General features: G+C 37.2%; 3 protein-coding genes, 2 long non-coding RNA genes and 1 pseudogene across 5 annotated transcripts; 1 reads left to right on the forward strand and 5 right to left on the reverse strand.

Moving 5' to 3' along the window:
* Positions 1-2,644: 2,644 nt before the first annotated feature.
* Positions 2,645-4,589, reverse strand: LOC137717826 (uncharacterized). The gene is made up of 2 exons (XR_011065828.1): positions 3,752-4,589; positions 2,645-3,659 (listed from the first exon to the last, which is right to left on the reverse strand). It is a non-coding gene; the product is annotated as an uncharacterized lncRNA (long non-coding RNA).
* A 4,738-nt stretch (positions 4,590-9,327) lies between these two features.
* LOC137717822 (probable disease resistance protein At4g33300) lies at positions 9,328-14,132 on the reverse strand. Its single transcript, XM_068457309.1, has 5 exons — positions 13,366-14,132; positions 12,649-13,043; positions 10,968-11,323; positions 10,673-10,878; positions 9,328-10,571 (listed from the first exon to the last, which is right to left on the reverse strand). The coding sequence occupies exons 1-5, from the start codon at positions 14,063-14,065 to the stop codon at positions 9,784-9,786; spliced, it is 2,445 nt and encodes an 814-aa protein (XP_068313410.1). The 5' UTR covers positions 14,066-14,132; the 3' UTR covers positions 9,328-9,783.
* An 11,756-nt stretch (positions 14,133-25,888) lies between these two features.
* LOC137717624 (probable disease resistance protein At4g33300) lies at positions 25,889-29,341 on the reverse strand. The gene is made up of 5 exons (XM_068457043.1): positions 28,507-29,341; positions 27,789-28,183; positions 27,207-27,562; positions 26,912-27,117; positions 25,889-26,811 (listed from the first exon to the last, which is right to left on the reverse strand). The coding sequence occupies exons 1-5, from the start codon at positions 29,210-29,212 to the stop codon at positions 26,000-26,002; spliced, it is 2,475 nt and encodes an 824-aa protein (XP_068313144.1). The 5' UTR covers positions 29,213-29,341; the 3' UTR covers positions 25,889-25,999.
* A 7,485-nt stretch (positions 29,342-36,826) lies between these two features.
* On the reverse strand, positions 36,827-37,407 carry LOC137718848 (uncharacterized). Its single transcript, XR_011065938.1, has 2 exons — positions 37,263-37,407; positions 36,827-37,168 (listed from the first exon to the last, which is right to left on the reverse strand). It is a non-coding gene; the product is annotated as an uncharacterized lncRNA (long non-coding RNA).
* Positions 37,408-43,884: 6,477 nt separating this feature from the next.
* On the forward strand, positions 43,885-54,508 carry LOC137718017 (pre-mRNA-splicing factor ATP-dependent RNA helicase DEAH1-like; annotated as a pseudogene).
* Positions 54,509-56,586: 2,078 nt separating this feature from the next.
* Positions 56,587-59,668, reverse strand: LOC137717890 (calcineurin B-like protein 10). Its single transcript, XM_068457393.1, has 10 exons — positions 59,447-59,668; positions 58,569-58,632; positions 58,245-58,419; positions 58,078-58,160; positions 57,906-57,965; positions 57,572-57,680; positions 57,431-57,483; positions 57,267-57,347; positions 57,053-57,165; positions 56,587-56,949 (listed from the first exon to the last, which is right to left on the reverse strand). Exons 2-10 carry the CDS (start codon positions 58,578-58,580, stop codon positions 56,895-56,897), a joined length of 741 nt encoding a protein of 246 aa, XP_068313494.1. The 5' UTR covers positions 58,581-58,632; positions 59,447-59,668; the 3' UTR covers positions 56,587-56,894.
* Positions 59,669-72,089: the final 12,421 nt, after the last annotated feature.

The following is a 72,089-nucleotide window of genomic DNA, read 5'->3' on the forward strand; positions in this document are numbered from 1 at the left end:
GCTCTAAACCCTAATGCAAAACAAAGACTTCCAAGTGCTTTTTGACGTTGACGTGGTGCAGGGAAAGATGCGATGATGAATGTGCTTGATTGCTTTTTTTACTCTGCCAATAGTATGTGTACGTTTGTTCGACTGTCATATTTTTCTCTAATGCTTGACGACTTTCTAGATTGAAACCAGAGTATAATTTGACTACCAATACCATACTTCTGAGCAAGGACAGGATGGTCATTTTGTTAGTCAACGAGAATCACCATTGTTATTTGTTGGGTCAGGGTGGAGGAAACATTGTCTCCACTTTCAGCTGAGATTGCTTCCATTACATTATTGAACACTGGTGGTATGGTGCAGCAGAGAAAGGCAATGGCAGCAGTACCACTGCCATATATCCTACAAAATGGTGGACATGCTGGACGAGTGGAACACTGACGTGCTGAAACAAGAAGTTGAGCAGCAAGAACGAGAAGCTGAAAATTTTGTTCCTAAGAGCAAGAAGAAGAAGCTAACTTTCTGTGTCACCCCTGGTTGGTTTTGTTTTCGAGCAGGAGAGGTAACTTGAATGAGAAGTTGTGTGTGATTAATTGATGAGCAAAGAAGAGACGCTCTTGTGTTTCAACCCAATGAGAACGATATTCAACAAGTACCTAAACAACAAGAGACTTCTCCCTATGTCGACATGTCTAAGGTGTTTGGCCGAGAAAACGAAAATTATATGTTTTGATAACAAGGTTGTTAATTGATGGTGGAGAAGATAGGGTGACCTTATCATCCCTATTATTATGATGCCAATGTTGACGCCTGTTTTGATAAGAAAATATTGGTTTGTGTACACTTTTGATGAGATTAAGATTGCCGAGCCATAAGTGGTGATAACACACCTAATTCAAATGATCAGTTGAGCCACCGCCTCGATTAATGTCTATGCGTTTGAATTAAAAAAGAGGGCCTACACCGCATGGATCGCGACTCACTTAGACAGAAAATAAATAACTTTTATTTAGCATTTGATTTTTTTTTAATAAATTGTAAGAGGCTTATTGCGTACTTAAATGAACACACATTATATTCTTGTTGCCCATGTTTTCATTATGTTCAAATACTTCATAATATATATGTCATTCTATTTTGTAGCTTATGAAGAAATTATATATATTTTAAGTATAAGCAGATACTTATTTACATGAAATATGATAAATTTACTTAAATCCGTCTAGTCCGCCTAGGCGCCCGCCTAGCTGCTTAGGCACTAGGCCCCAGCCCATCACCCGACTAGCACCTAGCATCTTTTAGAACCAAAGTGGGACCAATTAAGGGTTTTACTTATTCAAAGTGGTGTTAAAAGCAATAGAATATTGGTAACCACAAGACAATGTGACGTTGTTGATATGATGAGAGCAACAAGTGACAACGATGGAATTGTCTACTTTGTTTTTTCCCTTGCATCTTTGTTACTCTTACTTTTTTGCTATTGATCATTATGGGAGAGTTGAGTAAAGACTATTGTTTTTAATCTTCAACCACATGGTGTTTTTTGCTAGGTAAGTAGACGAGTCTAAGGTGTTTGAAGATATTAGTAAAAAAATGGTGGAGAAATGTAAAGGTTTGCCTCTCACTGTAAAAGATTTAGGCAATCTCATGTGCAACAAAGGAGTGAATGACTATGTATCTTGAATAGTAAGATATGGAATTGAAAAGAGATGGAGCAAAAAGTTTTTCAACCACTATTACTAAGTTATTATGATTTGGTCCCAACAGTCAAATATTGTCTTTCATGTTGTGCTAGTTTTCTTAAAGATCATGAGTTTAATAAAAGTGATTTAACTAATATATGGATGTCGCAAGATTATCTTAATTCAAAATGGAATAAAGATAAGAAAGAAATTGGTCAAGCAATTTTTCATAACTTAGTAGCACAGTCTTTTCAAGATTTGATGAAATATAGTGTTTTACCATTATAGGTTGCAAAATGCATGATATTGTTCATGATTTTGTGCAATCACTCACCAATAACTTATGTTTGATCATCAACATTGAGGGTGTTGGCAATGAAATAGAAGTTTTGGGTGAAAAGGTCCGCCATTTTATCGTAATAATGTCATCGGACAATTGCCGACTTTCACCTTCTAATGCTTATTACAATGATGAAATAGCTAAATAATCTTTATATTACGTAAATCTTAACAATAATAATTTAAAAAATAAACAGCTGGGATTAAGTTTATCCACAAGCTTAAATTATTCTATTACTTTTCATTTTGGGTGAGTGTACTAAAGTCATATTAGGGGGAGGGGATAAAAGTGCTTCTGTGCTTGTCCTAACTTTTGGCTTCAGGCTAAAGTGCTTGTGAAACAAGTCATTTTGCTGCTGCTTAGCCACCTATCATCAGCTAACCGTCCCTAAAGAGGGCACTTGCGACGACTTCTGAAGTCTTCAAAGAAAACAGAACTACAAAAACACCGCATGTAGAATTATCCTCTATTTTTTTGCCCTATTATTTGAATCGATATCATCTCTAGATCTTTGTGTTCGAAGTTTAAAGACTAGAAAATCCGAGCAGTTGAAGAGAGATTTGGACTCTTAATTTATGTTGGATGGACTAATGAGGACCATATGATTTAAAATAAGTGGTCTGGACTCCGAAGCTCCAGACACAAAGATCCAAAGAGGATCTCAATTCCTATTATTTAACTTCTTATGAACAAATTATTTACAATTTACATCAAAGTTTATACAAATTAACATTGACCAATGGTAGAACAATTTGCTCATTCATCGAGCCAGTCCAGATCGAAATGTTTCTCCACCACCTGAACATGATGTTGGAATATGATTATGACAACATGATTTTTACAATATGTGTAATTATATGTGAAGGTACACCATAACATTGGTGTACTAATATACATATGATTGTAATGAAATAAATTAATTAATTAATAAAGAAAACAATATAATTATTTATTTAATTAATTAATTAAAGGATATAAACAGTTGTATTTCAACCTGAGAAGTTATAACTTCTCTTGAAGAACACTACTCCTTCAGGTTACTTCCACCTCTATATATTTGTCAAATCTCTTTCTATCAGATTCATTCAATTCAATTTCATATCCCCTCTCTGTTCATATCCTTCACACCATATTGTCGATAGTCTAACGACATCCGTTTCCGATCATGTGAACTACCCAATTTTCATCCGAGGACGTCTCGAACTACATCCGAGACTTCTCTTCGTCAAGTAACGAATCCAACAACGTTGTTTCTAAGTTTCCGTCAAGTAACGAATCCAACAACGTTGTTTCTAAGTTTCAACTTGGGAAGAAATCAGGGAAAAGGGCGTTGGTGACCAAGGAGAATATTGAACCGATTTGATCGAAAGTTCGAAATCATCATCTGAGAATTTTCCTGTAGAATCCAAAACTCACAAAAATACCCAATGGTTCGAAATCCCATCCTACAACCCATTTGAACCTAGGCCTGAATTAACCCAATTCCCCTACACCATTTCATTCAACAGAGAACAAAATTCTTTCTGAAAATAAACCATTTTATCATACAAATTCATCCAACAATTATCAGAATTCGGAAAGTTTTTACAATCCCATTAGGCCCTCAGACAACCCATTTCAATCGGGGTTTCTAGCTGCAAAGATCAAACCTGCACAGAAAATTGAAGACATGCAGCGTCTTTTTAGACCTATAATTTCAGAACCTTTTCTGCAATTTGGTCACAAAACCCAAAAGGCTTACCTGCAACATCGCGATTGATTCGTAGTCCTTCGCTGACTGCTGCAAATCTAAGACTGAACCCGCAATTTTCGCGCCTTCCTCCACCGTGGACTCGCCACAGCAACCCACTGAACCATAGCAGGCAGCAGCGTGGTGGTGTTCTTCCCCCGTGGTCTCATCGTTCAACCGTGATCTCGTCCTCTCGCGGTAATACACAATACCGACGACACCGTTATCCGCCAAGGAGAATTGTCTCTGCCGTTCGAGATTATCCGCCAAGCTGCGGAACAAAATTTTTCCAGAGAAAGCAGACAGTGGAACCGATTTCCTCTCAGAGGAATTGTTTTGAAAATAAAGAAGAAGAAGATTGTTTTGAAAATAAAAAAGTTGAATTTATTTTGGCGGAGGCTTCACGTGGAGACTACACAAAAGTAGTTTTGGTGATATTTCAAAGGCATCACGTCGGGACGAAATCAAAGGCAACAGTTCTTTGGGTTCTTTGCACTCTGACAGTGTATGTGAAGAGGAAAACTGTTGGTGTCCATCACAAAGTCACAATCAAGAAAGGACCTCCTCCATTATTCAAGAGCCACCTGCAACATTTTCCTGCGACCTTGGCAGTTCCCTTCAATTTAAACTCAGGTTTTATTAATTCTGTTTATCCTAATAATTTCACTCATAAAGTTGATTTGTGGAATACCTTGAATAATAGTCACAAAGATCAAAAGTGGAAAGAAGGGTTTAATTTTCGGAATTCTAGAGTCAAAGTGCTTAATTATTTGGATCAACATAATACACATTACGATTTTATATATCCTGATTTGGCACAAAGAGAAATTTCGACTGCAAGAAATTTAAGGAGGCCAAGACCACTGAGAATTGAAAGAGAATCCAATAGTCGAGAAGAGATTGCTTTTGTGCATGAAAATAGAGGAAGAATTGATCACACCTGGCCAAGTAGACAAATAAGAAATCCACGAGCCTTCTATCTACGTGATCGCCTGAGCAAGTACTCGTCTTTCACTAATTGGGCAAAGCCTCTGTGAGTGTGTTCGGTATCTACTGTTAAGAATAAATAAGTCTCTATTTTTATTTTATTTTGTTTTTAGTTTTTAATTTATCAAGAACATTTAGTATTTGTGGCTTATAATAATTAAAAGTACACTAGTAGTTAGTATTTGTGGCTTGTAATAATTAAAAGTACGCTAGTAGTATTTGTATTTGTATTTGTATTTAAGTTTGCATTAAGTATTGTGTTTGTTTTGTAATTTTCTGAGCTATGGCAACTAAATCTTCCAAATCCGAAGTTTTTAAAATAGAGGTTGAATAACATTAATTATCAAATATGGAAGAGAATGATTACTTGTCTTTTAACCCATGACAAAACTTTGTACACTATCAAAGATGAGAGACCCCTTGGGCCCTCTCGAGTTTCTAATAAATGTGTGGAAGATAATGAGTTGGCTAAGGCTACAATTTTCAATTACATTGAAGATAAATTAATATCTCTTTGTGAAGAATATGATTCAGCCAAAAAAAATCATAGATGTACTTGAAAAGAAGTATGGCCCTAAATCTCAAACTTACATTCAATTATTGCTTGAGAAATACAATGGGACAAAAATAGAGGAAAATGATCCTATGGTCGATCATGTTACTAAAATGGAAGTAATGGCAAAAGACTTAGCCAACGCTGGCCATCCAATTTCTGATAAAATGCAAGTTAGTGTTCTTCTTGGTAGCCTTCTAAATTATTGGGAAATGTAGTTACTTCCATGATTTATGGTCAAGTGGAATTAACGATGGATACATTGCCTGCAATGTTGGCTATTGAAGAACATAAAAATTATAGGGAAAAAGAAATTGGACAAAGCAGAGCCAACCTCCTCATAGCGGAAGCGGAAGATTCTTAGAAAAACAAGCAACACATGCACAAGCCACATAGTAGTAACAAGCGCCCGAATTTCAAAAAGTTTTCACACCGCAAGCAGAACAAGTTTAAAGGAAAGGAGAATGCATGTTACAATTGTGAAGAGACTGGTCATTATAGGTATAAGTGCCCAAAAACGACGCAAGAACAACAAAAATCCTAAAGAACTAATTTTGACCGTCTCCGAAGCACTCATTGCTGAAGATCAAGGATAATGGTGGATAGATTCAAGAGCAACTCGTCATGTATGCAAGGACAAAAGTTGCTTCATCAATTTCAAGGAGAAAGCACTAGGAGAACATCGTCTCTACATGGGTAACAATACTTATGTTGATGTTTTGGATGAAGGAGATTGCAAGATCAACAATAGTAAATCTACCATTGTGCTTAAAAATGTTTTGTTTGCACCAAATATAAGGAGGAATCTTGTCTATGTCTCTATCCTAGAAAAAAAAGGTTTTGAGACAATGTTCATGAATGGTGCTATCATTAAAAATGTTATATTTATGTAAGGGGAATAAGAGTCGATGATATGTACTCAATTTGTATTAATAAAATTATTTCTTCCGAGTATGCCTTTGTCTCTATTGTTCAAAATTTGTCATATTTATGGCATTTACGTTTAGGTCACATAAATAAAAATAAAATGATAGTAAAAATGGAATGTCACCTCAAGTACATGCACATGATTTTGATACATGTGAATCATGTATTAAAGGAAAAATGACTAGAAAATCATTTTCTCAGCATTGGACTTCTACAAATTTACTTGAAATAGTGCATACAGATTTATGTGGACCAATGAGAACTAAAACCCATAGAGGAATGAAATATTTTGTGTCTTTCATCGATGATTATTCCCGCTATGGACATGTCTACTTCTTGCAACATAAAAATGAAGCCTTAGACAAATTTAAAGAGTTTAAGGCAGAAGTAGAGAACCAATTAGGAAGATCCATAAAGACCCTTAATAGTGATAGAGGTGGAGAATTTGAAACCTTTGATGAACTTTTGTAAAGAGAATGGTATAAGGCATAATTATACTATGCTTTATACACCGCAACAAAATGGTTTCAGAAAAAGAAGAAATCGAACTCTAATGGATATGAGGCGATCTATGATGTCTTATGCTGACTTACCTCTACATCTTTGGGGTCAAGCTTTGGCTACTGCAGCATATATATTGAATAAAGTTCATACAAAGGCGAAGCCACTGACTCTATATGAATTATGGCATGGGCGAAAACCCGATTTATCAAACTTAAAAGTATGGGGTTGTAAAGCGCATGTCCTCATTCCAAAGCCATTAAGAAATAAATTACAAGCAAAAACTTTGGAATATAAATTTATAGGATATCCTGATAATAGTAACGGATATAGATTTTATCATCCTGAGAAAGGATTGATAGAAAGTAGAGATGCTACTTTTATTGAAACTACTTATTTGATTAATCCCATACAACAATTGGAATCTTTGGGAGAAGAAAATTCTCCTACGGTTGATCAAGATTTCCATCTTAATTTAGACTTGCCTTATGATCATGACATTGACAATGATCAAGTGGGAGACGTAAACATGAGTGTTCATAACAATGTCGATCATGACACATGGATGATGATCATGATATTCTTCCATGTCACGGATGATGATCATGATATTATCATGGAAGATATAAATAGTGGGAGAAATGATCAAATCAGTGGGAGTAAAAGAAAAAGGGAGCCATCTAGAAGATTAAAAGATCACTTTGTTTTCAATCTTGAGGAGGCGGATCATTCAGTGGGAGATCCAGACCCAAGAAATAAAGATGCAATGGATAGTTTTGAGTCTGAACAATGGCAACAAGCAATGAATGAAGAACTAGATCCCATAAAGAAAAATGAAGTTTGGGAATTGGTTGATCTACCTGATAGAAGAAAGCCCATCGGTTGTAAGTGGGTACTTCGTAAGAAGTACAAATTAGATGGTACCCTGGATATACTTAGAAACCCGGTATAGATTTTGTGGACACTTACTTTCCAGTTGCGAAGTTTACATCCATTCGTATTCTTATGGCAATTGTTGCTAGAATAGATTTAGAACTTCATGAGTTAGATGTCAAAACAGCATTCTTGAATGGAGATTTGAAGGAAGATATCTATATGTTCAACCCGAAGGATATCATGTCAAAGGACATGAAAACAAAGTCTATAAATTAAGAAAGTCATTGTATGGCCTTACACAATCATAGACAATGGTATTTAAAGTTCCACCAAGCCATTATGGAAATGGGCTATTAAATTAATCCATTGGATCATTGTGTTTACTCTTGGAAATGCCAAGATAGTTTATGTATATTATCATTATATGTAGATGACATCTTACTTGCAGGTAACTCTATAGATATGATTGAAAAGACTAAGTCATATCTGGGATCCAAATTTGAAATGAAAGATATGGGAGAAGAATTTTATGTTTTAGGAATTAAAATTACTAAGGATAGAAATGCCAAAACGCTCTATTTGGATCAGCAAAATTATCTGGATAAAATATTTAAAAGATTTAATATGCAAGATTGCACACCAGGTAGTACACATGTTTGTAAATGAATGATGCTTTCCAAAAATATGTGTTCGGTACCTAAACAAGACATCATTGATATGCAAAATGTTCTGTATGCCCATGCAGTTGGAAGTTTGATGTATGCTATGACCAGCACAAGACCTGACATATGTCATGCAGTTGGATTGGTAAGTAGATATCAATCCAACCCCGGAAAGCAACTTGGATAGCAATAAAGAGAATTATTAGATATCTAAAAGGCACCCAAGGTATGAAACTTTGTTTCGGATTAAATGATATGGATTTAGTTTGTTATTGCGATGCAGATTTCACAAGCGACTTGGATGACAGAAAGTCAACAAGTGGTAACATTGTCTTGTTTGGTGGAATGGTTGTTTCTTGGTTAAGTAAGAAACAAAGCTGTGTTGCAAAGTCTACCATCGAAGCAGAATATATATCTTGCAGCACAACGGTAAGTACTGCAGTATGGGTTAAACGATTTATCGATAATTTAAATATAGGTATACCTAAGGAACACGTCAATGTGTTTTGTGATAATACGTTCGCCATCTTTCTGATAAAGAGTGGAGCAAATAGTTCCAAAGGAAAACACATTGATATTAATTATTACTATATACAAGATATAGTGGAGAGAGGAGAGGTAAATGTCGACTACATACCCTCCGAAGAGATGGTGGCCGATCCGATGACCAAGGGATTGTCTCTGGAAAATTCAGAGAGCATGTGACTACAATGGGTTTGCAAAACATCTAGATGTGTTGTAGTGTGAGACGTGCGGCGGGCATCGTTGTATGGTTTTAGGGACACCTGAAACATGGACAAGTAGATGTGACTCTATCTGATTCTTTAGTACTTGGTCGGTTAAAGATAGAGGGCACTAGCGAGGTAACCAGGTTATAATAAATCGTCTTGAAAGTAAAATCCATAATAAGCTTCAAGAAATAATTTATATAACATTGTGGCGTATAGTGCGGGGCTAAGTCATCATTTGTAACCGAGTATGGATTGTTTTTTCCCTAGTTACTTGGATATGATGTCATTTTACTAAAGAGTAAAATGTTATCAGATTAAGTGAAATGGTGCGCACCACGTAAAGAAGCCACATATCTGTTGTTACATTCAATTTGTTTATGAGTAATACTCTTGAGAAACAAATCAGAATAGGAAACCATTTATGTCATCATAATCAAGTGGGAGATGTTGGAATATGATTATGATAACATGGTTTTCACAATATGTGTAATCATATGTGAAGGTACACCATAACGTTGGTGTACTAATATACATATGATTGTAGTGAAATTAATTAATTAATTAATAAAAGAAATAATTATATTATTTCTTTTATTAATTAATTAAAAGATATGAACAATTGTATTTCAACCTAAGAAGTTATAACTCCTCCTGAAGAACACAACTCCCTCAGAAAGATTACTTCCATCTCTATATATTTGTCAAATCTCTTTCTGTCAGATTTATTCAATTCCATTTTCACTCTCTGTTCATATCTTTCGCACCATATTGTGATCGATAGTCTAACGACATCTGTTTCTTATGCTGCTAACTACCCCAATTTTCTATCACATGAAGCTCCGGCAATGCCTTCTCTGCATCTCTCCACATCCAAGAAATATCCTCGTCGCATACTACACGGCGCAGAGACTGTAACACTGCAGCGGATTTCGGCAGATTGCTAATTTGTGAACATTCCCTCATGTCAATCTTTTCCAAACTTGCTAGCTTACCAATGTCCATGGGAAGGCATCTCAAATTTACACATTGGGAAATGTCCATGTACTTCAAGCGAAGTAGCTCGCAAATGCTGCCCGGAAGCGTCTGAAGTGCCGGACAGGCGTATAGCCTTAGGATCTGTAGAGATTGCAGCTTTCCCAAATCAGCTGGGAGGTGGTATAGGCTGTGGCAGTTGGTTACGCTCAAGTTCTTGAGCGAAGGCATTGCACAAATGCACGAAGGCAGCTGGAATAAGTCATTGCAATGATCAATCGTGAGCTCTGTAAGCCGAGGAAAGACAGATTGATCAAGGCTATTACTGATCTTGCATAGGATTATATAAATTTTCCTCAAATTTTTCAAGGGGATGGTAGATAATCGAGGGACAGATACTTTTTCGAGCCAGAGGCTTCTCAAGTTGGATAAATTTGGGAAGACTGAAAAGCCACCTAGGATGGCATTCGAAGTACTGTAATTCATGATTATCAATGCCCTCAACTTTGGCATGTTTGCAATGAAAGGAGGCATAAGGTACTCATCGGCGGATGAAAAATTCAAAATCAGCACTTCACATTTGGGAAACTCCATCTGGAACCAGTCCATCTCTTTCATTTCACCTGCATAATCAAGTGATGAATTGGTTTAAATCAGCACGAAAGGGTAAACATAAGGAATAACCTCATAATTGATAAATGCAATTACTGAAACATGTTAATACCGGTATGAACTGATACAATCTTAGCGTGAAATGGCTGATCGGAATCCCGCTCCCATTCTCTTGGAAGTTCAGTCTCTCTTCTTGGCATAAGCAATCGACTGCGTTCGTTCATGCTGCCATCATTGCTCAAATGAAGAGCAAGGTCCCTCAGCACATCATGCTGTGTAACAGATATGTCGTAGCAACTGCTATATATGTCTCCATCTCTGCAACATCAATATATACAAAGGGTTCAAATCAGAAACTAATCACACTCAAGTAAAAGAAACAAAGTACCGAACTTTAAGCATCGTACCTTGCATCTTTCACCAGGGTGAGGAGATTTTTGTTCGAAAGCTCGACAAGAATAGCAAATGTTTCTTCTTCGTCAATGCCATGTATTTCAACCCACATATTGGTAAGAACATTAAGAGGGATCTTCTTGTCTTCTGGAAACGCACCCAAATCCAAGAAACATGATTTAACTTTTTTGGATAAGCGGTCGAGACTCGTTGCCATCCGTTGAAGTAAATTGTTCTCATGGGACTCACAAAATGCTTCCCCTTTCGACAACTTGCTCCTTGCATTTGCCCAACACAATTCAGGCTGGTCTTTCAATGAAGCTCCAATCACTTTGAGAGCCGAAGGAAGCCGCTTACACTCGTTAACAATCTAAATTTCAAGAAAACAATCAGTTACCGATGTGAAGAAACATAAGATAACCCATTTTGATTAGCAGAAAAGGGAGATTGGAGGCTTGTGACCACGTTTGGCGGTAGAACTTAGACCAACTCCAACCCCCAGAGTAAGTTCTAAATTTTCCCTTATATGCCTACCTCATTTCATTCAAACGTTTATTCTAAAATGGGGTTAAGTATTAAAACAAAAAAAAAAAAGCCAAATTTCGGCCAAGATTTAGGCCAAGGTTGGTAGTGGAGTCCATGTGAGAGTGAGAAATGACAAGTGAAATTCACCTCTACCCTCCCCATCCCATATCATTTTTATTCCCTCCTATATTTTATAATCACAGTTAAACCAAATCAATATTTTATATTGATTTTTTTTATAAAAATAATAAGATAAAAGGCAATGAGAATATAAAATGTTGACGTAACTTAATCGTGACCACAGAAATAGATGGAGATGAGAATGGTATGAGATGGGAAGGGCAGACAATCCAGATGTGCGCCAAGCCCAGCAAGTCACCCGACACACCCATGTGGGCTTGCTGCCCACTTGTTGCCATGCAATCATGAGCCTAACCCACTTGTTGCCATGCAAATATGAGCCTAAACGACTCTATTTTTTATTGTGCAATCTGATTTAAATGGGTTGTTGGTTGATCAAACGATCCACGTTCAATCTTTTATTTTTTAGTTTTATATTTATATATTTATTGAATCTATGAGCTAAGATTGAATATGATTAAATCTAATAGTCAAAAAAAAATATAATATCCTAAATTTAAATCCAAAGGCTAGAATAATTTAAAAAATTATTATTTAACTCAAAATTCATTCAAACATGCACACAAAACTTATTTTTCTCATACAATTCTTCCAATTTTTCTTTCTACCATCTTCCAAAACCATTTCTATTAATCATGGTTTATTAATGATCCAATTTAATGATTTTTTCATAGTGCTTTATGAGTTTTATGTATCGATTTAATGATTTTTTAATATTTATCGGAATTTAAATATTTTTATATTAAAATATTCATAAAATTAATTTAGAATAGTCTACGTAATTTTCTTTTAAAGTTAATTTTATAAAAAAAACCTAAATTCATTCTTTAATAATTTTGAGCCAAAATTTTAAGCGAAAATGGTTGAAGCAGAAAATCTGTTTATGAATTAAGATTTTTGGGCTAAAAATTTTAGATTTCACGCGGAAGATTGAAGATGGTCTTAGAGAAGTGATTGTGCATTATAGAAGCACTTTCTAGAGGTTTTCAGAGAGGCAATTGTATTCTAGCAAATGCGCTTAGATTGTACCTGCTTGACCAAATTTTTATCAGTCGCAGAAGGAATGGAGTTTTGGCCAAAAGCAGAGTGACAAAACAGAGAGAGTGCTTCTTCTTCCCTCAACAACTGCACATCATAAGCGGCATCGAGAACGGTTGGGAATTTGAAACGTGAGACCACAAGAAACTTGCAGCCCGGGATTTTAACGAGCAGCGGCTCAAGCACTGCCAGTGACCACACATCATCCAAAACCACCAGAGTTTTCGTTGCGGTGATCCACTCGTATTGCAAGTTCCATTGGGGAAGCACAGAATTGAGACTGAGAACTTGGTTCCCCATGATGAACTGCACAATCTTGGCCTTCAACTGGTTCACATCTGCAGACTGTGATACCGTCAGGAACAGAATTCTCTCACTGAAATAAGCTGCATTCGGTCGGATGAGCACAAAACAGAGTCAGCGTTTGATTCTAAAGAAAACTCAAATTCTAGAGAACCCATTAAAGCAAATTCAAATTTGAGAAAACCCCTCTCAAAAGAGCAAAACAAAGCAGAGTTTGGAAAATTCAGCTAAAAACGCTTCTGACTACGTTTGGTGAAAAAGCGATTATATCATCTGAAAAGCACTTGAATTTTCCAAAAAATAAAATTCAACTTGTTTGTAATAAAATAAAAGCAGTTCTAGCAAAATCGAGTAGGATCACAACTTCACAAGTAAGCAGTTTGAAACAGGCACTCAGTTACTTACATCTAACTTGATCATCCTTGCAAAGCTCTCTGGCGAGAGTGGTTTTTCCAGAGCCACCAATCCCACAAATCCCGACGACCCTCAAGTCCTCCCTCCCAAAAATCATTCCCTTCACCGTCTTCATCCCCACCCCCAATCCCAACACCACCGAACTGCTCACCTCCCACTTCATCTGCCCTTCCTCCTCCACCCTCCTCACAGCTTCCTCCATCCACCCGCCACCGCCACCCCGGCCGACACAAGTCCCAATCTTTAAGGCCCCAAGCCGCTGTTCCATCATCCGGCTTGACCAATCAAGCCGGTCGAACCGCTGAGTCACCTCCGCCCTAATGTGGTGGACGTCGGCCAAGATATGGACCTGCAATGGGCCCTGAAGAAATCTGGACACCGTCTTCTGTAAAGACTCCAGCTTCTTCGCCAATTGGACGTTCTTGTACAAGTTCCAACGCGGCGACGCGAGGACTTTTCGGGCCAGTTCGAGGCCGTTCTGGAGAACTTCCGACAGGCGGTTGAGCTGGAACTGCCGTTCGGCCGGTAGCTCGACGCCGGAGTACTTGATTTCTTGAATTATGGGGAGGAGCTCCTCGATTGAGGATTTGAGTTGCTCGGCGGTTCCTCTGCTGTGGCATGATTTGCGGGAGATGGCGATTAAGGTTTTCAGGAGCTCCGTCGTGACCTCTTCGACGAAGAAGTCCGTCATTGCCCTTGTTGGTGGTGGTGGGAGCTGTGCGACTATGGCGGGTGAATTGGTTTGTCTTGTTATGGAGACAGCAATCCAATTAAAAGGATGATATAAATATGTGTAAAAAGTAATATATTTGTTTAAACACGGCTTTTTCAGCATGTGTCATCGAGTCCAGATTCTGGCTGGATTTTTTTTGTTAGGGTTTCGAGAATTTATAAATCGTGTCTATTCTTCGTATATCATTAAGTTAGATATTATTTTAAATATTTTTATTTAAAAATAAATATAAATAATACTTAACAAAAATTAACTAAACAATATACAATGAACGGACACGATTTACAAATTCCAGAATCCTCACCAAATAGATTCGAAGAGGATCGTGTTGGTATGTTATCACTTTTAATTTACTTTTTTTATACAAACGATAATGTATGACGAGAGATTTTTTAATGTAATTGGCACACGAGGTGGTATATCACGTGTCATTATACAAATAGTGTGATATGTGTATTAAAAAGTTAATAACTTAAAAAATAAAAAATTTCACCACTTATATAAAAATACGTGATGTATTACCCGTGTTTCCATCGTAGTAAAAAATTTCTCAATATACGACTAGGAGTTGAATTCTCGTATGCAAGGATGAACGTCTTTGACCAATTGAAGTATATGTCATCTGTTATCACAACAAAACCATGTGTATTTTGCTGGTCTTATCTAACCCCATTTACTCATTGTGTGAGCTGCTTTGATACTACTTTGTCATGAGAATGACTTATAAACGGGTTTATCATCAGTTTGATGTCTAGTTTTAATAAAACAATGATATGTATATGGTTGTCAACACGTGGCATGGATGCCACGTGGCCATGAACTATTTTCATGTAAGTTGATGTCCCCTGTTATGTTAAGATTTACAATTTTGCTGATTAATTGAATATATGCTTCTGTATAGTAAGTAGCCTTTTGCATTCGTAGTTAGTGACGCCAAAGAGAAATTTTTGTTGTCAGTGCAGAGTGCATTGCAAGAGAAGTATAGTGACAACAGGAGTAGGAGATGCTTATTTATACAAGGGTAATGTTAGGAAGATTAAATTTATACACAAAAATTTTATAAATTAAATTAAATAAAAATTAATAAACGTATTCATTTTCTATTAATAACATCTTATATAATTTGTAAATTTTATTCTACAGATAGTCTTTTTACCATTTTCAATTATCCTATTCACAGTGACAAATGTCCTTTTGTTTGCTAGGATGAGTGGCTCCCTCACCTAACATGCCCAATAGGATCCTTTACTGATTATTTTGTGAAGATCTTGATGATTTGTAAATCATATCTGTTTATTGTAAATCGTACGATCAGTTTTTGTCAAGCACGGTTTGTGTTTAATTTTAAATAAAAATATTTAAAATAATTTTTGACCACATGATGTACAATAAACAGACATGATTGACGGATTCTAAAGATCTTCACAAAAAGTATCATGGAGGATCCGGATTCTTAACATACAAGTTATGCAATGCAAGACCTAAACCCTAAACTTTAAACCCTAATGTAAAAGAATTGGATATGTTCCAAACCTTAGTTTTCTGAGTTTAGGAATTACTTCATCTAAGCCGCACAAATTCAATCCAATTGTTCCTATTAACTCATTTTTTTGGCCTACCATTCAAAATCAACGGGTCTAATTTTTTTTACACACTAATCAGTAATCTAAATAAAGTGACACAAAGACTTTTAAGTCAATGAATATATCATTTCAATTGCTTTTTGAGGTTGACGTGGTGCAGGTAATGATGCCATGATGAAGGTGCTTGGCTGCTTTTTACTCCGCCAATTTAACGTGTATGTTTGTAGGACTGTCGTCTTTTTCTCTAATGCTTGACCGATGAGGATATTCTTGGATTCTCTTTGATATTCTAATCATTTCATATTATATTGTGGATTAGTTTTTGTAATGTATTATTTATATTTAAATTTAAATAAAAAAATTAAAATATTTTTACTACATAATATATAATGAACAAATAAAATGTAATGATCTCTAAAATTCCCATAAAAAAATACGGATGAAATCCAAATCCATGCTTGACGACTTTCGAGACTGAAAACAGACTACCATACTTCTGAGCAAGGACAAGATGGTCATTTTGTTAGCCGATGAGAATCACCATTGTTGGGTCAAGGTGCAGGAAACATTGTCTCCGTTATTGAAAACTGGTGGTATGCTCATAGTGTTTAAAATTTCTTCTATACTGTTAATATTTTTATGGAAATGTTCAAAAAATTAGAGAAGATATGAAAATGGGAGATGAAGTTTGAACTTCACTCTATCACTGGCGGAGCCACAACAAAAGCAGTGGTGAGCTATAGCCCAGGAAGGATTTGTAGCAATATGTATGTACTTTAGTGTGTAGCCTAATATAATAGACGAAAAAGGTGCAAGAAGAATTATGTTTAATGGAATTAGCTCAGTGAGTATTTAGCACAACTAAAAATATAAAAATTACCATAAGAATTGTTATGTCATTTTGTTCAAGATTATTGTGCTTTGATTCATGGGCTTTATATTGTTTTCAATCAATTTTTTTAAGATACCTTTACTTCTACTTCCATTGTTTTGTTTTGTGCTAGTTGAGGTAGCTCATGTATCAAGATTTCTGTCTTCTTCCAGTGTTTGCACCTAAATATATGTGAAATTGGATGATTTTTTGTAATTTTGGCAGTTTGTAATTGATAACTCAATAGAGTTCATGCTAAACAAATTTTAAAGTATACAAATACAAAAGTTAAACCCAAGTTTTTGCATACAATACAAATGTAGCAAAAAATATCATTTGATTTTAGGATAATTTTTTTAGCTAGCCCACTCATAAAGAAATTTGTAGCTCCACCCTTACACTTTATATAGAAGAAACTTTTAAGTTTAAGCTAAAAGAGGGCATACAACAAGTACCTAAACGACAAGAGACCTCTCCCCATGTCGGACATCCCTAGGGTGTTGGTGATTGATGGTAGAGAAAATAAGATTGCCGACCATAAGCGGTGATGACACACTTAGTTCAAATGATCAGCTGAGTCATGTCTATGTCAACATCCTTGAGGGCAAGAGGTTTTTCATTATCCTAGATGTCGTGTGGACCCATGACCATGAAAAGTTGGATCAATTAAGGGGATTTGGATCCCATTCGGATTCAAATTGTGGGAATTTTAGAGATCTTCACATCCTAATCATTCATCGTACATTGTGCGGTAAAAAATCATTTGAATTTTTTTATTTAAAATTAAATACAAATAGTATCTAACGAAAACTAGCTGCACGATATACGATGAACGGCTATAATGTGAGGATCCTTAAGATCCTCACAAAGAGAATCTCAGGATCCTCATCCCAATCAAGGATACCACTTATTCAAAGGAGTGCTAAAGATAGTAGAATATTGGTAACCACAAGACAACATTATGTTGTTCATATGATGAGATCAACAGGTGACATGATCATTTTAGGGGAGCTGAGTATTTTACTCTTCAACCCCATGTTGTTTTCTACTAGGCAAGTAGACGAGTCTAAGATGTTTGACGATATTAGTAAAAGAAATGGTGGAGAAATGTAAAAGTTTGCCTCTCAATGCAAAAGTTTTAGGTAGTCTCATGCGCAACAAAGGGGTGAATGGTTAGGTGTCTTGATTAGTAAGATATCGGATCAAAAAAAGGGGGAGCAAAAAGTTTTCCAACCACTATTACTAAGTTATTATAATTTGGTCTCAACAGTCAAATGTTCTTTTATATTATGCTATTGAGAGATTATATTCACACACATCAAATTACTTCTCCCACACCCTTTTAATTTTTTAATATTTTCTACACACCACTAACACTTGATAGAAAAAAATTAAAAAATTAAAAGGGTGCGGGAGGAGTAATTTGGGGTGTGTGAATATAATCTCCCTATGCTATTATGTATAATTTTTATGAGTGATCAGCACAAGAATGGCATGAATCCCACCAATTAACATTTTAGTGATCAACACCATAATTAGCTACACAATTAGCAATTTGATTACCTTCTCTAAAAATATGAGAAATCTGAAGGCTTATTTTCAGTTACGTCCCCCGGAACTCTATTTTAATCTCACTTTGCCCCCTATAACTCAAAACTCACCACTTTACCCCCTGAAAACAATAGAACTTTTACGGGAAATCAATTTTCTTCTATTACTTGTTTAGAAATATATATACATCAGTACTATTATAGTTTTACAAGGAAACAAATAACATATACACAAACCTACTTAATAAAGGACTCCTATTATTTACATTCCCTATTTTTCCTAATATTGACTCACGCTAACACTCCCCCTCAAGTTGGTGCATAGATATCACACATGCCCAACTTGACAAGTGAGTCATCAAACCTTCGACTACATACTGCATGAGTTAGAACGTCTGCAAGTTGCTCCTCTGACTTCACAAAAGGTATTGACACAATCTTCCTTTCAAGCTTCTCTTTAATAAAATGTCGATCAACTTCCACATGTTTTGTCCTATCATGCTGTACCGGATTATCAGCTATATCTCTTGCTGACTTATTATCACAGTATAGTCTCATGGTTTCCTTTGGCTTGAACCCAAGCCCCTCAAGAAGCTTTCGAAGCCAGAGAATCTCACAAATGCCGTGAGCCATCCCTCGATACTCGGCCTCAGCCGAGGATCTTGATACTACCTTCTGTTTCTTACTTCTCCATGTAACCAAATTTCCTCCTACAAACGTAAAGTATCCCGAAGTAGACCGTCTGTCACCTACACTTCCTGCCCAATCAGCATCCGTGAACCCCTCAATTCTCAAATGTCCATACTTCCGATATAGAACTCCTTTCCCAGGTGCAGACTTTAAATATGCTAAGATACGCATAACAGCAGCCATATGATCTAGACATGGTGAATGCATAAATTGACTTACTACACTTACTGCATAGGCAATATCAGGCCGTGTATGAGCCAAATAAATTAGTCTCCCTACAAGTCTCTGATATCTCCCCTTATCAACTGATTTCTGATTCGGATCCACACATAGATGATGTTTTTCAACAATAGGTGTATCTACTGGCTTGCATCCCAGCATACCAGTTTCTTTTAGCAAATCCAAAACATACTTACGTTGTGACAAGAAAATACCTTTCGAAGATCGAGCAACTTCAACTCCAAGAAAATATTTCAAATCCCCCAGGTTCTTCATTTCAAACTCAGCCGCAAGATTCTTCTGTAATCTTGAAATCTCATCACAATCATCTCCAGTAATAATCATGTCATCTACATAGATGATTAAAGCTGTCATTTTTTTCTGTCTCCGTTTAACGAACAATGTATGATCAGAATGACTCTGATAATACCCAATCTTTTTCATAACTTGAGTAAACCTATCAAACCATGCACGAGGCGATTGCTTCAGCCCATAAAGAGACTTACGCAACCGGCATACTTCGGTACTTCTACCAGCACTGTACCCAGGAGGAAAATCCATATATACTTCTTCCTCCAAGTTCCCATGGAGAAAAGCGTTTTTCACATCAAACTGTTTTAATGGCCAGTCCATATTAGCAGCTAAAGAAATCAGAACACGTACCGTATTCATCTTGGCAACCGGAGAGAACGTCTCTTGATAATCTACACCATATGTTTGGGTGTATCCTTTAGCTACCAACCTTGCTTTGTACCTGTCTATTAATCCATCGGCTTTGTATTTGACGGTAAACACCCACCGGCATCCAACTGTTTTTTTTCCCTCCGGCAAGGACGTCACCTCCCAGGTATTATTCTTCTGTAACGCCAACATTTCTTCATCCATTGCATTTGCCCACTTTGGATCCTTTAGAGCCTCATCCACACGAGTTGGTACTCGAATAGCCTCCATATTGTCTATCAAGGTCTTACGCTCTGGTGCAAGACCATTGCATGAGACATAGTTGGCTATCGGATACTTTACTTTGCCTTCCGGAGAAAACCTGTCAGGTGGCACACCCCGATTTTGTCTCGGTGGCAGCTTATATGTATTTACATCAGTACTTGCATTAGTTACATAATCATCCACAATACTTACCTCAGGTTTATTCAGAGAAGAATCATTGGGCATCACCGTGGAGCTAGAGAGAGAGGGGGTTACACAAGTAGGATCGACAATGAACTGTCCTGACTGCGGATCACTCTCGGCATCTTTTGCTTCTGACTGCATGCTGGCATCTTTTGCTTCTGACTGCATGCTGCTCTCGGCAGCAACTTCTGGCACGGCATGTATGATCACTGCCGCATTAGGCACGGCATCAGCATGCACGGCCTCAACATCGACCACAGCATCAGCATGCACGGCCTCAACATCAACCACAGTATTTTCTCCCAAGTCCAACCATTCCAGATCACCACTAGAGCTCTCCCCCTGGTGATCTGAAGATGAAGATACGGGGGCATAAAAAAACTCCGATTCAGAAAAGGTCACATCCATAGTAACATACATATGCCGAGTCTCAGGGTGATAACATTTATATCCTTTTTGGTGAGATGAGAAACCAACAAACACACATCGAAGGGCACACGGATCCAACTTAGAGCGATGAATTTTCGGAATATGCACATAAGCCACACAACCAAATACCCGGGGCTTGAGAGTATGAGTAGACATCACCTGAACATGTTGAGTGAGAACTTGAAGAGGAGTTCGAAAGTCAATCACCCGAGAGGGCATACGATTAATCACGTAGACCGCATAAGTAACTGCTTCAGGCCAAAAAATATTAGGAACAGACGCGCCCAGAAGTAGAGCACGTGCCGTTTCTAAGATATGGCGATTTTTCCGTTCAGCCACTCCATTTTGCTGTGGAGTATAGGGACAGGTTGTTTCATGGAGAATGCCTTGATCACAAAGAAACTCCGACAACTCACAATTAAGATACTCACCACCATTATCAGAACGAAGAACTTTAATTACAGATAAGTATTGTGTCCGAATCATTTGAGAAAAGGTTCGGAATACCATACCAACATCACTCTTATTTTTCACCACATATAACCACGTCATACGAGTGCAATCATCAACAAACGTAACAAACCACTTAATCCCAGAAGAAGTAACAACAGGAGATGGTCCCCAAACATCAGAGTGCACAAGTTCAAACGGTAAAGCTCTTTTATTCATACTAGGAGGAAACGAAGCCCAATGGCTTTTAGCAAGAATACATACTTCACAATGTAAGTCTGATTCATTTATTCCACTAAATAGACCAGGTAACATATGCCGTAAATACCCAAAAGATGCATGCCCTAACCGACGATGCAACAACCACACTTCTTGTAAATTACTAGACCGGGACGCTCGAACCGCATTAGCTCTGCCAGAAACGACGTCGTCCACATAGTACAACCCCTCTCTCTTAGTGCCACGCCCAATTATCTCCTTGGTCTGAATATCCTGAAGGAGACAAAATGATGGATACATTAGAACAACACAATCCAATTGTTCAGTAACCTGTGGTATGGATAACAGATGATGGGATAAAGAAGGAACAAGCAAGCAATGATGTAGGGGAAGTGTAGGGGTAAGATGCACAGTGCCGGCACCACACACGGGTGCCAACGTACCATTGGCAGTTGATATATTTTTCCTGTGAGATGTGGTCATGTATTGAAACATATTTTTATCATATGTCATATGATCCGTTGCACCAGAATCTAAAATCCAACCTGTATTTGCCATTTAATAATACGCAGAATGACAATCACAAGTACACGGCAATCACAGCGCCCTACCAATTACGGAACCACAAGTTGCAAGAACAAACAAGCAGCAGCCACTCACGGCAATTACCCACGGCAAAACAGACAGCAAGCAGATTGCAACAGTAGAGCAATATTCCCACGAGGCACAATACGAAATATAATACACGAGACACTTGCTGCAATAAGTACAGCAGCAAAGACACAATACGCTGCAACAAAAAACACACAGCACGCAATACACAGTAGCACGCAGCAAGTAATTGACTTTGCTGCAAGGATGCAGCGGGAAAAATTTGCTGTGTGTTTCCCTTTACGAAAGCAACAGCACGGCACACGAAGTCTTGGCAGCAACACACACACGGCAGCAGCAAGGTATTGTGCTGCACAGCAGTATACAGCAGCAAACTGCACACACACAGTCTGCACACACAGCAGCAGCACACACCCACACGGCAACCTGTTTTCTGCAAACTGCACAGCAGTATACAGCAGCAAACTGCACACACACAGTCTGCACACACAGCAGCAGCACACACCCACACGGCAACCTGTTTTCTGCAGAAGATTTGCAGAAATAAGGTCAACCAAGCACAGCGGAAAAGAAAAAACTAGGGTTTTGGCTCTTGATACCAAATAGAACTTTTACGGGAAATCAATTTTCTTCTATTACTTGTTTAGAAATATATATACATCAGTACTATTATAATTTTACAAGGAAACAAATAACATATACACAAACCTACTTAATAAAGGACTCCTATTATTTACATTCCCTATTTTTCCTAATATTGACTCACGCTAACAAAAACTAAAAGTTTGTTCCACTTTGACTTATGGACTCTCTTCTTCCTAAAACTTATAGCTTGCCTCCTAAAACATATGTGAGACCCACATGTGCAATAAATTTGGTTATAAATCTTCATTATGCTTTAAAATTAAATAATCAAAGAATATTAAGTTTAAAAGAAATTGAAGAGATGAAAAAAATTAAAAAGAAATTGATTAGCCTGCTACACCCAAATCAAACTCACATAAGAAATTAACTGATCTAAAGTAATGTGAAGCAAACTTCGAGTTTCAGGAGGTAAAGTAGAGCGAATTTTGAGTTTCAAGAAGTTAAATGACGATTTTTGAATTACAAAGAGTAAAGTGAGATTAAAAATGAAATTTCAGGATGCGTGGCTAAAGATAAGCCAAATCAAGACTTTCATAGAGGACAATAGAAAAAGATAACTGAGACCCCGGGTGATTATGAAAATATGAAAACGTGCATAAGACCCAACGTTTATTTGGGCTCATTGTATTAAACCGGCATTCCAATTTTGTAGCTCAGTGTCATCGTTGTTATTAGCCTCGGAAGAAAAACCAGAAATTGTTTCATAGATATGCAGCAAGCTTCCTCTGCCAAGGGATCCGGCAGCTTGAAATCTTCTTTATGGTCATCATATTTACAAGCTTGGCAAGATAAAACACTACTGAAAATAAAGGTTCATTGCATATATAATATGCTTTCATAGCCTGCTTTGCTATCTTACGATACATCTCTTTGTTTCCATCTCTTACAAACGTCACGTTGTATGCTCGAATCTCCTCCACGACGTTGTAATTTAGATTTAACAGTTTTGTAATAATTGAGAAAGTTGCATAAACCAAGTTAATACCTGGTGTTGAAGATTCTTTTGTACTCATTGAATAAAATTTCTCATGATATGAATCGATAATTTTAGTTTTTCTTGAAAGATCTTTTTTTGCGAAAATTCAGTTAAATCAAAAGAGTTTACTCATTTAACAGCGATTGGACCAATAGAGAGACGTAATATTTTGTTGCTTGGTACAATAATGAAATAGTTAAATGATTTTTCCCCTTCGTCAGTGGCTCGTTCGAACTATGTTAGTTTTCATGGCTTTCACTTCTCAAATCAATGTGAATCTCAGCATTTAGATTATGTTGGCTACTGGCTTCCGCTTCTCAAATTAACGTGCATCTCATAATACATGTTTATCTCACTGTTTTTTTTTTTTTTTTTTTCCTTAACTCTATGATGTTGCTCAATCTGCTTTGTAGGTTTAAACCTTTAGGTTTGGATTTAGAAATGTCAGGTTTCATGTTGCCTTGTCCTTTTCAGTTTTCATGTCTCTTTATTGTTTTCGTTTCTAGAGGTAGAATTTATGTCCCCTTCTTTATGTATTTTTTTTTTATCCTTTTAACTTATATTATGAGAAGTTAGATTTACATCAGTGTAACTTCTTTCTTCGTTATCAATAAAGTTCCTTTGAATGTTTTTCAAAAAAAAAAAATTATTTTAGGTGAATCTTGACAATGATGATTTAAAAATCAAGAGTTGTTATTAAGTTAGTCCAGAAGTTTAAATTAATCAGTGATCTAAAAATCGGCTTAGGAGCTCGGTGATGAGCTTCCATGATGATTTTGGACAAACGTTCAATAAAATCGGAGAGGGTCTAGTTGGCCGCCTAGGCGGCACTAGGCGGAATGCTAGTCGGAACCTAGAAACCCAGAAGCTTTGTGCAAAACCAAAAACCCAGAAGCTTTGTGCAAACCAAGAAGCTTTCATCTCAGACTTTAAACTCATAAGCTCTGTGCATCCTACAAACCCAAAAGCTAGGAACCCCAAAGTTCCTAATCGCACATTCGCACACGCCATTCATCGACCTCCAGATCAAAAGAGAGACCCAACAATTTATGAAGCCGAAACAGAGAGACCCAGATAGAAAGATTCAAAACCCTACAATCAAAAACTCAGAACGATGGTTTCGAACCCAATTTTAGAACTTTACAAATAAAAAAAGGAAATTTTATGAATTTTCCTGAAAAATACTGGTTTTTTCTCAAACCTAGATCGCCGAACTTTGACAAGTACGAAGAGAGAGAAACTAATGCACTGCAACTTTTTTTGCGTAGACTAGAAGTAGGAAGGTGTTGAAAAGTCAAAGAAGCATTTTTTCTTTCTATTTTTTATATTTTGTTTGGTGAATATGTGATGATATTTTGGCTTTAAGCTGAAGGGTATTGAAGGCTTTGTAGCTTGATATTCGATGTACCTTATGCTTTGCATGTCCCTTTTTCCCAATAAACTAATTCGGTCTCTACACTTTATTTACATTTTTTTAAAATTCTCAATACATTATAAGTATATGTTTTTCTAAGTATAAATAAACACTTATTTATATGATATTTTATAAATTTACTTAAATCTATCTAGCCCGTCTAAGCTTCACCTAGGTGCTTAAGTGCTAAACCCTTGCTTACCGTTCCATTAACGCCTAATGTCTTTTAGAATCTTGAAATTAATCAATTATTTTTAATATTGGGTGTGGTGTCATGTGCTAAAGTCTTATTAGGGGGAGGGAATAAGTGGGATGGATGGGATTGTGGGATGAGGGTTGACTAAGCGCTGGTTTGATATTGTTGTGCTTTGAAAAAAAAATTATTTCTGCTGTGGTGTAAGAATAAGCTCATTTTTGCTGTTTCACGTTTTCAGTTTTTTTTCACCTAAAATTATGAAAATAAGCTGTTTTTAAGTGTTTACCAAGCATATTTTTTAGCTCAGCTTTTTTTATACCCATTTTTTATAAAAGCGCCTCAGTATCAAACCAGTACTAATTCAAACACTCTCAATAAAATTGGACCCCAACTGAAGTCAATCAGACGTTACAAATATTTCAAAAGTGCTTGTCCTAAATTTTGGCTTCAGGATAAAGTCCTTGTGAAATAAGTCACTTTGTTGCTTCTTAGCCGCCTATCCTCAGTTGACTGTCACTAAAGACAGCACTTCCGACGACTTCTGACGTCTTCAAAGAAAACAGAACCACAGAAACACCACTTGCAGAATAATCCTCTAATTTTTTTTTCTCCCTATTATTTGAATCAACCTCCTCTCTGGATCTCTGTGTCTAGAGCACAAAGACAAGAAAATCCGAGCTGTTGCAAAAAACGATTCGCGCCCTTAATTTGTGTAAGTTGGACCAATGAGATAGGCTAATGAGAACCGCAATATTTAAAATGAGTCTGTTGGATCTCCTGATCCTTAACCCCAGACACATAAATCTTAAGAGGATCTCAATTCCTATTATTTAACTTCGTATGAACAAATGATTTCCTATTTACGTCAAAATCCAAACAAATTAATATTGGTAATGGTGCAACAATTTGCTCATTCGTCGAGCCAGTCCAGATCGAAATGTTTCTCCACCACCTGAACATGAAGCTCCGGCAATGCCTTCTCTGCGTCTCTCCACATGCAAGAAATATCCTCGTCGCACACTACACGGCGCAGAGACTGTAACGTTGCAGCGGATTTCGGTATATTGCTAATTTGTGAACATTCCCTCATTTCAATCTTTTCCAAACTTGCTAACTTACCAATGTCCATGGGAAGGCATCTCAAATTTACACATTGGGAAATGTCAATGTACTTCAAGCGAAGTAACTCGCAAATGCTGGCCGGAAGCGTCTGCAGTGCCGGACACGCATATAGCCTTAGGATCTGTAGAGAGTGCAGCTTTCCCAAATCAGCTGGGAGGTGGTATAGGCTGTGGCAGTTGGTTACGCTCAAGTTCTTGAGAGAAGGCATTGCGCAAATGCACAAAGGCAGCTGGAATAAGTCATCGCAATGATCGATGGTGAGCTCTGTGAGCCGAGGAAAGGCTGATTGATCAAGGCTATTACTGATCTTGCATAGGATTATATAGATTTTCCTCAGATTTTTCAGGGGGATGGTAGATAACTGAGGGACAAATACTTTTTCGAGCCAGAGGCTTCTCAAGTTGGTTAAGTTTGAGAAGACTGAAAAGCCATTTAGGATGCAATTTGACGTACTGTAATTCATGATTATCAATGCCCTCAACTTTGGCATGCTTTCAATGAAAGGAGGAAGAAGGTACTCCTCGTCCGATGAAAAATTCAAAATCAGCACTTCACATTTGGGAAACTCCATCTGGAACCAGTCCATCTCTTTCATTTCACCTGCATTATCAAGGGATGAATCGGTTTGAATCAGCACCAAAGAGTAAACATAACAAATAACCTCATAATCAATAATGCAATTACTGAGGCACGTTAATACCGGTATGAACTGATACAATCTTCGCGTGAAATGGCTGATCTGAACCCCTCTCCCATTCTCTTGGAAGTTCAGTCTCTCTTCTTGGCATAAGCAATCGACTGCGTTCGTTCACGCTGCCATCATTGCTCAAATGAAGAGCAAGGTCCCGCAGCACATCATGTTGTGTAACAGATATGTCATAGCAACTGCTATATATGTCTCCAACTCTGCAACATTAATATAATCAAAGGGTTCAAAACAGAAACTAATCACACTGAAGTAAAAGAAATCAAGTACCGAACTTTAAGCATCGTACCGTGCATCTTTCACTAGGGTGAGGAGATTTTTGTTCGAAAGCTCGACAAGAATAGCAAAAGCTTCTTCTTCGTCGATGCCATGTATTTCAACCCACATATTGGTAAGGACATCAAGAGGGATCTTCTTGTCTTCTGGAAACGCACCCAAATCCAAGAAACATGATTTAACATTTTTGGATAAGCAGTCGAGACTCGTTGCCATACGTTTAAGTAGATTGTTCTCATGGGACTCACAAAAAGCTTCCCCTTTCGACAACTTGCTCCTTGCATTTGCCCAACACAATTCAGGCTGGTCCTTCAGTGAAGCTCCAATCACTTTGAGAGCCAAAGGAAGCCGCTTGCACTCGTTAACAATCTAAAGTTCAAGAAAACAATCAGTTGCCGATCTAAAGAAACACAAAATAACCCATTTTGATTAGCTGAAAATGGAGATTGGAGACTTATGACTATGTTTAGCAGTAGAACTTAGAAAGTGATTATGCATTATAGAATCACTTTTTAGAGCTTTTCAAAGAAGCAATTGTATTCTAGCAAAAGTGCTTATGAGCGGAAAGAATTGCAAACGGGCACTAAGATAGTACCTGCTTGACCAAATTTTTATCAGCAGCCGGGGGAATCGACTTTTGGCCAAAAGCAGAGTGACAAAACAGAGAGAGTGCTTCTTCTTCCCTCAACAACTCAACATCATAAGTGGCATCGAGAACGTTTGGAAATTTGAAACGTGAGACCACAAGAAACTTGCAGCCCGGGATCTTAAAGAGCAGCGGCTCAAGCACTGCCAGTGACCACACATCATCCAAAACCACCAGAGTTTTCGTTGTGGTTATCCATTCATATTGCAAGTTCCATTGGGGAAGCACAGAATTGGGACTGAGAATTTGGTTCCCCATGATGAACTGCACAATCTTGGCCTTCAACTGGTTCACATCTGGAGACTGTGATACTGTGAGGAACAGAATTCTCTCACTGAAATAAGCTGCATTCGAACGGCGATGAACACAAAACAGAGTCAGTGTTTGATTCTAAAGAACTCAAATTCTAGAGAACCCATTAAAGAAAATTCAAGTTCTATAAAACCCATTAAAGAACATTCTCAAAAGAAGCAAAACAAAGCAGATTTTTGAAAATTCATCTAAAAACGCTTTTGACAACAATTGGCGAAAAAGCGATTATATCATCTGAAAAGCACTTGAATTTTCAATACGAATTTCAACTTGTTTGTCATAAAATAAAAGCACTTCTAGCAAAATCGATTATGATCAGAAGTACGCAATCCGAAAAAGGCACTCAGTTACTTACATCTAACTTGATCATCCTTGCAAAGTTCTCTAGCGAGAGTGGTTTTCCCAGAGCCACCAATCCCACAAATTCCAACGACCCTCAAATCCTCCCTCCCAAAAATCATTCCCTTCACCGTCTTCATCCCCACCCCCAATCCCAACACCACCGAACTGCTCACCTCCCACTTCATCTGCCCTTCCTCCTCCACCCTCCTCACAGCTTCCTCCATCCACCCGCTACCGACACCCCCGCTCCCGCAAGTCCCAATCTTTAAGGTCCCAAGCCGCTGTTCCAGCATCTGGTTCGACCAATCAAGCCGGTCGAACCGCTGATCCATCCCCGCCCTAATGTGGTGGACGTCGGCCAAAATATGGAGCTGTAATGGGCCCTGAAGAAATCTGGACACTGTCTTCTCCAAAGCCTCCATCTTTTTCGCCAATCGGACGTGCCTGTAAAAGTTCCAGCGCGGTGTCGAGAGGATTTTTTGGACCAGTTCGAGGCCCTTCTGGAGAACTTCCGACATGCGGTCGAGCTGGAATTGCCGTTCGGCCGGTAGCTCGACGCCGGAGTACTTAATTTCTTGGATTATGGGGAGGAGCTGCTCGACTGAGGTTTTGAGTTCCTCGGCGATTCCTCTGCTGTTGCATGACTTGCGGGAGAGGGCGATTAAATTTTTCAGGAGCTCCGTCGTGATCTCGCCGACGAAGAAGTCCGTCACAGCCATTGTTGGTGGTGGTGGGAGCTGTGCGCCTATTGCGGGTGAAATGCTTTTTCTTGTTATGGATAGCGCGTTTCCACGATGCTTCTCAGTTATGCTCTCTGCTTTCTAAGACTTTAATCCCTTTCTTTGATATAATTTGTGACATGTGCTAATCAGTCAACAAATTATTCAAAGATATGATTTTTTAGCCATACGCCATCCCCTTTTATTTTGGGATGTGATATTCACACATCATTTTTTACTTCTCACAATTTTTTTAATTTTTAACCTTTAGATCAGATAAATTAAAAAATATGAAAAAACATAAATTAACAAAAGATGTGTGATAAGTAAAGTGAGGAGGAGTTGGATTCTCATATGAAGGATTAATGTCTTTAATCAAAAGAGTTTTAACTAAAAGTCCACAGTACTGTTCACTTTAACGAAAAACCACATTTTTACACTAAAAAGTCAATCCTGTACTATTCACTTTACCCTTTATTTTGTCCTTATCATTAAAACTCAAAGTTTTCAAGTCATTTTCATTAGTTTTCATTTTAATCAATTGAGTTACATATTATTTGTTATCACAACAAAACCACGTGTATTTTGATGATCTTATATAACCCCACGAACTTACTCATTTGTGAGGTCATCTCTAACCAAATGGGATAAGCATAGCCTTGTCTAGAATTATAGGCATGCAAAAAATTTATTTTTAAATGAACAGTGTCAGACCATATTCATATATCATCTTTAACCGAATTTTAAGTTTGTAATAATTTATCAGACATTCTATCTGTTTAATGTCTCATTTCGTCCTTTGTCAATACTTGATGTCATTTGTTCAAACTCGGATGAAGCTGTTTTTTCATCGGGACTTGACGTACGAGTCCAAAGGCCTCCACTTGATTGACAATACCCTTGACACTCTCTTTAGAGGCCCACCTATAACTATAAACCTTGCAAATAACTTCATCTTCTTTTAGGGTCCAACCCCTTCCCTTGGTTGAAAATATAACCATTTGAAACAAAACAATGAAAATGTAATTTAGATTATTGGAAATGGCAAGAGAGGTGTATGTCTGAAAAGAGTTTGAGGTGAATAGAATGTGAAATTTGGATTAAAATGAGGTAAGATAGTATGTAAGGGTAAAAAGAAAGTGAGAAATGACGTACAAATGGGATAGGTATTTATAGGAAAGAAAAAAAGAATTTTTTTTTTTATGTTTTTAAATTTCACCTAAAAAAAAAAAAAAGAGGGAATTCTAGCAACTAATTGACGTTAGCTAGCTGTTACCAGCCCAACTACCGGATGCTTTTATGTCCAGTCATAAAATTTGAATCAATTATTGTAACATGGCAGCTCGGCCCCGTAGGTAACGGGCTGGGAGAGAGGCTGTAGTTAGCTAGCATGATGCCCTTTTGGCCAAATAATAGCATGTTGGGCTCCATAGATTTATAGCCTAACCATCCATTGGAGATAGATTTTTGGACAAATCAAGCTATTTTTTGGCTTGTAGACCTTTAGCAATCTTCATTGGAGATGGATTGAACTCCTTTGATATATCAGTTTGTTATGAGAAGGACTTATAGAAAATCGAGTTCAGCGTGGCATCATGTTCTAATAAAACGACATATATAGGGTTTTAAACACATGCATGGACGAGACGTAGGTGTGAACTCCTTCTAAACGAATTGCTCTCCGTTGTTATGTTAAGACTTACAATTTTGGTGATTAATAGAATCTATGCTTCTATATATGGTAAGTAGCCTTTGCATTCATCGCGAGTGACACTAAAGAGAAACTTTTTGTCCCAGTGTCACTGCAAGATAAATATAGTGACACCGGAGACTATACCTATTTTAAAAACATGAAGCCTACAATTGGTGATTAGCTTAACGTTTTGGTTTATTTCTTTTGACCTATTATTACAACAAAATTCCTTAAATTATTCAAAGGTAGGTTTGTTAGCTATATGCCATCACTTTCATGTTCCTTAATTTATTTATACAAGCGATATTGAATAGTGGATGAGGAGAGTCAAATTTTTGTTGCGATGATAAATATTCTTGATAAAGTGAACTACATAATCGCCATTTATGCAGTTTAATTGGAATAAAAATTTGTGTAGAATGGTAAAACCACATATCCTTTGATGGTCTTAATTGACCCACTAATCTCTCTCAGTTTGTGAGTTGCTTTGATATATCACTCCTTATCTTCTTTAGACTTACAATTTTGGTATTAAAAGAATCTTTACTTCTATATATATGGTCATCTTTGCATTTTCATAGTGAGTGACATTAAAGAAATGTGTGTCCCAGGATCACTATCGAGAGAGAGAGAGAGAGGGGGCAGCGACACGGGAGCCGGGAGATACTTATGTGAATTTCGTGATCGTAACTGTTCATCGTATATCATGTGGTTATAAATCATTTCAAAATTACATATAAATAGTACCTAATAAAAACTGACCATACAATGTACGATGAAATGTCACGATCACTAGATCTCTAGGATCCTTAAAAAAAGAAGGGTTGTGATTTTCACACATCCTTAACTACTTTTCCCATACCCCTCTGTATTTTTTAATACTTAATTGGTATCCTACTATTTAATCTTCTATATATACCCCTCCTTATTTAATCTTTCAGTAATTACCTATAAAAAGTAAGAAGGGTATATATGGAAAATTAAACAGTAGGATGTCAATTAAGTATTAAAAAATAAGAAAGGATGTGGAAAAAAGTAGTTAAGTGTGAAAATCATAACCCAAAAAGAACCCTCGCTGGATCATTTTACTTTGTACAAACACGAACCCGACAATTGGTGATTAGCTTGACATTTTGGTTTATTTTGATTTGACCTATTCTTAATGATCGGCTCCCTCACCAATATGCTAGTTATGCAATGCATATGGACCCCTATACCCTAATGCAAACACAAAGACTTCCAAGTCAATGAATATATCACTTCCATTGCCTTTTGACGTTGACGTGGTGCTGGGAAAGATGCGATGATGAAGGTGCTTGATTACTTTTTTACTCTGCCAATTGTATATGTACGTTTGTACGACTGTCGTATTTTTCTCCATTGCTTGACGACTTTCTAGATTGAAACCAGAGTGTAATTTGACTGCCAATACCATACTTCCAAGTTCTGAGAAAGGACAGTATGGTCATTTTGGTGGTCAACGAGAATCACCATTGTTATTTGTTGGGTCAGGGTGGAGGAAACTTTGTCTCCATCATTGAAAACTGGTGGTATGCTTGCAGCTGAGATGGCTTCCATTGCATTATTGAACGCTGGTGGCATGGTGCAGCAGACAAAGGCAATGGCAGGAGCAGCACAGCCATATATCCTACGAAATGATGGACATATTGGACACTGACATGCTGAAACAACAAATTGAGCTGCGAGAAGCTTGTTTGATATTGTTGTGTCTTAAAAAAAAAAATGTTTTTGTTGTGCGGTAAGAATAAGCAGCTGTGAAATAAAGTAACAGAGTATTTGGTAAAACTTTTTGTAAAAGTGCTTTTGAAAAATAAAAGTAGTATTATAGTATTTAGTATACTTTTATGTAAAATAGTTGTGACTGTGTAAAATGACCAAAAAATGTATAATACTAGATATGTCATTAATTTAATTTTCTTAAGTCTTCCCCCTTTATTTTCTCTATCTGCATCGAAAAATCTCTCCCACTACCCCACTATTGAACCAGACTTTCCAAAAACCAAAAACATCTCTCTAGAAGTCTCCCCCACAACCCCAATTTTCTAAGTTTTTATTTTTTTTGCTCCGTCTTCTTCTTTTCCATTTTCTGCTCCGTTCCTCAATCTCTCTTACATGTCATTTGATATGCAATACATACATGATCTAGCTGCTTGAGGAGTTCATTATATATACATCGAGCATGACCAATGCTCCAGGATGTTGGTTTCTTTCTTCTTCCAGGACTAATCATTTTTTCTTTTTGAAACTGTATAGTATGAATTTGATCATACGAAGTAGTTTCCTATATTTAATTTTGGGTATTTGGAATAATTGAGTTTTGGTGTCCGTCTAGGCAATTTGGGCTCTCCTAATTTGCAAAAATACGAAGCTCAGTCACTTGTAAGCAATGCAATCTGGGAAATCTGGGCAAATTTGCGATGCCAAAACCAAATCTAGTCCTCGTCGAAAAAAGTGGTGGTATTTCTCGGCACGATTTTGTTGGCATGGGAGTGAAAGAAGATGGACAAGAGATGGGAGGAAGGATAAAGAGAGAAACAATGTCCTAGGGTATGGAATCCAATGTCGATAATAGTGATTGTTGAAGCTGGGAGTGAATAGCGTTGTGGTGGGATCGACGAGGATGACCTCCCAATTGAAGTCGGCGACGTTTTCCACTTGGTATTATCTGTAATTATTTAATTGTTTAAGGTCATTTTGGGTGTTTGAAAGTTTCATTAAAGGGCTCAGCGCCTATTGCAAATTAGGTTTGCGCAGAAGTTTGTGGAAGCAAAAAACGCCAATTTTTTAAAGCTAGCTTTTGCTGCTTTGAACTTTCAGTTTTTTTCATCCAAAACTGTAAAAAAAAACTGAAGTTGAATGTTTACCAAACACTCCCAACTTTTTTTTATACCCTTTTTTTTTTTAAATCATCTCAGTATCAAACCAGTACTAAGAGCAAGAAGACAAGCCAACTTCCTTTGTCACCCCTAGTTGCTTTTGTTTTCGAAAAGCAATAGAGGTAACTTCGAATGACAGGTTAAGTGTGATTGATGAGCAAAGAAGAAACGCGCTTATGTTTCAACCCAATGAGAACGATATTCAACAAGTACCTAAACAACAATAGACTTCTCCCTATGTCGACACGTCTAAGGTATGGAGTAGGATTCTCTCATCTCTTTTTTTTCTTCATTTTCCCTCCCTTCCTATTTGAATGGTTATGATTAAGCTACGTTAACATCTTGTATTAATTTTTTATAAAAACAAAATTAAAAAAAAAAAAAAAAAAAGACAAAATAGATAATGTGAGAGGAAGGAATGGAAGAGAATGGAAGGGGATGACAAAAGATGAGAGAAGAGAAGCGGAAACGAAAAAGATGTTTTTATAACAAAGTTGTTGATTGATGGTAGAGAAGATAGGGTGATAAAAAGAAAAGGCCAAATAGATAACGTGAGAGGAGGGGATGAAAGAGGATGGAGGGGGATGGGAAAATGAAGGAAGAGAAGCGGAAATGAAAAAGATGTTTTGATAACAAAGTTGTTGATTGATGGTAGAGAAGATAGGGTGATCCTTATCCTCCCTATTCTAGGGATGGGAGGAATGGGAAAGACAAGTCTGACCCAACTAGCTCATAATGATGCCAATGTTGAATCCTGTTTTGATAAGAAAATATTGGTTTGCGGATGAGATTAAGATTGCCAAGCCATAAACAGTGATAACACACCTAGTTCAAACTATCAGGTGAGCCACGTCTTGGAATCTATGTCAACATCCATTGACGGCAAGAGGTTTCTCATTGTCCCACATGCCGGGCGGACCTATAACCCTGAAAAGTGGGACCAATTACTTTGTAGACATCGAAATTTCGGAATTTTTCGTGTTTACATACTTATTCAAAGTGGTGTTAAAATTCTCCCTTGCATCTTTGTTACTCTTACTCTTTTGCTATTGATAATTCTGGGAGAGTTAAGTAAAGACTATTGTTTTTAATCTTCAATCACATCGTGTTTTTTTGCTAGGCAAGTAAACGAGTCTTAAGGCATTTGAAGATATTAGTAAAAAAATGGTAGAGCGAGAAATATAAAGATTTGCCTCTCACCGTAAAAGATTTAGGCAGTCTCACGTACAACAAGGGAGTGAATGACTATGTGTCTGGAATAGTAAGATATGGAATTGAAAAGAGATGGAGCGAAAAGTTTTCCAACCACTATTACCATGTTATTATGATTTGGTCCCAATAGTCAAATAATGTCTTTCATGTTGTGCTAGTTTACTTAAAGATCATGAGTTTGACAGAGGTAATTTAGCTAATATATGGATGGCGCAAGATTATCTTAATTCAAAATAGACTAAATATAAGACAGAAATTGGTCAGGCAATTTTTCCTAACCTAGTAGCATGGTCTTTTCAAGATTTAAAGAAAGTGTTAGTGGTAAAATTATAGGTTGCAAAATGCATGATATTATTCATGACTTTGTGCAATCTCTCACCTAGAACGAATGTTTGATCATCAATGTTGAGGGTGTTGGCAATGAAATAGAGGTTTTAGGTGAAAAGGTTCGCCATTTGACCGTGTTAATGGCAATGCACAATTGCCGACTTTCACCTTCTAATACTTATTACAATTGCAAAAATCTCCGTACCCTCAACTTTCATTTTTATAACTGAAATGTTGTAGGACATTAAATTTAGGTAGAAGTTTGATCAATGAAGTCCCGAAAAAGATTTGCGAATTGGTACATTCGAGGTACCTTGATTTTTGAGAGAATTATAACTTGAATATATTACTGGACAATAGCTGTGAGTTGTACAATTTCTATACCTTGTGCCTTTCTGGCTTTTGATCGCTGTCCTAATCTGGAAATACTTGCCAAAAGGATTCTGAAATTTCGATCATGCTATGCTTTTCCTCCTTACGAATTAGTCTCTGTTTTCTCCTGGTAATATCACCGAGCTCTATGTTATTTAGAAATTACGTTGCATCAAATGTGGCTATATATATCTTTTCAGACGATCTTCGAACAAGATTGATGTCGCTTTTACATAACTTTTCATCACTACGTGTAGGCACACTGCTATCCTATGTAACCAAATTCGATATCGAATGTCCATGGCGAAGGATTCGAGTGACAGTCTGTTTTGTAGCAGAGCAGGGAACTGATGAGCAGGTAATTGAGCTCTATCTAATTAAGATATTTATGTATGAGGTCCAGATATTATCACATTTGTTTAATTTGCATATTTTTCTTCTTCTTCTTCTTCTATATTTCTTCAGATGTTTTCATGTTTAATTATGATGATTTAACCTCACCTGCATGCAAGATGGCCGTGTGAAAAGTTGTGATCGATGAACCATCAAGGAAAATTATCGTGCATTCATCTGACTGATTGATGACAATTTTACGTAACTAATCATCAGTATGTGTAACTACTCCTACGATACGAAATTCGATATCGAATTTCCAGGCCACGGGCAGGATTTTCTTATCTTGGTTGCGGAAGCTTTTTGCAGCAGTGTCAGTTGAATTCACCTTCAAATTTTATCAAGACACCAAAAGTTTCTCGTGAGGTTTGGTATTTGGCTTTAATCTACATAATTTAGTTGTTTTTTGGACAATTTAATTCTAAGGACAATGCCTTAGAGTTGTTGCTGAATCGGGAATCCATCTATGGTTTCAGGGATTCTATCGAAGCAAGAAGCTTGATCTTGACCATCAACTTCCCCCTACTGGATTTTCAAGTGAAATTTTGATCATATTCACCGATGCCATGAGAACTTGCAGGCATGGGAAAGTAATTCCTTAAAGCTGCTGTTAATGATACTAGATCCTTCATGGCCATTTTTCAACAGGTCAAATACAATCATGTGAACAAAGCAACACTGCAAAACTCAAAAAATAAAAATACGCTTAGAAAATTACGATTAAAATTTAATAAATATTACATCTATTAAAAACAATAGTTCGAACTCACAATATAACAAAGTACTCGTGTTCATCAAATTCATTCACCGTATATAATGATTAAAACATAATTACAACAATACATGATTCAATTCTCAATTAAAATAGGATGTGTTCTATGTAGATCCTGCAATCGGCACTCGGCACTGCAGTCGCCAGTCAGCACGGGCTAAAGAAAGAGCTACATAGGAGGGTTGGAGGTTCCATACATGATTGCAGATTTTCTTTTGGAGGATAGTCATACTTTGTAATTTTGATGCGTGGTACTCTTTTCTCAAATTTCCAGCCATGGCTCTGTTGAACTTGTATATACAGCCAAGAACAAGGTCAAGTTGCAGTAATCAGTCAAGTAAAGTACAAACCCTTTTGCATATAAAACATTGCAATTTCATTAACCTGATGAACCTCCATTCGAAGTAGCCATGGATGCTGCAAACCGATTTCTGCGTACTGGGACTCTTGTCCCCTCTGTCAGATTATTATGAACTCTAACCAAGAATAGGACTTAGTTCCGTACAAAGCATACAACTGTGAGAGCAGATCTCACAATATATATAGGCATATATCTCTCCTTATCCAATAAGAATTCCCTATTAAAATCCTTGTAGAAAACAACTTATGTTATCCAATCCATATCAGTTTAAATGTTATAACAAAATCCTTCACAAACAAGGGATTTGCACACAGCTTCTCATAAGGCTTTCCTATTCCAATTGGACTTAATCATTCATTGTCAAAATATCCAATCTCATGTTCATATTCTTACGGGCTCAAGGCAAGGAGGCTGAAAAGTGTACTTGCAGGGCAAGTGGGCAACTCCTCCTGCATCTTATGATTTCATCATTCACACCCAAGTTTTCTTACAATTCTAAATGAAAACGTGCATTAGGCCTAACTTATTTGGGCTCTTTGTACTAAACAGGCCCATATTTCTCATTCCAATTTTGTAGCTCAGTATTATCTTTGTTATTAATCTTGGAACCGCGTACAGCTGCAGAACCTGCTTTATTGTCTTGCTATCTCCTTATTTTTATCTCTCGGACTCTTACACTCGTCGCGTTGTATGCTAGAATCTATCCAATATGAGAATCGCGATAAAGTTAAAAATTTTTTTTAAGGGTTTTGTTGATTGAGATGTTTTGGATGTGTTCTGGTTCAAATTTTAATTGAAGTCGAAAGAAAGCTTTGAGTTTATATGGAGATGTTTTCAATTTTTGTTGTTGGTGTATTCGGTTTAAGCATCTGACACGGTTTCTCTCTAGTCCTTTGGTTTAGCGAGTGAAACAGTTATCTGACATTGTGATATATTCTGTATCGGGCATAAACTATTAAGGATAGTTTATCTTGATTTTCTGTTGTAATTAGTCATTGGACAGTTAGTTTGTTATTGGACAGTTATAGGTTAGATTTTGATGAGCTGTCAAACTATCGCTCTCTGTATAAATATCTCTGTACTCTAATTATTCAATGAAATGAAATACTTTCCTAATATGGTATCACTAGCCTTTGTCTATCGACTTCTCTCTCTTCAATCAAATCCCTCTCGCTTCCCACTGCGATCTTTCTCGTCTTTGATTTTTTTATCGATTTCTCGATCGTGTTTGATCTCTTCGAGCTTCTCTCATCAATTCAGCCATGGCGTCTCCTTTGTCGGAATCGACTTCTCCAGTTCATCCCCTTTCGACTTCTTCATCAAACCTTAATTTTTCCAGTTCTGCCTCCTTCACGATCCAAAACATCAGATCTATGGTACCAATCGAGCTCACCACTACAAATTACTTAACCTGGAGTGCTCTCTTTGCACCAATCTTTCGTTGCTATAATCTTACCGGTCTCATTGATGGATCTATGGCGGCGCCGCCTCAATTTCTCCTTGATTCTTCCGGCAATCGCACTTTGAACCCTGCCTATGTTTCTTGGTATGAGAATGATCAAAATATTCTCATCTGGATCAACTCCACACTTTCTGAATCCCTAATTCCCTATACCATTGGTGTTAATTCCTCTCGAGAGCTATGGTTTAAGCTTGAATCGAGCCTTGCAGCGGCCTCTCAATCTCACATTCATGAACTCCGATCTCATCTTCGTAGCATTTCAAAAGGTGATTCCACTACTGCTACTTATCTTCAACAAATTGAAGAGATCGCTGATGCTCTTGCCAACGCCGGAGCTCCAGTTGAAGACTTTGATCTAATTTCTGTAACACTTCATAGCCTGCTGCCGGAGTATGATGCATTTGTTGATGCGATCCAATTCCGTCTCGGTTCTACAACACTTGATGAGCTACATGGATTACTTCTGAGCAAAGACATTCAGCTTGCAACTCGCAAGAAAGCTACTACATCCTCTGGTGTTTTTCAGGCCTTCAATTCGAATCTTGCATCATCATCTGGCATTCTACATACACCGACTTCTAATTCTGGCTCTCTCGCCTTTCTTGCTTAGAATTCATCTCAGTTTAACCAGTATCAAGCCCGTTCTCAAGATCGTAATCAGTCAAACCCTAGGCATTTTCAAAATAAAGGCAATTTCTCCGGCTATCGTTGACACGCCCCGACCCCGATATTTCCCGAATACCGGGATAGGCACATGCTGGCCGACACCCGAGGGTGACGAAAGCCATTTATTTAGTACAAATGCTGAAAACAAGGGATAAATAAGGCTTATAAATATAAAAGAATAATGAATATGCAAATAAGGACCGTGTTCAGAGCACACCTCTAATCTAGAACACTAAAGAAAATAATAGAAAATTGAATGAAACCAAGGAGTGGGTCATACACCGAGAGGACTCGAAGATGCCGATGCGGAAGTGCCTAAACGTCGGGATTGTATGCCTCGATTCTAAGTCCTGAAGGGGGCGCAAAACAAACATGAGTGGACCAAGTTGATATATATATATAATAAAACAGTTATCAACATACTAACCCCCAGGTTTTATGAAAACACAAATATAATGATAAACATAGGTTTTCCGAAACCTAGCATGTAGTGCAATGTCTCAAATCATCATTCGCATAAAATAATAATCACTAGTGAATGTCCGATATAACACTTCAGGCCCCATGCCGGCTCCCCGTCTCTGAGCAGACAGTCAGAGGAAAATGCACTTCAGGCCCCTTGCCAGCTCCCCGTCTCTGAGCAGACAGTTAGAGGAAAACACACTCCAGGCCCTATGCCAACACCAAACCGTCGCCCGGGACGGACCGGATCTATCCCTACGTCCCGTAGCGGAAAGGACCACTAGGTAAGTACAAAACCGGTGAACATACATATATTGAAAATCAACTTCATAGTATAAAGTCATCCATCATCTATACTATAAAGAAGTGTTCTAAACATGTTCTAAATATCATATCGTCATCCATCAGATATTCTATAAGAACATGGGTTATAGGAAAAATAGTAATAATTCAAACTAGCCTCAGTAAACATGTTATCTCAAAACGTTTCATAAAACATAATCATCAAATCATGCTTTTCATGTATGCATTTATACTATCAAAACATGCATTTTTAGAAGGGGTCCACTCACAGTACTTAGCTGCCGAAGAGCCATGCAACTAGCGAAGACGGAAACGCCACAATTAAACGCCCCTAAGCACATAAATGGTACATTTAGTCAAACTCTACTCAAATGAATGAATTTGGGAAAACGGACATCGGAAACGGGTTCAGAACGTCGAAATTAGCCTAGGAGGGGTCTCGCACGAAAACCCAAAAAGTCAACGGTCAAAGTCAACGTTGACCATTGACCGGGTCAACGGGTCACGGGTTAACTGGTCATGGGTCAGGGTCACGGGTTTGGGCTTTAGGGTTTTGGGTTAGGGTAATTGGGTTTAGGTTTTAGGTGGGTTGGGTTTGGGTTAGAAGGAAAGTGGGTTTGGGTTTGAAACCTCATAGCCCAAAGGCCTTTAAAACAAAATAAAAATAAAAAGGAAAAGGTTTTGGGTTTTGCGCCAGAGACCAAACAGGCCTAAGGCCCGTGTGAGGGTGGAGAACGGCCCGAAGGCCTGGGTGCGCCGGAGAAGGACGCCGGAACTCGGCCGGAAAATTCCCAAGCTCCGTTGGAGCTCAAAACTCAACCAAAACATGTCATTTAATATACCAAAATGAAGCCCCGAAGGTAAGGAATCGAAATATACCCTTGGTTCTCGTCATTGTGGCCGGAGTTGGCCGGAAAACAGCCTGGAAGCCACGGGTGTCCGCCGGAACTGGGTAAAAGTCAAACGAGCATAACTTCTTCAATACTCAATGAAATTGAGTGAAACAAAAAGGAAAGTTGTAGTACTCAGCGAGACGAAGAGATTGATACCTCGCACGCCGGCCAAATCGCCGGTATTTGGCCGGAAATTTCCTCGAAAGGGGCGGTGCTCGCCGGAAAATTGGGTGTGCACTCACCCGTGCCAAAAACACTCCAAAACCTTGGAATTCAAGAACCCAAACCCAATAACCACATCTAGGAAAAGTCTAACATAAGAAAAGAAGAAGAAAAAGGGCTTACCCAATCGGAAAACAACCAAAACTCGCCGGAGGTGTTCGTGTCCTCCCGGCGCCGCGAGCAGGGGAAAGAGAGAGAGAGAGAGAGAGATGCAGTTGAATGGCGATGATGGTGATGATTTCCTCGAGTAGGTGTAGTTGTGGGTGTGTGTGTGTGTGTGTGTGTGTGTTGTCACGGGGAAGAAGAAGAGAAGAATGGAGGAGTTTTCAAAAAGAAAGGAAAAAGGTGCAGACAACGAAAGAAAAGAAGGAAAGAAGAAAAAAAGAAAAAGAAGAAAGAAGAGAGGAGGGACACGGCAGGGGGGACAAAACAGGGGGTGGGCCCCTTGGGCTCACCAATTAAGGTTTAAAAAACAATTTTAAAAAGGAAGGTATCCCCAAACTTAGTGAAAATACAAAAATACCCATTTTCTTCAATAAATCCCAGGACGGGTTATTACAATCGTGGTAACAATCAGCGTCATAATTACAATCGCTATACTTATAGGAATAATCGTGGAGGTCGCTTGGGTTCTAATTTCAGTGGAAAAAGAACCACTTATCAAATCTGTCATCAATATGATCATGAAGCATCTAATTGTCCTCACCATATAAATCCTTTGTTTGGCAATCGACATTCTCAGATGGCTATGTGTGCTAATCCTTCACAGACTGCTTCTCCTTATTGGCTTCTTGATTCCGGAGCTAGTTCACATATGACAAGTTCTATGGCGAATCTTCAACAACCATACACAGGCCCTGAACAAGTCTACATTGGTGATGGCAAAAGTTTGGCTATATCTAATTCTGATTCTTCCCCTATATCTACTCCTCATCATCGCTTTGTTTTGCATGATGTGTTACATGTGCCTAATTTAAAGTAAGATTTACTCTCTATAAATAAATTTACCCTTGATAATTGGTGTTCAATTAATCTATATCATTTTCACTTCCCTGTGAAGGATCTTACTTCGGAGATGACGTTTTTTAAAGGACCTATACAAAATGGGTTTTATTCATTCACTGCATCTGTCAATGATGGCTCGCATAAGCTTTTTGCAGCCATTGTCAAAGCTTCTCCAGAGATTTGGCATCAAAGATTGGGTCATCCCTTTTTCAAAGTTTTACATAAACTTGTTTCTAAGTCTAGTATTCCTCTCACTACTAGTATAAATAAAACCTTCTGTTCAGATTGTGTATTGGGTAAAAGTTCAAAATTGCCATTTGTATCAGCTTTTAGTGTTACAACCAGACCTTTGGAACTTTTACATGCAGATGTTTGGGGTCCAGCTCCACTTCTCTCTGTATCTGGTTATCAGTTTTATCTTCTTATAGGGGATGATTTCACTCGATATAGCTGGTTCTTTCCCATCAAATGTAAATTTGAGGTATTCAAAACCTTTGTTGAATTCAAAGTTCTTGCTGAATCATTGTTAAATAATAAAGTTGTCACTTTACGATTTGATTCTGGAGGTGAATGCCTTAGTTCCTTGTTTCCTCAATATCTTAAAGACAATGGTATTCATCATCAACTCTCATGCCCTCACACACTAGAACAAAATGGTCGTGTGGAGCGCAAACATAGACATTTGGTAGAAGTTGCTCACACACTTTTAGCTGCTTCTTATGTTCCTCATGTTTAATGGGTTGAAGCATTCTCCACAACAGTTTATCTCATAAAAAAATTGCCTACTATATCTAGATCATGTCCTTGGGAACAACTTTTTAGCAAGTCTCCAGATTATACAACACTTAAAGTGTTTGGGTGCAGGTATTTTCCTTGGCTAAAACCCTATGTAGCTTTTAAACTTGAACCCAAAAGTAAGCCATGTGTCTTTCTTGGCTATAGTCTCAATCACAAGGGCTATAGATGTCTTGATATTCACTCCAAAAAGGTTTATATTTCGAGGCATGTCATCGTTGTTGAACTGACCTTCCCATTTCATCAAGTTTCCCCAGTTTCATCATCTTCTTCCTCAGCTTCTACCTTTTCCTCTCCCATACCTTCCACTCTTACCTTCACCAAGCTCCCTGCAGCATCTTATCATTCTTTATCTTTCAACCAACCTGCATCATTTCTTAACTCAACCTCATCATCTCATATTACTACCTCCCCCCACCCTGTCTCTCCTCATTCCCCACACATCTCACCAACCCCTTTCTAAACACTCACCCAATGCAAACAAGATCCAAATATGGCTTTTTTAAACCTAAAGCCTATTCAGCTACCAAACACCCTCTTCCTTCACACATTTCTGCAGATTATCTTCCTGCTACTTATCTCCAAGCTTCCAAACCCCCTCACTGGAGATAGGCTATGCAAGAGGAATTTAATGCACTGGTTAACACATGAACTTGGTCTCTTGTTCCCCCACATCCTTCTCAGAATCTTGTTGGCTGCAAATGGGTGTTCTGAATCAAAAGGAAAGCTGATGGGTGTTCTGAATCAGAAGTTTTAGCGTCTGTTAGGTGAACCTTCTTATATAATTTAGAAAAATGTCAGAAATATTCATCTTGAGGTCATCATCTTGCAGGAAAGGCAACGCTGAAATTTGGTTCAAAAAATAAAAAGCAAATGTCAGATGACTATCAGTAAGTTTACGAAGTTTTATCCTTTTGCTTCTGTTTTACCTGCTTGTTATCACCATCTGAAGTTGCAATGTGTAATAAGTGAACCAAATTTATAGCGGAGACATGCTTTGATAGCTTCTTTTGTTTGTGCATAAGCATGCTAAGTTTTTTAACCTATGCCTTTTGATGTTTAGATTTGTATTTGAGGACCAGATTGAGTTTATCAAGGCATCGGTGATGGATGGTGATAAGGTATTTCTATTAATAGCACCAGTTTTGACTTGACACGTTTCTCTGGTATCACAGCACACTTCTCATTTGCTTATTTTGTGGGTACAGCTTGATGATGATGGGGAACCCTCCGAGTTACTTGAGTCGAGGGCGAAATCAGCCTTAGAGAAGCTCCAGGTTGCTGATAGTTTCTTTTTCTTATTTTTTGCTTGTTTATATTTTGCTTGGCTTTTTGCTAAGACGTTTAACTGTGTTTGGTATGACGTATTAGATTGGAAGGCAGCTCTTTGCTAGTCTGGCTTTGTTTTTGTTTTAGGCAGTTGGTTGGTTTTCTGTTCTTTATTTTGGCTTCACTGTTTGGGCTGGTCCGCTGGACCACCCTCTTTGTTTGCCTATTTTCTTTCTCCTATTAAAATTTTCTATTTACCAATAAATTGTTCAGAACGTTTAAAGAAAAAACTGAAAAGAATGAATGAATATCACTAAAAGATGCATACATTATTGAAGCAATAAAGGTTCTTTCAGTGCCAATTTAATTTGTGCCTGTCTTTTATGAATTATGAGTTAACTATATAATTAACCTTTAATTGTATTAAATAATGGAGATTATATTGTTGTATTTTACTAATCATTTATGTTTTTGTTCATTCAGGAGGATAGAAAAACATTACCCATCTACACATACCGTGAATCATTGCTTGATGCTGTTGAAAAACATCAGGTTTTTGTTTAATCTTTTCTGTTACAAATTTATTATTTTTTACTAGAAATGCATTCATTCAAATGCACCGTAGCAGATCATTATCTTGCGCCAAATGGTTATGTGTTTTACTTCACAATAGAAGCCAGAAAGAATTCTAAGAAATATCATATCAACAAATCTCTAAGCATTTTCTTGTATTACATGCCTTTGTCTTCTGGTTTTGTAGGTCCTTGTTATTGTTGGTGAAACCGGTTCTGGAAAAACTACACAGATACCCCAATATCTTCACGAGGCCGGATACACAAAGCGTGGAAAGGTGTAAGCTTTGTTTCTTGCAATTTTATGGTTTTGTGATAGAAATCTGTCTATGTTTATCATGCAAACATTCGACTCTAGTATGATATCATTATTGAAATGGAAGGTAAAACGAGATAGCTCGTTGTCATAAACCTTTTGCCCTTTTTTTACTTATGTGGCTGATAAAACAAAAACAGAATTTTCTTTTTTGGTTTTTGCAACGTTGTATTTTTAATGTCTTTACCTTATGGAGACTCTAACAATCTATTGACTTTCTCAAACTACCTGAAAGGTTTAAAAAATATTATACCATTAAAAAGTTGGACTCATTATTATACTATAACTATCTGATGGTAGTCTTATGGAATCTTCTTCATTTTTCTTTCAGATTGGATGCACACAACCACGGCGAGTTGCTGCTATGAGTGTTGCTGCAAGGGTTTCTCAAGAAATGGGAGTCAAACTTGGGCATGAGGTATCCCCATTTCGTTGAATTGATCATTGTTCATTATGCTAATAACTAATAAGTTAATAACCCGAATGGATTAAAAGAAGCATCAATGACCTGCATTAAAGGTGATGCTCTCTCTGATGTTCTGATGGATGGTACTTATGTTGATGATATGCATTATTCTTTGTTTACAAATTTGAAATGTTTTTCTAGTTTCTTTCTGTTCTGAAAATGTACCCAAAACTAGAAAAAACAATAGAGGTAGTGGCAATCGGACCTCTTTTAACAGAGTGGGTGCTTTTTATGCCATATACAGGTTGGTTATTCAATTCGTTTTGAGGATTGCACATCCGAAAAGACTATTTTGAAATATATGACAGATGGAATGCTGTTGCGAGAATTCCTTGGTGAACCAGATCTGGCTAGCTACAGGTAAGGTAACTTAGTGGCATAATGGTTGAATATTGGTTTTTTTTACTTTGTCTCACCGTTTCTCTGCAATTGTTTCAGTGTCGTGATGGTGGACGAGGCCCATGAGCGAACACTGTCAACTGATATTCTATTTGGATTAGTAAAGGTGAGCAATAACTCTTTCATGTTTTCTAGTCATTTATTTAAAGATATTTTTGTGAAGAGCATTATTCGTTAATGACTGGACCAAACCATCAGTGCTTCCAATCTTTAAGTGACTTTTGTGCACCTTTGTGGGGGATAACTGATTAGTTGACCACGGATGAAGATTTAGTTTTCTTGGCCTTGCATAATTTCTTCTTTTTTAGTGGAAGTATTGTGCATGCTTTTGTAAAACTTAGAGTACTAGGGTTTTCAGCTTTTGGTTGCACACCCATATAATGATGGGTCGCAGTCTATTTATACAATACTTTCAGATTACAAGTAGGGTTTTGAATACCCTATTTACATGGAGAACTTTGAATTCAAAAATACAAAATCACAACAACTTATTTTTGAATTATCCAAAACTGAAACCTAACCTAGCAATCTTATCCTATGAAGAGTTTGTTGCGGAACTTAGTTTGGGATAAGATTGACTTGGTCTAACATCCCCCCGCAAGCTGACAGGTCGAGCAAGGACGGGAAGCTTGGAAACTAACAAGTTGAAGCGTGAAGAAGAGAGACCTTTTGTGAACAAATCGGCAATCTGGTCTTGGGAACAAATAAAATGAACCAAAAGCTGTCCACGCACCACCTTTTCTCGTACATAATGGTAGTCCACTTCTAAGTGTTTCGTCCGTGCATGGAAAACAGGATTGGAAGCCAAAGCAATGGAGGAAACATTATCACACCATATCTGCGGCCGTGGCAGATAGAGATGGAGATCTCGAAACAAACTTCCTAACCATGACAACTCAGCTGCAGTATAGGCAAGCTGCCTATACTCAGCTTCTGTGCTAGATCGTGAGACAGTCTTCTGTTTCTTCGAACTCCAGGAAATCAAATTCGTGCCCAAATAGATACAGAAGCCACCAGTGGAATGACGTGTGTCCGGATTTCCCGCATAATCAGCATCAGAGAAAGCATTTAACCGAACATCACCAGGTTTGTAGACAAGGCCGTGGGCATGTGTGGCCTTTAAATACCGCAAAATCCGCTTAACCGCCATCCAATGTGTAGTCCGAGGCATATGCATGAACTGGCAAACCTGGTTCACAGCATAAGAAAGATCGGGTCTAGTGATCGTCAGGTATTGTAACGCTCCAACAACCGTTCGATATTGTTCTGGATGAGAATAAGGTTCACCATCATACTGACTGAGCTTGTGTCCCGTAGGTACAGGAGTGGATACTGGTTTTACAGCAGTAAACTTGGTGCGCTCTAGCAGATCCAATGCATACTTGGACTGTGTAAGATGCATACTCTCCCCAGAATATGTAACCTCGACACCCAAAAAATAACTTAAAGGACCTAAGTCCTTCATAGAAAACAAAGTGCCGAGCTTCTCTATCAACCATTGCATTTGTTTATCATTATTGCCTGTAAGAAGAATGTCATCCACATAGATAAGTAAAATCAAGTAAACGCCTCGTTGATTAAACACAAACAAGGAATAATCACATAATGATTCTTCAAACCCAAGTTGAAGCAGATAATTCGAGAATCGTCGAAACCAGGCTCTGGGAGCCTGTTTTAATCCATACAAACTTCTCTGCAATTTACACACATAATTAGGATACTGTTGATCAAGAAAACCAGGCGGCTGTTTCATGTACACATCCTCATCCAAATAGCCATGCAAGAATGCATTTTGTACATCCAACTGTCGCACCATCCACTTCTTCGACACGGCAAGACTCAAAACAAGCCGAATGGTGCTGTGTTTCACGACTGGACTAAATGTTTCATTATAATCCACTCCGGATTGCTGATGATAACCGTTAGCCACAAGGCGAGCCTTGTGACATTCAAGAGAACCATCTGCACGTCGCTTGATTTTAAACACCCATTTGTTTGGCAGCAGGTTCATTCCAGGACAATGAGGAACAAGCGTCCATGTTCCACACCTTTGCAAAGCACTGAACTCTTGTGCCATTGCTGCCCTCCATTCTGGATATTTAATAGCCTGACTAAAACAGGACGGCTCAACAAACATGGAGTCAGTGATTGCATGCAACGCATATTTGGGATTTGGCTTGTGAATCCCAGTTTTTGACCGTGTTGTTATTGAGTGGGGAAGATGAGTCTCTGGAATGAAAGATGACGTTGTAGATACAATTGATGAAGGAGAAGGATTCTGAGAACTTTGCACGGATGGAATGTGAACCAAGTCTTGCTCATGGGTGGGACCTATTGTGGAACTAGGTTGAGGTGTCCTATTTACACTAGGGATGGTAGTGAGAGGTGCATTAGGATTAAGGTCCAAATCTGAAACAGGTTGTTGCGGAGTAAAAGTTGGCGTGATATGCGGCTGTTCACTAGACACCAAGTTTGACTCAAGTGGGTTGTTGAGGCTAGGGTGAGATTCGACAAGATTGGGTGAAGATATGGAAGGTACCAAAGTAGGTGAGGGTGTTGTGGTTAAAATCAAATTAGGGTAAAGAGATGTACCTGTGATAGGGACGTCTTCCTTGGGAGATGCAAGTTCCTTGAAAGGAAAGGAATCCTCATCAAATAAAACATGGCGAGACACGTAAATGCGTCTCGTGGAGAAGTCCAAGCACTTGTATCCTTCATGATTCAGTGAGTATCCTAAGAAAACACATGGTTTGGATTTTGGTTGAAGTTTATGCCGTGTATAAGGAGTCAACAATGGAAAACATTTTGAACCAAACACTTTAAATGCCTCATATTTTGGACTCTTTTGAAACAATTTTTCATAGGGAGACACGTTAGATAAAACCTTGGTGGGAAGCCGGTTTATAATATAAACAGCTGTGGAACATGCATCAAACCAAAATTTTTGAGGCATATGAGCATGAGAAAGCATTGTAACACTTGTTTCAACTATATGATGATGCTTTCGTTCGGCAATTCCATTTTGTTCAGGATGTTTTGGACACGAAAAACGTTGGGAAATCCCATGTGTAGCAAGAAAAGTTTTGAAAGTGCGACTCATGTATTCACCACCTTCATCACATTGAAGGGCTTTAATAGATTTGTTAAACATTTTTTCAACATGGGTTTTAAATGTCACAAAAATTCCAAACACTTCAGATTTATTTTTTCACAGGAAAGATCCACGAATAGCGGGAGTAGTCATCCACAAACAACAAGTAATAACGAAAACCTTCATTAGAAATAATAGGAGAACTCCAAACATCAGAGTGCAAAAGTTCTAAAGGACAATAAGACACGGACACAGACTTGCTAAAGGGAAGTTTAGTGCTTTTGCCTAATGGACAAGAGTCACAAAACGTTACAGTAGTTGTACCAGATGATGGTACTTGGTTATTTGCAATTAAATATTTAATAATTGACGAAGCAGGATGACCAAGACGTAAATGCCATTTTTGAGGCGAGACTCTAACACCGACACACACTGAAATAGGATAGTTGGACAATCCACCGCCACCAGGAAATGGATATAATCCATTCTCACATCTCCCGCGGAAAAGCGTCTTCCGTGTTTTGAGGTCCTTAACAAGGAAGAAATAAGGAAATATTAGTATGTAGCAATGGTTATCTAGGGTGAATCTGTGTGCTGAAATAATATTAGTGGATGCGGATGGACAATGTAAAATGTCATGGAGGTTAAATGAGCAAGACTGAGTTGAAATTTGATTCGAACCAGAATGTGCAATGGAAAGTTGAGAACCATTACCTACTCCACCAATGTTTTCATTACCAGTGTATTCTTTTGGATTTGCAATATTCTGAAGGTCTGGGGTGACATGAGCATTGGCACCCGTGTCAAGAAGCCAGTTTCCATTCGTAGGCATCCCTTGAGAAGATGCCATGGCAGCAAGACGAGTGGTGGGAATGCGTCCTTCATACGCTGTATTCATCCGCTGGTAACAGTCCAGAGCCGGATGGCCAGGTTTGCCACAAATTTGGCATTTGATGCGTTCACCAGAGAGGTTGCACCGGTCACCATTACTTGCAGACGCACCACCACGTTGATAGGTGTTGTTGCGAGGAATACCACCGCGTTGATTGCCATTGTTGATGGCACCACCACGATTGACCGGAGAGCCTCCACGTCCAGTGCCACGAAAGCGACCACCACGGCCTCGTGACGCTACAAAGGCATTGATCGGAGCAGTTTCAATCAACACAGCCTGCTCCGTCATCCGTCTCTCCGTGGTCAGCAGAAGAGCTTCAAGTGTTGGATAAGTGATTGGAGTATCACGAGCTTGTGCTGCATTCACAGTCATCTCGAACGCAGGACCAAGATTATTTAAAATAATTTGAACCAGTTCATCATCACTTACTGGTTGTCCAGCCAAAGCAAGGTTGTCGGCGATCGCATTCATACGATCCAAGTAGTCAGCTACAGAGAGGTCACCCTTCTTCGTCTGCAGCAGTTCTGTACGCAAAAACAATACACGATTCTGGGAAGTTGACGCATACCGTTGTTCCAATGCTTCCCAGGTTGCACGGCACGTGCGTTTGCTTGCTACTGTCGACAAAACAGAAGTAGTGAGAGAGCTGTTGATCCAACTAAGAATCATCTGATCATGTTGAATCCAAGTCATGTAGGCTGGGTTAACGGCAGTGGAGCCAGCCAAATTCGTAGGAGGACACACAACGGAGCCATCAACGTAACCCATCAGGTCACGGCTCTTGAGAACAGGCAAAATCTGAGCGAGCCAAAGCGGATAATTCGAGCGGTCAAGTTTGATATTAACCACACTAGTCATAGAGGTGATGGAGGGTAGGGGGGACGGATTGATGTGAGTGGTGGAGTTGGTGTTGTTGGTGTCAGCCATGGAAGCGTCAGTGGGTTGAAAAAAAAATTGGATCGTTTGTCGTCAGACTGTGGCTCAATACCATGTAAAACTTAGAGTACTAGGGTTTTCAGCTTTTGGTTGCACACCCATATAATGATGGGTCGCAGTCTATTTATACAATACTTTCAGATTACAAGTAGGGTTTTGAATACCCTATTTACATGGAGAACTTTGAATTCAAAAATACAAAATCACAACAACTTATTTTTGAATTATCCAAAACTGAAACCTAACCTAGCAATCTTATCCTATGAAGAGTTTGTTGCGGAACTTAGTTTGGGATAAGATTGACTTGGTCTAACAGCTTTATGGAATAAGTCTGCTTATGTGTGCCGAAATTTGAGCTAATGGTCTTGTTTGTCTTTGAAAATTATTTTATAATGACCACCCTGCTGGAAGCACTTAATAATAGACTCATAGATACCTTTGGTTTCTTCGGATATCTGATGGGTACTGGTTTTTGTAATAGGATATTGCTCGGTTTAGACCCGATCTTAAACTGCTTATCTCAAGTGCAACGCTTGATGCTGAAAAGTTCAGTGATTATTTTGATTCTGCTCCAATTTTTAAAATTCCTGGGAGGCGGTATCCTGTTGAAATACATTACACGAAAGCACCAGAAGCTGATTACTTAGATGCAGCAATTGTAACTTCACTCCAAATCCATGTGACGCAACCTCCGGGAGATATATTGGTGTTCCTCACTGGTCAAGAAGAAATCGAGACAGCGGAAGAAATAATGAAGCACAGAACACGGGGTCTAGGGACAAAAATTGCTGAGCTGATTATTTGTCCCATATATGCAAACCTACCAACTGAGCTGTAATCAAAAATTTTTGAACCCACACCTGAAGGGGCAAGGAAGGTTATCCTTGCCACAAATATTGCAGAAACTTCGCTTACCATTGATGGGATCAAATATGTTATTGACCCTGGTTTTTGCAAGATGAAGTCCTATAATCCAAGGACTGGTATGGAGTCGTTGTTAATGGCATCAGCAATGCAGAGGGCAGGTCGATCTGGTCGAACGGGTCCTGGAAAGTGCTACCGCTTATATACTGCCTACAATTATTACAATGATTTGGACGACAACACAGTACCAGAAGTGCAGAGGACTAATCTCGCAAATGTTGTGCTTTCGTTGAAGAGCCTTGGTATTCATGACTTGTTACATTTTGATTTTATGGACCCTCCACCATCTGAAGCATTACTAAAAGCCCTGGAACTTTTATTTGCACTAAGTGCATTAAATAAGGTGGGTGAGTTGACTAAAGTTGGTCGAAGGATGGCAGAGTTTCCACTTGACCCCATGCTATCTAAGATGATAGTTGCTTCTGATAAGTACAAGTGTTCAGATGAGATTATTTCCATTGCTGCCATGCTTTCCATTGGTAATTCAATATTTTACCGTCCAAAGGACAAGCAAGTCCATGCGGACAATGCACGATTGAATTTTCACATGGGGAATGTTGGAGATCACATTGCGTTGCTCAAGGTATACTTTCGCCTTCCTTTACTGTATAGTTTTGTTTCCATATTTCCTTTAGTGAACATGTCTGATGTTTACGGCTTTAAAACATGACTTTGGGACTTGGGGGATCGGAAAATGGTAAAGTTCATATTTTAACGTTAAGTAGTTATAAACTTATAATGAATTGAATGAAGTTGGTACTGATTCTATTATAAAAGATATAAGAACCGTTGAATCAGAAACAAGTTAATTAAGATAAATTACTAACTGTGTCAAGTAATATTTCAGTTGTTATTGACCCCATTTGTCTGTTTTTTTCTTCTTATAATCATAGGTTTATAATTCATGGAAAGAGACCAATTATTCAACCCAGTGGTGTTACGAGAATTATGTACAGGTACATTTTGATATTTGAGACAGATGCTTGTTAAAATCTTGATGTATTTTTTATTTGAAACGTTGATACTAGTTTAGGTGTTTCCGTTTACTTGTAGGTACTAATTAACATCTTGCTTTTACTATATCGATTGACACTTTATTGACTCTTGAATATTTATCAACACTCCTTACAGGTGAGAAGCATGAAGCGTGCTAGAGATATTAGAGACCAGCTCGAGGGACTCTTGGAGAGGGTGGAGATTGAGCTGGTTTCAAATACGAGTGATAACGAGACTATAATGAAGGCCATTACATCTGGTAAATATACCATTACCGTTTTACCATAATGATCTAAAAGTGAAATCCTTCTTCCTTTTACTCGTTCATTGTTGAATTAAACTGTAATGGTTGCTATTTCTGTCAGGCTTCTTCCCTCATTCTGCAAAGCTTCAAAAGAATGGATCTTATAGAACGGTCAAACATCCGCAGACTGTCCATATACATCCGAGCTCAGGGCTGTCACAGGTAAAGAAGAACTGCATTATCCTCGTTGCTACTTTCCATGAGAATTTAGTCTTTTGGTTCGCAATCTAAACTGATCTCGCTCATGCTGTGCTTTATTTCTAACTCATTATATTTGCATATGAACACGTGTACATGATACCAATTAGAAAAAATTCAGGCTTTTGTACAATTTGGATAACCATTAAGGGAGATTTAATGCATCTACATCTGTGCATCTTGTAGTAATTTGATGACAGATTTCACTGATGGATTGCTCAATTGTGTATTTCTTTTTGTTTCTCTTCAGGTGCTTCCGAGATGGGCTATATACCATGAATTGGTACTTACGACCAAGGAATATATGAGAGAGGTATCTGCTCCTTGTACCTTTCATTTTCGATGATCAATATATTTCGTGTACGGTATTTGCATTACAGCTAAAGCCTACAAATTAAATTGCAGGTGACAGAATTAAAGCCAGAGTGGTTAGTGGAAATAGCTCCGCATTATTACCAGCTGAAGGATGTTGAAGATTGTATGATCTCTCTCTCTCTCTCTCTCTCTCTCTCTCTCTCTATTATGTATTGTTATTCTGCTACTTTAATGTACGATTACCTCTATCGTCAATCATATAACTGTTGATTTCTCTAGTAAAAAGATTTCTTGTTTCATTTGATTGTTCAAATTGCTGAACTATTTTTATCAATGGCAGCATTATCAAAGAAAATGCCTCGTGGAGAAGGGCGTGCGCAAGAAGGCTGAGAATTTGAAGATAATTGTATATACATCACTGGTGGCTTGTTGAAGCCTGCAAGTACAATTTTGTGTATTTAACTGCGTACTTTATCAAGTAGTTGACAAACTAACGACTCAGGCATTTCTAGAGATGGATCCTTTCGTAGTCACGGTACTGTTTCTACAAGATAATCCGAGGATACTCTTACTGCCAGGTTACGATTTAGTTCGAGGTAGACGACGATGTTTTGATCACATGTATAAACTCTCAGGAATACTAAATAGAGGTTAATCTTATGTAATAGCAGGTTTATGAGGTAGCGATGATGTCTTAATGAGGAATTAGGCAGCTGAGTTGTGTTCTGTATCAAACATTTGTACAAGGATTATTATCCATTCAATGAATTTTGTTTCACTCCTCAAGATGTTTTGTTACGTTTTTTTTTCGATTAGGAGCTCCTCGGGAGGAGAGAAACTTATCCGCAGGTGGCGGTATCTCAAGTCCCAATTCTATTATACGTCATCATGATTTAATTTTTCGGCATGATATTATGTGATTGGTTTATGCATTGCCACTTTACGTCCCGAGTGCATGTAAGTTTCTTTTAATGGGACCTCTGGTTTTTACTTCTGCCTAATTGTGGTTGACCCTTGACTTTAGTTTAACAAAAGATCCTCCCTAAATTCGCGGGCTGAAGGCTACAAGTAGGCTATTGGGATTGGACCAGTTTTTCGAATAAATATTAAATAGTGGTTATTCGCTGGAAAGGTTGCACATGTCAATTTTGCATATGCATTTGCAAATTACTCGTATGCACGCTTAACGTTAGCATTTGTCAAATACATAATGAGTCAACTATCCTTTGTAGAAGTATGGATTATTGTTCACTTAATGATCGATTTAATCGTTCTAATCAACCATCAAAACAGTGTAAATTGCTAAACTTCAAAATTAGAATGCCTAATTTGAGTTCGTTTGGAAATACTTTTAAAATGGTTGAAAGCGCTTCTAATAAAAAAAAACGTTACACCCAATTCTTAGTAAAAGTGCAAGTGAATCCTAAAAAACATTTAAAATGGTAACATTGAGATTGAACATCACTATATTCTAGTAAAAAAAACTTTACACCCAATTCTTAGTAAAAGTTCAAGCACATTGAGATTGAACATCACTATATTCGTGAATGTGTGCTTAAAGGAAGAGTCGAGGTTTCTGAATTGGAAGGAATGCTAACGTTGCTGACATCTTTACAAAGTCACTCTCCATAGGACCGTTAGAAGGCTTCCGCGCAGCTTGGGAACCCATACGTGCCTAACAACTTGTATTAAATTCTCAATAGTGGCTGTCTTGGAACCCATACGTTTTCATGGTGCAGACACTACTTTATGTTTTGTTTTCCTTTCGGACAATTTTTTTATTTCAGTTGCCTTGTACTCATCTTTTTGAGTTAGTTTTTCATGTTGGTTTAGTGTGGAGACTGCACTAACTGAAGAGAAATTTTTCATTCTGACGAGAACACAAGTGGTACATCATATGTTTTAATAGAAAAAGTGAAAATTTTTATTTTTTAAGTTATTAACTTTTTAGCATACATATCCCACCATTTGTATAGTGACACACGGTGTATCACCCCGTGTATCGATCACATTGAAAAATCTCTCTTAACTGAAAAGCAATATTCTGGAGTGTAAAATATTGCCTTTCTCTGCACAACCAACCAGGATTGATTTCTTTGGAGAAAAAGAAAATTAAAGAATTAATTTGCTATTTCTAATTGTCTTTCTTTTAACGTAATAAATAATTGGAAGCTTCAAAGTAATTGTAAAGAAATTTAAAAATATATTAATCATTCTGACTGGTAAGCAAAGTCGGCTGAAACTTAGCACAATTATAATTGGGATTCATCAAACCACACAGAGGGTCTCTATTGGAAATTAAGATGTAATATTTGACAACTCTCCCATCTGTATAGCTCTCTAGCTTCGTCCCTGTCTACTTCCCTATTTCCCCAATCGATAAGAGAGAGGCAACTCATTAGAGTGTTGCCCAAGAAAGCTATTGATTAGGGTAGATGTAAACAATGGCAAAACAAAGTGGTGGCAATATATGTTCTCCTTAGACTCTCCTGATTTTGATCTTAAATTGATTGATGATCTATGAGAAACTATTAAATTCCGACTGAACTCCTGGGGTTTGCGATTTACGCGCTGCAAACAAAATGTGTAGGTGATTGGTACGAAACTGAGTTTGCGATTTACGTGCTACAAAATGTGCAGAGTCTTGGGCAGATCGTCTTCAACCTCTCGGTAGGGATTGGTTGGAAGGTGAAGGTACGAATGGAGGGAAATAGTCCGGCAAAAGCTTCAGGGCAGAGTTCCTCCAAGTACAAAGCTCGTATTGCTATGAGCCCAAGACTGCACAACTGCGTGTTCGAGTTCAGAAAGCCTCTTACTAAGGGCCAGCTCCTTCAAATGTTATTTGAAGCTTAACTTTTACCACAAAAATGACTTCTCTCTCACTACAAAAATGTATTTACAAGAAGCACTACATATTTATATTTATAAATATCGCTACAAAAATGACCTCACTGTACAAAATACAAAGGCTTTGAATCGATGAAGATTTCTTGTTGCGCTTGGAAGTTTAAACCAAACGAATAATCTTGCGGTGCAGCCATCCCGGCCTTGCCTAAAACTCGGATGTTTCCCATTTGAATTGATGCAAGTATCTCCGCAATACGCAGGAGCTTTGGAATTATGTTCTTTTTCTAAAGATCCCCTGTAGGAAAAGGCTTTCAAATGCTCAGTCTTCAACTTCGGTGTGAAAAATGAAACTCGGAAATACTGTCGTGATGTCCCTAGAGGATTGGTTCACAGGCAGGTCAGTAATTTTCAATTAATACTGAAATCTTAGTTGAAAGCTTGGATGCTTCAAGTAAGAGACGCAGGCAAGTTACATACTTCAAATAAGGAAGAGTCATGTTTTTCAGAAGCGATGGATGCCGAAGCACGAAAACCTTCCATTCTTCTTTGTTAATTTTCCCATCTTTGTCAGCATCAGCGTCGGCAAATGTCTGCAACACAATTAGAGATGCCGTGGGTGCTAAATTCTCTTGGCGCTAGATCGCCAACACCCGGTAAATAAAATTCAGACCTAGACATGTTCAGCGCTTACCTTCTCAATGATTTCCTCAAGAATATCATCCGGCAATTTCACGTCGGATTCCATCAATATGGCAATCACCATTTGCTTAACCTGAAACAAAGTACCAACTTAACAACACATCTAAAAATAGTTTACCTCGGAGATTCAGAGGTTAAGAAAAGTATCGTGCTCACCTCTTCTCGCTCAATGAATCCAGTTTGTCTCAGATCATACAGCCGAAATGCAACTGCAAGTAATCAACAAACACAAATCATTAAATAAGAACGACACACGACCTGCATTTACACAATCCAATACATAGCAGTAACACGTACAATCGATTTTGTCATCAATAGGGGCGTAAGGATGGAAGACATTGAGTGCATGAACAAACTCATCAAATTCAATGACACCATTTTTCTTTTCATCAAATAGATCAAAAACCTACAAGATCGAAAACAAGTTAGCAATCATACACACGAAGGCAGAGCTACACATACAAAACAAAACCATTCATTCCTTTTGCTCACCATCCATCACCGTCGCATTGATTGCCGTTAGTTGAGTGTGATTTAATCAATCTACCACCAAAATCTCAAAATTTAAACTCATCTAACTGCAATCAACACAATGGTGAGCAAAATTATTTCAGCTGCTCGATGCATTTACCCGGTCAAGGAACAGATTTTCGCCTTGGGGAGTTTGAAATAGTGCTAATTGAAGTTCCTCCTACAGCATAACCACCATTACACAATTAAGCACGACAACTCCAATCTCAAAAGAAACATCACAGTTCTTCAAAATATGAAGAATTCTAACTTTCTAAGCAAATTCAGCTGACCTTGTGAATCGATCCGTCGTCGATAATCGAGCTGCTCAGCTTCTTAAAAAGCTCATACAACGCCTCCAGCTCGTTGACAGTAACTGCATCATGATTTCATAATTTCTGTTAAATTTTTTTTTCCCAAATTCCAAAACAAAACGAAAAAAAATTCACAATTCCAATACATCTGGTTTCATCGGCGAGGTGAGACATATCGCCGCAAGCGAAACCGCGGTTGATTGGGCGGCCGGTACGGAGGCTGCAGCAACCGGTCACGGCGAAAACCAGCGCCTCTACCATAGCTGCAAACGGTATAAACGCCGCGCAGATCTTCTCCCCGATTGATAACGAACTCGATCTCTGCTCAACATCCGGAAAAAAAAAAAAAAAAAAAAATTACGCTCAATGCCGGTCGATTAATTCAACAGAAAATCAAAGTCAACATTTGAAAAAAAAAAAAATATTTAAAAAACTGATGAAAATTGAATTAAATTAGGGAATTATTGTACCGAGAATTCCATTGCTGTCGTCTGCAACGGGGCGGAGACAGGATTTTCTTTCTTGGTGGGCTAACTGAAATTAATGTTATAAAATCATACATTTATTTTTTTATGACGTAAAAATTATATATTATTCAATATAATAGATTATAAATTATTAAAAATCATAACGTAGCCGATATATTCAAGGACAATATAAATAATTAACCTATTAATTAAATCAAGAATAATTAAATAAAGAGATTAAGAATGTACCAAAGGTGACTTCATTAGAAAATCGCAACAGAAAGTAAGAAATTGTGAACATAGGGATTTATTTGTGGATTTAAAAAAATTATTTTTCTTTTCTTGATTAAGAAGCATAGATTCTAAATCGTATAGGATAAATAGTTTTTTTCTTTTACAAATAGGATAAAGAGAGACGGGAGATACAACTAATTTAAAATTTTTGGTATAAAACTTATGGGGTGTAATATTTACACACATTTTTTTCCTTCTCATACATCTCTCATTAATTTATGTCAGTTATTTTCTTCAATTCATTTGATCCGATGGTCGGAAATTAAAAAGGTATGTAAAAAAGTAAAAAGAGATGTGTAGATAACACATTCTAAACTTATTATTTATTACCTATCCTCTACTAAATTTACATTAAATAATAACCTGCATTGAAAGCCTATAAACATGGGATTACAAAAGAATAGTGTTATTCACATTTATTTTTACCTTCAACACACCTATACTAATTTTTTGCCATTGACCATTTTCAAATGAAAGCATAAATAGCATTAGCATTACAAAAAAACCTTCCTAGGATATAGCCCACCGTATTTGAAAAGCATAAATAGCATTAGCATTACAAAAAACCTTCCTAGGATATAGCCCACCTTAGCCTTGCGGGTCGCTCCGCCAACAGTTCATCGGATCGAGGCTACTTCTTCTGCGCCTTGTGCTCTTCGAAGAAAAATGTCCGCGGGTGCACCGGAAGGCTTCAAGGGGCTGCTTCTCTCTCGCTTCGCTGGCGCGGATTTTACATTTGGTTTCAGGGTGGACGAGCACGATACCCGCGCGAAGAGCTTCGATTTATATATCAACGGACGTCAAGTGCCTGTCCTAATCCCACCTGGCTGTGAATACAGGTGAGCTACGATAATGACACGTGGTTTGTCGATTGGTTTTGTAGCGCTTTGTCCTGGAGCATTCCCGCGACGGGTAGTGAGCTATGCAGGTTTTAGTGGAAAAGTTATTTTTTTAATTATTTTTTTTGGTGGAAAAGTTGGATACGTGGCTGGGATCATAACGATTTTTTATCCAATCACAGATCTAATAGTTTGTCAACTAGGCAAATAATTGGATTATGCTAAAATCCATTTAAACTACTGGGATGGAGGAAGAGAAGGTTTAAATATGTAATGTTATAAGATGACGAGGAAAACTTTATCAAAGCAATCAATCACATGCTACAAAAAATATTTTGTTAATCTGACGTTTCGTGCTCATAACATCATCTATAAGTTTTGGGTTTGTGCTCGGATGTAACGGTTGAAGGTGTACTTATGTTATGAAAATTCTTTTCTAACTAATTGAATAGTTTAAAAGAAAATGCTAGCAAGATTCATTCAAAAAAAGAGTACGGTCAAACTCACATACGTAAAATTACACTTCCTTAAATTGTAATATCAGTCACAGTTAAATGGATTAAATGAATGTAAGATTTGAGTTGTTTCCTTATCGACTTTGGATCATAGCACTCCAAAAGTAGTCCATACAAACAATCTAAGCTTATATTCGGAGTTTCCCTGAAGTTGGTAAGGCAAAATGCGGCCATCCTAGCTCATTGAGTGCTCAACCTTCGGCCATCAAAATTACATACTTTGTGACCCAAAAGTCATTTCTTTGTCTTCCACCTCTGTCTGCTTCCTCTCCCTGACCACCTCACTGGCTTGACGGCAAGACTCCATTTTCGTTCCCCTCATTTACTAGATCACCGCCGCCACCACCAAAATCTCCCACTACTAGACGGACCTCTTCGTCGCCACCACCGAACACCCAAAATACGACTATAGACATCCGAAATTATTTGATCCGCTCAACCGAAATTTGGAGCTATCTTATCACGCTTCATGATCATCACGTGGCACATCCACTGGTTTGGATCAAGTGGATGTTTTCTAGTAGACAACATGGTATGAAAATATGTTAGACAACATGGTATGAAAGTAAATGTGGTACCCTCTTATATTGGTAGGTCGAGGTGGAGCAAATATGGTATGAAAATGTTATAAGTGTAACATTATTCAAATATAAATAGTAGACAACATAACATCTAGTAATTATTGTCTAACAATTCATGTCCATTTTTAATAGGACAATATTTGGGAGACTAAAATTTTAAATTAAATAAAATGTTACCAACAGAAAATAAGCACATTAATTAATACTTAAATAATAATCAAATTATCAATAACCACATCATTTTTTAACGATTAATCATTCTCCAACTCATCATCTAAACATTCACTTTTGCATGTGAAACTCCTTATTTGTTTAAATTTCTTTTACCAAGTCAGTGTAAGGCAACTGTTTATACATTTTTTTTTGTAACACTGTTTATACAATTATTGTCATTGTTTAATGGGTGTAATTAACACATGGATTAAACAATAAATAAGGCACAAACGTTTCTGTATTATAACTAGCGATTACGTGTGGAACGAGTCTTTTTGTGGGCAAATTTGTGGGCGAATATGTAATATCACGATCGATGATGGCTTACGAGGTTGTTATGACACAACCATCGCAGTCTTAGGTAGGGGTGGTGTCACATCTCGGTCCGGGACAAATCATTTTCTGGACCCGTTCCATCACCGTAGTACGATATTGTCCGCTTTGGGCTTACCATTCCCTCACGGTTTTGTTTTTGGGAACTCACCAGCAACTTCCCAGTAGGTCACCCATCATGGTATTACTCTAGCCCCCTTCTCACTTAACTTCGGAGTTCCTACGCAATCCGAAGCCAGTGAGCTCCCAAAAGGCCTCGTGCTAGGTAGGGATGGAAATATACATTTAAGGATCACTCCCCTGGCGATGTGGGATGTCACAGGTGGGCACTTGGAACCGAAAACTGAAACTGAAACCGAGACACAAATCGAATCGAACTGCACCGAACAGTTTGATTTTGCGGTTTTGAAACCGAACCGCAGCAAAGAAAACGGTTTGGTTGCGGTTTTGGGTTTTCAAAACCGAAACCGCACCATATATTGAATGTTATGTAATTTTGCACCACTATTCGAGTCCATACATGATACATCTGTCTCCCTCTCTCTCTCCCAAAACTCAACTTCATCTCTATCTCTCTCAAAACTCATGAAGCTCAAAAGGGGAACTGGGTTCGTTTGAATGTTATGTAATAAGTGTTAACATTATTCAAATATAAATAGTAGACAACATAACGTCTAATAATTATTGTCTAACAATTCATATCCATTTTTTAATGGGATAATATTTGAGAAGATTAAAATTTTAAACTAAATGATATGTTAACAATAAAAAATAAGCATATTAATCAACATTTAAGTAATAATCAAATTATCAATAACCACATCATTTTTTAAAAATCATTCTCCAACTCATCATCTAAACATTCACTTTGCATATGAAACTCCTCATTTGTTTAAGTTTCTTTTACCAGTTAGTGTAAGGCAACTGTTTATACATTTTTTTTGTAACACTGTTTATACAATTATTGTCATTGTTTAATGGGTATAATTAACACATGGATTAAACAATAAACAAGGCACAAACGTTTCTGTATTATAACTAGCGATTACGTGTAGAACTAGTCCTTTTGTGGGCAAATTTGTGGGCGAATATGTAATATCATGATCAATGATTGCTTAAGAGGTTGTTATGACACTACCATCGCAATCTTAGGAGAGTGTATTCAATTAAAATTTTGAAAGATTTTAATTCTTTTAATGAATATAGAGGTATTCAATCAAGAATTTAAGTGATTCTCTAAAATTCAAAGTGTGTTCAATTAGAATTTTAAAATAGTTTATCAAAATCATTAGAAGTCCGGGTGTATTCAATTAGGATTTTAAAGAAATTTATAACATTCCAAGTGTATTCAATTATAAATTGATTTTAAGGAATTCGAGAAAGTTGAGAAATTAGAGGGAATTTGAGAGATTTTGTAGTGTATTTTAAGCATCCATAAATCTCACATCTTCCCATGAGATTTCGAGGGAATTTAATCAAAATTTTATATGAAATCTCTACAAATCAATTAGAGGGGTGTATTCAATTGGGAATTTGAGAGATTTTAGTGGATTTATAAATTCATAGATTTTTATGAAGTTTAACTGATTTCTAAATATTCTATGTAAAATTTTAATTCAATTCCCTCAAAATCTCGTAGAGAGAGATAAGATTTGTGGATGCTTAAAATACACTACAAGATCTCTCCAATTCCCTCTAATTCCTCAACTCTTCCAAATTCTTTAAATTCTAATTCTAATTGAATACACCTGAAATGTTATAAACTTCTTTAAAATTTTAATTGAATACAACTGGATTTCTAAGGATTTTAATAAATTATCTTAAAATCCTGATTGAATAAACATTGAATTTCAGATAATCACTTAAAATCCTAATTGAATATCCCTAGATTCATTAAAATAATTAAAATCCCTCAAAATTCCAATTGAATACACCCCCCCCTTAAACTCTATAAAAATCCATGGATTTATAAATACATTAAAGTCTCTCAAATTCTCAATGGAATACACCCTCCTTAATCAACTGGCTATAATTTCTCAAGCAAAAATAGTTGTATGAGTAGACTTCCCATTGATTCTCAGTACTAAAATCTAATGATTAATTCACATGGATTTTATAAGATTCCAATATTGTCAATTTCAAATTTTCTTTGTTGGAAAAATTATTAAAATAAAGAAACAAATGTCGTAGATGTTCGAAATCCACTGCTGGTGTGAAAACCAGACTAGTGATCAGGGGGAGGTTAAAATACCTTTATAAGTCTTCCTGGGCCCCAAAAAGAGTGAATAAATGTGGCTTGCCACCATTTATCCCTTAAAAAAAATAAAAAATAAAAAATAAAAGGTCATAGATAATATTATTGATATATTTGTTATAATATAAGCGAACAACTACGAAGAAAAACCTAGCAGCATTGATTGTTGTGGATGTAGACGTGCAATATGTCTAGGAAAGATTTTTTTCGAACGGTGAATGACAAATTGATTGAGAGGGTTCGAAAGCTGAGTGTTCTAAAGCCTGGTTTGGTACTGAGATGATTCTAAAAAAAGCTGGGAGCTGTTTTTGTGTTTGGTAAACATTCAACTTCAGCTTTTTTTCACAGTTTTTTGTGAAAAAAAAAGCCAAAAACAAGAAGCTGCAAAACCCAACTTTGAAAAACCGGCTTTTTTTCACATCTGTTTTACATAAAAATTTACCAAACACTATACTACTGTTTTTTTTTTTTTCAAAAACACTTTTACAAAAAAGTTTACCAAACACTCTGCTGCTTTATTTCACAGCTGCTTATTTTCACAGCACAGTAGAAGCAGTTTTTTTTCAAAGCACATCAATACCAAACCAGCCCTAAGTATGGATGCAACTCAGGCAGGTTAGATGGTCAACCTAAATCTAACCCAATCTTCACAATTTGGGTATGAGTTGGGTCGGATTCGCCCAACTTTATCTAGTTTAATCTTATGACATCTTATTTGCTTTATTTCCCAAATTTTGAACCAAACAACGTTAATATTAGTTAAATTTCATTTACACATCATCATTCACACAAAAGTTAAAACAAACAACTTGAACACTATTTCTAATAGGGAACTGTTATTAGCACTCCAAAAATCTCAATTTGCACTCATCACAAGTGTATTTTTCTTTAAATATAGAAAGTTTGGAGTGCTAAATGAGAATTTTGGAGTGCTAATAACAATTCCCTTTCTAATATTTCAACAATGCAAAGTTCAAATTAAATTATAAGACGTAAACTAAAACTTTAACCAAAAGAAATGTAAAAGTAATAATGTCATTCATTATCCAAAACTTATACATAATTTTTATAATATAAAGTGAGATGGTAATATATGGATGAGTAAATTTGAGCTCAAAATCAAGCTAGGTTTAGGTTGACATGGTCGGGTAAGATATTAACCCAACTCAACCCAATCAATGATCGGGTTGAGATTGAGTTGGGTTTGAGCGGTTTTTTTTCTTCATTGTAGCCCGTCCGGTCGAATTTAAAATCATATTGGATATGAGCATATTCGGATTGACCTAACCGAAATTAGACCCCTAATACTAAATAATTATAGAGAAGTTATTGGCCATTTTTAACTGTTAAGTAAATGTGGACCTACGAGGATCCATAATTAGCAGTCACTCATGTACGTAGACAAAACATGGAGTACCTTTATCGCATTAGTTAAGAATCATTACCTTTAATTTGTCGTTAAAGCCGTGTTTTTTTCCCTTGCCTTTGGCAAGGTTGGTAGTTGGTGCTCCAAATCTATCGGTTTTTTAGCCAAAATGGTCTTTGTGATTTGCATAACTCATCACTTTGGTCCCTGAGATTTCAAATCAATAGAAGTGGTCCCTGAGATTGTCCACCATCCATCATTTTGGTCCTTCCATTGAAAACTCCGTTAAGTGTCCTGGAGCTTTTGGCCGGAAGTTTGAGCAAAGCTTCGTAACTCAATTGTTTCTTAACCAAATTCGACCCATAATATATCAAAATGAAGATAGGAAAGTGTAGAATAAGATTATACCTATTTGGAAGCCCAATGGTTGCCGGAGATGGTCAGAAAATAGCCTCAAAGTTGACTGGTCCGAGGGAAAACTGGAAAACTCGCCGAAAATTGGGTAAACTTTAAACGTTCATAACTTCTTCAATACTCAATGAAATCAAGTGATTCAAGAACGAAAATCATACTTCTCAACGAGATTGAGAGAATGATACCTTCTTTGATGGCTAAATCACCGTGTTTTGGCCGAAAAACGGCTCGAAAATGGCTAACTTGAGACCAAGATGGCCACTTTTGAGCCATTTTTCGACCAAAGCACGGTGATTTAGCCATCAAATAAGGTATCATTCTCTTCATCTCGTCGAGAAGTATGATTTTTGTTTTTAAATCACTTGAGTTCGTTAAGTATTGAAGAAGTTATGAACTTTTAAAGTTTACCCAGTTTCTGGTGAGTTTTTCAGTTTTCCCTCGGACCAGTCAACTTTGAGGCTATTTTCCGTCTATCTCAGGCAATCATTGGGCTTTCAAATGGTATAATATTATTCTACACTTTCCTATCTTCATTTTGATATATTATGGGTCGAATTTGGTTAAGAAACGATTAAGTTACGAAGTTTTGAAAATTGCTCAAACTTCCGGCCAAGAGCTCTGGAACACTTAACGGAGTTTTTAACAGAATAACAAAAATGATGGACGGTGGACAATCTCAAGGACCACTTCTATTGATTTGAAATCTTAGGGACCAAAGCGAGTAGTTATGCAAATCTCAATGATCATTTTAGCTAAAAAAACCTATTTGGTTTGGTTCACTTTTACCTTAATTGGCCCATGGTTGTTGCGAGTATCTCAACGAACAGTCAAGGCTTCTGTAAGGAGATGGAGCTGAGTCAACTAATGACTGACGTGTGGGTCTTTCCTTTTCCTCGATAATTTTATTTTCGTGCGTATATTTTGTTGTGTCGTTTCTGTGTGCTTGCCTTACGTTTTGCGGGTGCTGTGATGTGAATTTGAAGTAGGATTGTTTTCTCTCTCTCTCTCTTTTTTTTTCCTTCAATTTCTTTCTTTTTTACTTGAACGATCACGGTTAAGTCACGTCAATATCTTATATTAATTTTTTATGGAAAGAGAAAGATAAAATAGAGAATACAAGAGGAGGGGATAGAATGAGATGGAAATGAGGGAAGAGAATCCTAGTACTGTGAATTTACTTTTATCTGGATGTATTTTTGTTCATTATTCTTTAATGAATAATGTTAAAGTAAATTAAATTTGATAAACTAAATTATGTGACTGTTAAAAATTGAATTATTGATTAAGTGTTGATTAACTGCTTATTTTTTTATTGGCAACACATCATTTGGTTTGCAAATTTAGTTTAAAAATTGATCTCCCTAGTATTATTTTTTTCTAATATTATCAGGTAATACTCATTGCTCTAATTATTATCATTGATGATTTTAACATTCTAGGTTTGTCTATCCACTACACAAATCTTGAATTTTAAACTCATTCAATGGTAATAAATAACATAATGAGGTTTACCATCACTTGAAAAATATTCCCGAAAATATTTCCAAAGTACTCCGATTAAAATTTATCGTGTTTATCAATTTTCAGTAAATCTATATTAAAGGCATGTGATATCAATGTTGTATTAGGATTAGATTTCGTGTTTCCCTGTTATTCGTATTTTTGTTGTTCTTTTAGTAAATTCGTCTTAAAACCCTCCGTTTCATCACTGCACTATGGGATCTGTTCGAAAAAAGACATTAGGTGTTGTCAAGTTGAGCGAACCTCGAATGCCTTCATCGTATAAGTACCAGAGTACTCGGTTCTTCTTTGTTAATGCAGGTAATAAAAGGAGAGGAAAATTTGGACACATGGCTTGGACCTTTCTGTCAAGCACATGAAAATTCCTGACCATATTTATAAATAATTCAAATTCACAGCTCGGACTGATCACGCCATGGTTGATATGCTTTGCCTGCCTAAATGCGTACAACAATACAAAAGTAAAGGTGGCTGGATAATGACCACACATACATATCCTCTGTTTAAAGTTATGTATTTGATTAAGATCGGATATGAAGCAATCACGCCGCTTAATCGTATAATCAAATATCATACCGTCTTTTCATTTTATAAGTGAGAATTTTTTATATGAATTTCGTGAGTAGTGATTCGATACTAATTTGTTAGTATAGTTGTATCTAAAAACATCCATTTATAGTTTTAATTTCTTACTTTTCTTTCATATAATTCTTTCATTTTTTTTTGTTTAACAACGAGACTAAACGCTCGATAAGAAAATCATGAGGTTTTTGGGTATATGTGGTCCAATATACTAGTGAATAGAGTATTAGATTTCTATTCATGCGCTCTGAGTTCGAAACTCATCACCTCTTAAATTATTGTAATGGTTTCAAACTCTCCTCTTCCCTCTAATAATAGTAAAACTTTTGAAATATCATGAGGTCTTAGGGTCCAAGCAGCGCCTATAACAACAACAACCAAACCAAAATTATTGTCTTACTAAATTATCATTAAGGCAATTAATGTCAAAGTTATTGAGCTAAGATAATTACTGTCTTACTAAACAGTAATTATTCGAGTGCATTTTCACTTTTAAAATTGAATGGTCCAGGCAACTAGATTTTTTTTTAATTTAATTAAAATAAATAAATTTAATATAATTTTCTGTTATAAATAGGTAAAAGTTGGAGAGATAACATTTGAGCGAAGCAAGTGTAAAATATCACACTGTAATTATAACACAAGAGGATGACAAATAAAAGAGGGAAGGAGAGATGCTAATGTTATTGATCTTTTCTTTTCGCAGTGTGTTTTGATAGCACATAGAGCGCTCTATTTATAGAGTAACTCCAAACAAACGTAATCATTACATCTTGAAAAGCACAGCACATACTTTTTGAAAGTATCACACGAATACAATCATCATTCTTTTCCCAAGTCCACATTATTGTTTGGGCATTCATTCATCCACCAATATCTACAACACACCCCCTTGGATGCCCACATATCAACATCAGTTACCTCGTTAAAACCTTGCTCGGAAAAAATTAATGGGAAAAAACCATAGCAAAGGAAAAAGAGTACAACTTTACTTGAATTGTTGATATAATGTTAAGTATGTTTATGTTGCCTCGTTAAAACCTTGATAAGAAAAACTCAGTGGGAAAAATCCTAATCGAAGGAAAAAGAGTACAACATGCATGTATCATGAATGCTCCCCCTTATGTGTATCTCCCCCTGATTTTGCATTCTTCAAATTTAGCTGATTGGTAAGCCGACGTAATTCGATACTTTGCGTTAACTTCTAAAACGTGCACTTTGGTAGAGATTTGGTGAACAGGTCTACCAGATTTTCATTGAAACGGATTTGTCTGACTTCAATAACTTTAGCCTTCTAAAGCTCATGTGCTCTGAAAAACTTTGGAGATATGTGTTTAGTCTTATCGCTCTTGATGAATCCTTCATTTATTTGGGCAACTGTTGTAAATATTGGTGGATAAATGAATGCACACACAGTAATGTTGACTTGGGAAAAGAATGCTGATTGTATTTGTGTGATATTTTCAAAAAGTGTGTGTTATGCTTTTCAAGATGTAATTATTATATTTGTTTGGAGTTGTTTTATAAATAGTGTGTTCCGTGTGCTTTCAAAACACACTGTGAAAAGAAAAGATCAATAACATCAGCATCTCTCCCTCCCTCTTTTATTTGTCATCATCTTGTGTTATCGTTACAATGTGATATTTTACATATGTTTCGCTCCTGTCACTAACAAAGGTTATCTCTCTAACTTTTGCCTATTTATATTACGTTATCAACACGATTCTCTAACCAGCTCCCATCTCCCTTCCTCGAAAAATGCTTCCTCTAAGGATTTTACTATTCTTCTTTTTCCTCTGCCTCACCTGTATAATGTACCCTCGCGATGAACTACTAGTACCATGCCTACTTCTCTTTCTCAATTTAACAATTACTTATATCTTTGATTTCTTGTTTGGTGTAGTTCCTTATTACTAACCCAATTTTTATTTATATTAATTTTAGTGTAATTAAAGATGGTGTGGTACAATCGCCCATCTTGAACTGCAAATTTAATCTTACTGCAATCCAAGATGTTGCAGTATCATCGCTTATCTTGAGCTGCAGATTTAATTTTATTGCAATTTTAGTTGGTGTGGTATAATTGCCCAACCTGCTCTGCATATTTAAATTTTCTTGCTACTTGAGTGGTACGCAATAATCGCTCATCATATGCTATATTTTGTTTTCAATGAGAATGATGTGATACAATCGCCCTCCTCATTAATCATGTAAATCTCAAGCCTGAAGTTTCGAGTGCTTATCATTTTGACCGGAAGATCAAAATGAAAAATTTGTAAGAACCAGAAGTTCTCACACTACATCCCTCCAGAATACATATTATTGTAAGTTCTTACACATCTCATTTTTCAATCGGAAAAGAAAATGGCGAACTTGGCAAAACTTGATTTTATTGCCCTAGACATTACTGGGAATAACTACCTTACCTGGGTAGTGGATGTCAAGATTCATCTGGAGGCAAGGAATCTTAAAGAAACAATCAAGGAGGAGAACAATGCATTTTCTCAAGATCGGACGAATGCCATGATCTTTATCCGTCGCCACCTCGATGAATAGCTAAAGAGCGAATACCTGACGGTTGATGATCCATTAACCCTCTTGAATGCACTAGGAAATAAATATAATCACCAGAAAACAATGATTCTTCTAATGGCTCGTTATGAGTGGACTCACCTGAGGATCCAGGATTTCAAGTCAGTGGCTGAGTACAATTCTATGATGTTCAGAATTAACTCCTAGATAAAGCTCAATGGGGAAAACACCACTGATGAAGATATGCTAGAAAAGACTTTCAGCACCTTTCATACTTCCAATGTGCTCATGTAGTAGCAGTATAGAGAGTGAGGCTTCACTGAATACAATCAGCTAATATATGTGCTCCTAGTAGCTGAACAAAATAATGAGCTTCTGATGAAGAATCATCAGTCCCGGCCTACTGGATCTGCACCATTCCTAGAAGTAAATGATGTTTCCCTCAAAATGAACATCACATCCTCTCGTGGCAATAATTACAAATGAGGATGTGGCCACAAACGAGGTTAATGAAACGGGAAAGACAAGAATCATGGTGTTTAGTTTCACAACCAGATTACAATGCATAATTCAGGCATGAGCTTCAAAAATGTAAATCGCCACAAAGGCAAAGCTCATATGAACAATTCTCCTAGAAACTCTAAATGAACCTACGATAGGTATGGTGGCAATGGGCATTAGGCGCGTACCTATCATACCCCAAAACATCTGGTGGATCTATATCAAGTCTCCCTCAATGAGAAGGGTGTTGAGACCAATTTCCTCGACCAAGCTAGACCAATGGATATACCTGATCCAGTGTACAACTTTTCAAGGCAATTGAACACAACCCACCTAGATGTCTCGGACTTCATTGTGGAAAGAGGGAATGAAGTGTATTGGTCCAATTGAATCATTCATGTTTAATGTACTCTTATTATTCTGAACTTGTAGTCTCAATGCTTGCATTTCAAAATCAATAAAAGTGGCATGTCAATTTCCTTTTATTATAAATAAATTAACTATGATTTCCTTACTCTTAAAGCATGGATAAAAACTATGGTCATTCTCAAAACAAGAGTAATGGCGGAGATATTTGTCTTGCAAACAGCGCAACCACACATACAATACTTCGAGATCGAAAGTATTTCTCAAACTTGATGCTTACAAAAGTAAAGGTAACAACAATATCAGATCAATCAAATGTAATTGAAGGCTAAGGAAAATCCCAGATCATGTTACCAAATGGAACAATATTGTCTATACAGAATGCGTTGTACGCTACTCGATCTACTCAAAATTTATTGAGTTTTAAAGACATATGTTTAAATGGACACTACATTGAAACTAAAAGTGCAGAAAATATGGAGTATCTATGTATTACCTCCAATGATATCCAGAAGCGTATATTGGAAAAGTTGCATAGTTTGTCGAGTAGATTGTATTATACATACATAAAGACAATTGAATCACATACTGTCATAAACCAGAAGTTCATTGATTCAAAAATTTACATGCTTTGGAATGACCGTCTGGGTCATCCAGGATCCATCATGATGCGTAGGATCATTACCAACTCTAATAGACATCCATTATTGAGCATACACATTGTTATCTCAAATGATAACCCTTGCAAGATTTGTTCTCAAGGGAAGTTGGTAATTAGACCATCACAACTAAAGGTTGATGTTGAATCCCCATCATTTTTTCAAAGAATTCAAGAGCATATTTGTTGGCCTATTCAACCATCTTGTGGACCATTTCGATATTTTATGGTTTTGGTTTATGTATCTACCCGATGGTCACATGTTTGTCTCTTGTTTACTTGAAATGTAGCTTTTGCGAGACTTCTTACTCAGATATTTAAATTGCAAGCACAATTCCCAGATTACCTCATTAAGTTAATCCAACTTAATAACGTTGGTGAATTTACTTCTCAAACCTTTAATGATTGCTGCATGACATTAGGCATTGATGTCCATACTCAAAATGGTCTAGTAGAAGCATTCATTAAGCAGCTTCAATTAATAGCTCGCACTCTGCTCATGAAAACAAAATTGCCAGTTTCTGCATGGGAACATGCCATTTTGCATGCTACATC

This window comes from Pyrus communis, chromosome 15 (assembly GCF_963583255.1).
Source record: "Pyrus communis chromosome 15, drPyrComm1.1, whole genome shotgun sequence".
NCBI classification, from domain to species: Eukaryota; Viridiplantae; Streptophyta; class Magnoliopsida; order Rosales; family Rosaceae; genus Pyrus; species Pyrus communis.

Bases quoted from the DNA above. Each gene is read 5' to 3' on its own strand.
- LOC137717822 (XM_068457309.1), bottom strand. From the start codon at position 14,065: ATGACGGACTTCTTCGTCGAAGAGGTCACGACGGAGCTCCTGAAAACC. The intron at 11,324-12,648 runs GTACAATCTAAG...CTTGAAATTTAG, and splicing joins ATAAAAATTTGGTCAAGCAG to ATTGTTAACGAGTGTAAGCG. The intron at 10,879-10,967 runs GTACGATGCTTA...TTGATGTTGCAG, and splicing joins ACCCTGGTGAAAGATGCAAG to AGATGGAGACATATATAGCA.
- LOC137717624 (XM_068457043.1), bottom strand. From the start codon at position 29,212: ATGGCTGTGACGGACTTCTTCGTCGGCGAGATCACGACGGAGCTCCTG. The intron at 28,184-28,506 runs GTAAGTAACTGA...GTTCGAATGCAG, and splicing joins CAAGGATGATCAAGTTAGAT to CTTATTTCAGTGAGAGAATT. The intron at 27,118-27,206 runs GTACGATGCTTA...TTAATGTTGCAG, and splicing joins ACCCTAGTGAAAGATGCACG to AGTTGGAGACATATATAGCA.
- LOC137717890 (XM_068457393.1), bottom strand. The intron at 57,348-57,430 runs GTGAGCACGATA...ACTTTGTTTCAG, and splicing joins GATTCATTGAGCGAGAAGAG to GTTAAGCAAATGGTGATTGC. The intron at 57,166-57,266 runs GTAAGCGCTGAA...ATTGTGTTGCAG, and splicing joins TTGAGGAAATCATTGAGAAG to ACATTTGCCGACGCTGATGC.